The 72089-nt window shown below is 41.8% G+C and overlaps 2 protein-coding genes across 4 annotated transcripts in view; one reads left to right on the top strand and one right to left on the bottom strand.

Annotated features, from left to right (window-relative positions):
- The window catches only part of LOC133425180 (interferon-induced very large GTPase 1-like), a 23723-nt gene extending 11633 nt beyond the window's left edge, over positions 1-12090 (top strand). For 2 of the 3 annotated variants that reach the window (XM_061715872.1, XM_061715874.1), the window contains exons 4-8: positions 1013-1100; positions 2775-3009; positions 3102-3164; positions 6283-6320; positions 6415-12090. In XM_061715872.1, the coding sequence (XP_061571856.1) occupies positions 1013-1100; positions 2775-3009; positions 3102-3164; positions 6283-6320; positions 6415-11193 (5203 nt within the window). In that variant the 3' untranslated portion in view covers positions 11194-12090. The remainder of the gene's footprint in view (positions 1-1012; positions 1101-2774; positions 3010-3101; positions 3165-6282; positions 6321-6414) is intronic. The other variant, XM_061715875.1, reaches the window with a different exon arrangement.
- Positions 12091-31139: 19049 nt separating this feature from the next.
- On the bottom strand, positions 31140-53437 carry LOC133424959 (NLR family CARD domain-containing protein 3-like). Its single transcript, XM_061715561.1, has 9 exons — positions 53272-53437; positions 47811-47943; positions 37992-38070; positions 37181-37388; positions 34668-36426; positions 34184-34357; positions 32957-33127; positions 32438-32484; positions 31140-32307 (listed from the first exon to the last, which is right to left on the bottom strand). Exons 2-9 carry the CDS (start codon positions 47897-47899, stop codon positions 31775-31777), a joined length of 3060 nt encoding a protein of 1019 aa, XP_061571545.1. The 5' UTR covers positions 47900-47943; positions 53272-53437; the 3' UTR covers positions 31140-31774.
- Positions 53438-72089: the final 18652 nt, after the last annotated feature.

Here is a 72089-nt window from a genome sequence, read left to right as displayed (position 1 = left end):
AGATTTACCACCAGCACCACACACAGGAGAGCCAGCATGGTCCCGGTACCGACTCTAAAACGTAGTAGATTTCCATTCTTATATACTTTTGAAGGATCTGGGGGCCACGCCCCTGTATCGAACAGTATCCCTCAAAACTTCTCCTCATATCAATTCGGCCAGTGGTACAGCAATAAATCATTCAACTTCTTACGACACTATCCACCCTCCCCAGCGTCTTTTTTACCACCATAGGTGTCGTCTCCCACGTCTCGTGTCATTGCTCAAAATCTGGAGATCGTTTTGGCCCTCTCAGGGAGGATTCCCCGAGAGACACTTGTTTATTACTAAACTTGGTGTAAATTGTTAAAACAAAAGCTACCTCTCGACACCTGGGGTGATGTATGACGCTCCTTGTATCCAAGAAAGGGGAGATAATTTTGCACGTACACAGAGTGAGGCCTCTTTGCAAGAGGCCCATGCATGTGTTTCCTTCCAATCTGAGCAAATACAAGCAGATACTTTATAGCACACACATTCCTTTGCATAGAGTGATTCTTCATGGACACCAAAGCTTTAAAAACAACAATGATTATACAAAACTATTACTCTCTACTACAAGGGAGGTGCAGATGGGGAGGAAAGACACACACACACCCCAACACACAGGGAGAGACACAGACGGAGAGAGAGTCACAGAGAGAGACACACACCCACACCTGCGTCCCTCGGGGGCACACATGCCGGAGAGATACAGACGCACACTGTCCCTTTTTCTTCCTCCCTTAGCTTAAAGTTCATATAGCAATCATTTTGAAGTAGATGGTTCCCAGTGTTAGATTTCAACCAAATGATTATACATACATAAAAACAATTCCTCTACAACTGATGCATTTCAGTGGAAGCTGAAGCAGCCGTCCGTACATAGAGTGTTATCGTTTCACAACAATACTTCAGAAGCTGTTACTTGGACCTGTCAACCAATCACAGTCAAGCATCCACAGACAATTCTCTTTACTCTCCATTTCTGCAGCATTCAGCTTCAAACACGTGATGATGTGACGTCTGAGGACCCTGATGACTTCAGGGAAGTGATGACCTCCGGGATTGACAAAGATATTGTAAGTCAAACTGCTTCCAGTCTTAAATCACAACCTCCTTTGTTCCTGAATGAGAAACTCAAGAGTTCCTTGTACTTCAGCTGATGGAAGCAAAGATCTCTCTCTTTCAGAGAAAATTGTCGCAGACAACGAATACATCATCATTACAACCCAGTAACACCAGTGAAAAAACGACAACTGTCTATCGAGATGCTTTCCAAAAGACCTATAGTGCCATTTCAGATAAACACAAGAAAATAACCCTTGCAGTGGTAGCGTTCATTGCTTAAGATTTGCAGCCCTTTTCGGTGGTCGGAGATGTTGGGCTTTTGTCACCTAATGAAAACACTCAACCCACGTTATGTTGTGCCTCCCGCACACATTTCAACAACGTTATCATATTTATCCATATTTTATACTACTGTATAGTATATACAGGTAGTCAAGGAATAAAAGGCAGTTTACCATTTAAAAGTGTTGTGTTCAGTAACTGTTTTACATTTGAAAGAGTTTCTTTAAGATATGTTATACTATTGTATTTAGTATAGTGTGTTCTGTACTAACTGTACTGAGTTGTCAAGATTAAGAGGCTGTTGACTTAAAATAATTATAGTAATTTACATTTTTGAAAATTGACAAGCAAAATAAACAGATAATTTTGGAAAAAAAGCTTTCTTTATGCACATAACACAAAACGAAACCGTACCAAAACCGAACCGTGGGCTACCTGAACCTCAAAGCACACACGTTGACGTCAGTAAGTACACCACATTAGTTCCTTCGTTTCAGTCAGACGTTGACTCTTATTTTGGTGTTTTTGAGCGCATGACTACTGCACTAAATTAGTGTTAGCTATTAGCTAACTTGAAAAGAACGGTGTTGCAGGCCTATGAACTTGTCCCCAAAGCATATGGACAAGATTTCAAAAACTTGATTCTAACATATAAAAATGTGTTTCCTCTAAAAGTTACTAATTCCACAACCGCTGAACGGAGACGCACGTTGAAATTGATGCGTAAAAATGTATGTTGTCCTGAGAGTTGTCCTGAGGGTTGTCCACATGGATGTTAAAATCACCAACAATGATTATCAACACCGATCACAGACAGCAATTCACTGAAATATCAGATAAGTTTCACAGTATTTGGAGGTGGGGGGCTGTAAACATTCAGAGTCAGGACTCTGGATGAGGACTTCAGCTGTACAGCCAGGTATTCAAGACTGAAAACTTCCAGGAGTTAACTTCTTACATTGAAATGAATCATTAAATAAGACTGCGATCCCCCCCCTATCCTCCTGCTCCGGGGATTTGGTGGTTAAACGTGACAACCAGTCCGATCTGTCTCCTTAAGATCTGACTGAATGTCACCAAAGACATGCTGATAACCGCTCAGCACAGTAGTCTTTTTTCTGCTGCGGATACGGGGGTTATCAGGTCACACAATCTGAAGTCTATCGGAGATTGGTGTTGTGATGAGACGATGGACCACACATTTGGTTGACTTGGACAGTGTTGATCCACAACACTACCAAAAGACCAAAAGAGTACCGATCGCAGGCTTTGAGTCTTGCACGTTAGGAAACGCTGGTCTGTAACCCACTTTCAGATTTCTGGATGTTTGTTCAAGTCTATCTGATTCTCTGTCAAGAATTCAGATTGTAAGGCTTCATTTACGATCATTTCTTTCTTTAAAGGAGGTAAAGAGGTGGTTGAAGCGCACTTTGGAGAATTTGGGCTCCAAGGGGCTGGAGGAATTCCAGTGGTACCTGGTGAATGCAGATGAATCAGAAGATGGTTTCAAACCGATCCCACTGTGTCGTCTGGAGCATGCGGGCAGATTGGACACAGTAGATCTGATGGTGCAGAGATTCTCCTCAAAGACCAGAGAGGTGGCCAAGACGGTTTTAAAGAATATGAAAAGTGATAAAGGTCTGTTGTAGAGAAGGAAAAACACCAAAACCATCTTACTATGAAGATTTTTGAAACAATAACTGATGATAACTTGTTTCATTGACCTCCAGCAGAAAAATCCTTGCCGGAACCTTTTTTCCAGGAAGATCCAAACTTTCCAGCTGGTGCAACAGGTAAATGGTCCCGGTCAGTCGCATTGATTCACTTCACAAAAACTGTGAAATGGATGGACAGGAACACTTTTACAACACTTTGACAAACAAAGGAAAACACATATTCAGTGCGAACTGTCCACATTCGTTCTCAAACATTTTTTATGGTCAAATGGAGGAAATTAGCTTCACAGCCTCATTATAAAAACAACTAAACTGTAACAACGCCTCGTCAGATTCACAGTCAAAAGGCAACTTAAAGGGAATTTTACACATGTGGCTCTAAATAAATGTTGGAATACGTCTCAATCCTTGTCGACTCACATCCTTAAAAGGACAAGTCTTAATAAAGTTTTCACTTGTTTTTCTCTTCTCATAGAGAGAATCTGCTGAAAAAGGTTAGTTTACGTTGTTCTGAAATGATGGTTAATACCATGCTCGTAAGAACCTAAACCTATATATATATATATGGGTATGATGGGTATGTATACATACATACCCATCTTTTTTGGGGGGGCCCCTACCCCCCAGGCCAAAGACCCCCACCTGGCGAGAGGCCATGGGGCGGCACCCGCCCCATGAGAGCGGCCCCCCAGAACCAAAGGAGGGGGGACCGGAGAGAGGGAACCCCCCAACAAGGAGACACACATGTGGGCCTGACAACGGGAGGCTACAGACCCAGGCATCCCATTCATCCATCAATCCATCCATCTTCCTTCCATCCATCCATCCATCCATCCATCCATCCATCCATCCATCCATCCATCCATCCATCCATCCATCCATCCATCCATCCATCCATCCATCCTCCATACATGCTGTGTGCTTCTGACGTCCCCGACCCTGCCAGTTTGGCCTTCGGCAGGAGGGTCCCCCCTTATGATCCTGGTCCTGGTCCAGGTTTCTTCCTCCTAAAGGGAAGTTTTTCTTGCCACTGTTTGGCTTAAGGTTTTTCTCCCACTAGTAGAGTTTTTACCTGCCATTTTTTATGTAATAACTGCTCGGGGGTTTATGTTCTGGGTCTCTAAAAAGCATCTAGAGACAACATCTGTTGTATTAGACGCTATATAAATTAAATTGAATTGAATTGAATTTTCTTGCATGTACGTCAAACCGTATTGTGGGGCTTGAGGCAAGAAGTTTTATAGGGGGCCACGCCCATTAATGCAAACCATTAAATATCAAATTTTTCGCCAGGCTGCAATCTTTGGTGACTTTTGGGGCACAATTAGGGGGGCAAAAAAGCCCTCATTTCGTCGGAAGAAAAACAATGAGAACAAGAATAACATCTCCTACAGATACAATAGGGCCTTCGCACTGTCAGTGCTCGGGCCCTAATTAAAGCTGCAAGCAGTGATGACCCTTGCGCGTGCAATTTCCACCAATAAAGGTCAAGGACTCAAAACGAAGTCCAATGACGCCGCCCATGACTCTTTATGTATTTTACAAAAGTTATGGCAGAAAATAGGATCTATCAAATATCGATCAATCAGAAGAAGGGGTGGGGCTAATTCATGCCAATGAAGGCCAAGTCCTCAATACCGAGTCCGATGACACTACCCACATGTCTTTATCACCACCCGTTCAAAAGTTTTGGCAGAGAATAAGGACTATTCAAATATTGACCAATCAGAAGAACGGGCGGGGCTAATTTGCACCAATTATGTTCAAGGACTCAATACTGAGTCCGATGACACAACCCACGACTCTATGTCAAACCATTCAAAAGTTATGGCAGAAAGTAGGAACTATCAAATATGGAGCAATCAGATGAAGGGGGTGCGATAAAGCGGCTATCACTCCCTCCTGTTGTCCTTGCTGCGGATGATTAGATAGCAGCTGGATGAGGGGACAGCAGCTGGATGAGGAGATAGCAGCTGGATGAGGGGACAGCAGCTGGATGAGGGGACAGCAGCTGGATGAGGAGATAACAGCTGGATGAGGGGACAGATGGATGAGGAGATAACAGCTAGATGAGGGGACAGCACTTGGCTTCCTTCAACTTCGGATCGGTTTTCGCGTTCACTTCGAGGCAAAGCAGGGTCCCGGTTCGGCTTTCTGGGCTCGGAACCGGTCACTCGTGCGCTGCCAAACGGACGCTCCTTCGATCACGAAAGGAGAAAGCTGGCCCTTGGTTGGTCCTGGTGCTACAGCAGAGACCTGTAGGGGAGAGGAAAAGCAGAAAAGAGAGAAGAGAGACCAGAGAGAGGGGGACCTTCTCTTTTATAGCTGCGCCCAGGAAGTCCATGCTCCTTCCTGCAGCTTGAGGTTCTTGTCTAATCAGAGTGTAGTCCCTTATCACCAAGGGGCCACATATGCAAATCCTGGCTGGGCTTCGTGTCCAGGGGTTTTTCTGTTGCTCCAAGCCGTGTGGCCACGGTGTTGTAAACTTTAGTCCAGGTTTCTGGCTGGGGAAATTTCCATTGCCCCTTTTGTTCTCCAGACCACGCTGGAGGTGTCATAAAACTTTAGGGTGGCTTAGGTCGAAGGCCGGAAATCCGGCCTTCAACTGGTCAGAGCCTGACTGTTCCATAATCACACATGAATTCATAATCACAGGGCAGTGGTCCAACACACACAAAAGAAATTCACTCCCAACAGTAAGTCAAACTCTGTCATGATAGTCAGATATGGTCCTTTGCTTCAGCTTGTTAGCTTTGGGCTATTCTGGTTGACAAGTTAAGCCTCAAAACTACAGATAAATCTTTGTTTTAGTCAGCAGAAGCAACTTTGAACAATGACATATGGTGAGAGACTCACAACTCTTTTAATTTCATGCTTTTTTATGTTCTGGTTTATTCCAGCACTTCAGAGTCAAAAAATGGGGAAGAAATGACGGAGCATCGTGCGTAGGCCAGTTAAGATTAGTTCAGCATGTGTATGTAGGGTTTATCTCCCCCTCAGCTGCATTTGTGTGGTAGTCTGACTATGAGGAGTTTACTCTAGTTCAGTTAGGCCTTCAAAACATCCATCCTTAATACTATTTATTTTGCCTTCGTAAAGAACTCTCTTCGACATTAAAAGGGCATCTTTCCTTCTTATATCCATCCACCTTAGAAGTAGGTGGGGCTGCACCTGAAACCTTTACACTACTGCCAATAATCCCACATAACACAGATCTTTTCTTCCTGGTTGGCAGGTACCTTCGATGTGGGTCTCTGTGGAAATGAGAAGAAGGTAAGATATTTTGTTCAAAGAATGTTTCTGATGCAGTATTCTTCTCACATAAAAGAGAGACAGAGAGGATAAAGGTTTTTTAATATTTTTACAGCAACCAAGAAATATTTCTGAAGAAAACAAAAAGACACAAAGAGAAGAGTTTGAAGACATACTCAGCAGACTTCACCTTCTGGACAGATATCAACACAAGTTTTCACCAGCAGATCTTGCTAAAATATGTCCATCTGTGAAACAGAGCAATGACACATGTGAGAAAGATCTGGCCCAAACTTTCCTTCAGAAGTTGATGATGTTAGATTACAGAGCCAGATACATCTCTGTACGGAAAAACAGTTCTAAGGTGAACCGGTCCGAGTCTCTTCAGGTTTCTGACAGTGATGATACAGATGACAGTGACTTAGATGCTTTGTTTAGCACCGTTGTCATAGATCAGTCAAAACAGTCTCATGTACATCCAATGGATGTTCAGATGGCAGTATTTCACTGTTCGGACAGCTTCCTTAGGCAGAACATGATCACAAAGTTGTCTCAGTGCCAGTACGCTCTACCTTTACTTGTTCCTGACCCTGCTGGATCAGATATTGAGTGTCCCCTGTGGGCCTTCAGACAAATAAATAAAACATGGAAGATCAGAGATGATTCAAACACTGTCATCATGAAGAGCATGCCAATCTGCAAAGCCAACATTCCCATGGTGACATTTCTCCGTCTGGGTTCATTGTCTCAGTCTAAATCTCAGCTCATGAACAGGCTAATCAATGAACGTCACAACATGTTCTTCCATCGAAACTGTCCAGGCAGCACCAAAACTCGTCATCTGATGGACGGTGTAGCAGAGATTGCTTGGTACTGTCCTGCTGGAAGACCAGATGATTCCTTCACAGACTGCATTGCTTTCTGTAATCTTCATGGAGATTCTCTATCGATTGACAAACAACGTAAAATACTGATCAAAATATCTTCAGTTATTGTTGTTCTTGTGCCAAATCTGAAAAAAAAACAAGAAAGTAGTGCAGTCATGTCGACTCTTTACAAGTCTGAAAAACCTCTAGTTGTCCTTGTTGCTGATGATGACTTTAATGCAACTGAGATGAAACCACAAAAATACAAACTGGGCCTGAAAGACAGAAACCAGTCTGATGTTTGTGAAGAGCTGAAACAGATTATTGGAAAGGTTCTGTCTGGACTTCATACATCCTTCCAGCTTGAATCAATAGCTGAGGTCTCTGGAGTCAGAGTGGATGAAAATGACCCAGTCTGCCAAGAAGGGAAATCTGCTGCCATGGAAATATCAAAGCTGATTCAGGGGATGGATGTTTCCTGGATCAAACATTATCTTCTTCCATGTCAAGGCCAGCTTTGGCATGAGTGGTCCAGAATAAACAAAGAACTGTATCACAAAGGAACCACTGAGGAAGAAAAGAGCCAGAAGGAAAAGCGTCTGATGAAGCTGCGGGAGGAACAACGTGCTGTTTCCTGTAGAAAACTGATGAAACCAATCACTAAAAGCCTCATGGGTTTGGCACCAGAAGTCAACGCTTTTTACCTTAAATGGACTCAGATCCAATTAGATGCCCTTTCCACAGATGATCTATCTTTAATTCTCCAAGAATATGATCAAAAGTGGTCCGAGGTCCTGGCTTTAAAAAACAAGCATGACAAGTCTGCTTTGTTAAAGGAAAAGCAAACTGAGCTTGAACAGTTGTCAAAAAAGCTTCAATCAGCAACGTTTGGTTTGGAGCACATCTTCAGAGAGATGGGACAGATCTATGAAGCCCACGCATCTCAGGAGAAACAAACACGGAGGTCAAAGACTGAGTGGGATAAATACCCTGCACTGGCGGCAGATCTGATGATATCAGGACACCCGATGGAGCTGATGGATGGAGATGCAGGTCACGTGCCTTTAACGTGGATCTCTAGTGTTTTACAAGAAGTCATCTACAAACTGGGAGACCAGAGAGTTTTCGTCTTGTCAGTTTTGGGGGTACAAAGCAGTGGAAAGTCAACAATGCTGAATGCCATGTTTGGGTTGCAGTTTGCAGTGAGTGCTTGCAGGGGCACCAGGGGTGCCCACATGCAGCTGGTCAGACTGTCAGAGGAAATCAAGGAAGACTTCAAGTTTGACTACATTCTAGTTGTGTACACTGAAGGACTTCGTGCTCCTGAGCTGGAAGGTTACACATCTCTTAAACACGACAATGAACTGGCAGCGTTTGTTGTTGGTCTGGGAAACTTGACACTGATCAACATCTTTGGTGAGAATCCAGCTGAGATGCAAGATGTCCTGCAGATTGTTGTTCAGGCTTTCATGAGGATGAAGAAAGTGAACCTTTCTCCAAGTTGTGTGTTTGTTCACCAGAATGTTACAAGTATTGCAGCTGCAGAGAAAAACATGGACGGAAGGAGACGGTTGCAAGAAAAACTGGACAAGATGGTTCAACTAGCTGCCAAAGAGGAAGTGTGTGATGCTGAGTGCTTCAACGATGTCATTGAATTTGATATTCAAAAAGATGTGACATACTTTGCCCAGCTGTGGGAGGGAAGTCCACCAATGGCTCCTGTAAATCCAGGTTACAGTGAGAGTGTCCAAGAACTGAAGAACCTCATCCTGTCCAAAGCTTCAGCGTCTGCTGGGATCACTCTCTCACGTTTCAGCAGCAAAGTCAAGGACCTGTGGACCGCCCTGATGAACGAACACTTTGTGTTTTATTTCAAAAATACACTAGAAATTGCAGCATACAGAAGACTTGAGGTCCAGTATGGGAACTGGACCTGGGACCTGAGGACCGAGATGCTCACCATTGAGAATCAGATTTATCCCAAAATTAAAAAGGGACAAATAGACAAGGTTGAACTCAGTTATCTTTCTAAAGAAATGAGCAAAAGATTTGGTGAAATAACAAAAAACATGGCTGTCTTCTTTGACAACGATACAGACAAAGAAATCTTGGCTCAGTGGCGAGTCGGATTTGAAATCAAAATAAAGGAGTTTCATGACGAGCATGTGAGTGGAGTCAAAAGAAAACTGGATGAAGTTATCCAGCAGAATAAAACTCGGAAGAATCTTGATGAGAAAACAAGAGAATATGAGAGCAAGCTGCTGCAGAAGAGCAGAGAGCTCGCTCACTGGTTGAAAGACAAGGCAAGAGATGAAAAAGAACTGAAACAACAGTTTGACTCAGTTTGGGGAGGCTGGGTAACTGAATTTACTAAAGGTACAAAACCCATTGAGGACATCAACTTGGAAGAAGATCCGAAACATGTTCTTCTGGATCTTGGATTTGAATGGTCCATCATTGATGAGTCAAAAAAGAGTGGGAGATATAAAAAGCTGTCAGAAGCTATGAATTACTGTGATTACATAACCCACAAGAAATCCCAAAGGACAAAAACACCCAGTTTTTACCCAAGCCAAGTAAACATGTATACAAAGTTTTGGAATGTCTTCCCAACAGAACCAAAAGTAGGGTTTGAAGAACAGCAACTGATCAGATATCTCGTTAATGATGTTGAACAGAAGTCCCTGGAGTACATTCAGAGTAAGCCTGTAGCAACTCAAGGCTATAGTTCAGCTTATCTGCACAAAATGGCTCATTCTGTTAAACAGGCAGTCACAGAATTTAATGCAGAGAAGAAATTTTCACTTCAGAAGGAGTTTACAGTGGATCTGTCTCTGTATGTCTTTGACAAGGCAGAAAGCTGGATTTTAAAATCCCATAAGGCATACAAAGAGAAAAATGATGCTCTGACCTATTTGGACACCAAGAAAAATGGATATTACAACATTTTCAGGAGCTACTGCAGAGGAAACCCATCTGCTGTGGTGTTTGCTGAACTGATCTGTGAAAGACTGAAGGTTTCTGCTGTTGAGGCCGTCTGTAACACGACTAACATCCATCTTGCTGGCGATATGAGATATAACTTCCCAGCATTCAATGGAAACAGGCTGACCCTGGAGAAATATGTGTTGAAGTCACTAGCAGAGAAAGAAGACTTCAGTAAGTTCATCACCTACATCACAAATGCAAGGAAACAAGTGGAGGAATTCATAAAAGAAGAAGTAAAGAAATACATCTTCATAGAGCACAAAGATGAATCCCTGAAAAAACTCCAGAAGAATGTGGATGACATTGATAAACTTGTCAGTCAAGCTTCATTTGAAGCAACATACCAAGTCAAGACCAAGAAAGGAGACATAGAAATGTGGGTGGAGGAATTTTCCGGATTACTGGGCAATACACTGACACTTGATACCATCAGTTGTCAAAACTTCAGTGACATAAACAATTTTGACTTTCTTAAAGAAGAGATTGAGCGAGGTCTTAAATCCATCAAGGAGATGAAGCGCCTCTCTCTGGACGACGTGACAAAGTTCAGACTGAAACCTGATGAAATCCTCATTGAACAGCTGTGTAACGGCTGCTGGGAACGTTGTCCCTTCTGTGGAACTGTTTGCACCAACACAGTCGCAGACCACATTAGGGACAAAGAAAAGGACAAACATAGTGCACTTTTTCATCAACCAAGTGGAGTTCAGGGCCAACATATAAAAGGCACAGTGGATCTGGTCATTGATTTCTGCACCACTTTAGTGGTGAGTGACGGAAGTTTCTACCCCAGTCATGATTCAGAAGAGACTGTTCCTTATAAACGGTATCAAACTGCAGGGGGGAAGTATGCATCATGGAGGATTACTGCTGATGAATCCAAGCTGGCCTACTGGAAATGGTTTGTGTGTCGCTTTCAGGAGGACCTGGAAGATCACTATAAGATGAAATTCCAGGGTCATGGAGAAATTCCTTGTGAATGGAGGAACTGCAGTAAAGAGGAAGCTATTGAAAGTCTTGATGAAATGTTCAGATTGTGAGGAAACTGCACGTGTGATTAAAAAAGAAGAAAATGGATCTAATTCAAGCCTTTCACCTTTAAACTTCTTAGATCTGTCTGCTTAGACTGAATAATCACAAATACTTAAGATGAAGCATCTCCAAAGAAAACAGCAGTTATTTACTTACAGGAAAATCAATGTTAGCCATGACTTTTTTTCTTTATCCTGTTTTGTCTTTTAACTTTATTTCAAAATGAAAATGTGATCAAGCATGGCATTTAGATTGTAGGTTTGTTGTGGATGGAAATAAATAATGAAATAATGAAATACTTAACAAATGTTGAAAATGTCTCTGAATTACTTTATTTGACAGAAATCATATCAGCTAAAATAACTGTCAGATTTTACGTCATGTTTCTAGTTGCATCTGTCTGATGACATGAATTCAGAAAAGATCACATTTATTTGAATTGATGGTTATTATCAGCGTAATTAAAGAAAACGTGATTGAGCTGCAACAAGTTTTTTTCATGTTTATAAATTTTCCATGTTTCCAGTTTGTATTTTTGTTTTTAAACACATTTTCCAACTGAGTTTTAACATTTGGATATTAAAAAATGATTAATGTTCTCAAGTTATTGTTATATTCAGTTATCCAGTTGTTCCTTTAAAATGTTATATTTCCTTTGTCTCATTAAACTCTTATGAACATCCAAAGAAATGTGAATCTTTGTTTAAATACACAAACTGTGAAAAGAATATTTGACAAACACTTTATAATCAGAATACAGCATCAAGTCAGGAACTGGGATATTGATCTGATCAGATTCAGCTGGTTTGGTGATATCAAAGAGGGACTGGTTTCACAGCTGGAGATGACCCACAGTTTTTAATCAATTCATTTCTGTATATCCTTGACGTCAAATAAAACCCTTCGTTGAGTACAATCTTCCTGTAAACAACTTTAATTTTGTACTATTTTTTTTATTTTTATTTTATTTTATTAGTTTGCACACAATAAAAGTAGCACTTGCAATCAAAACATTAAAACAAATGTGACAGGAGAGGTCAAAAAGCCAACAGGCTTATGCAGCGAAACCTCCCCTCAATTTAGGAAATAAAACAGTCATTACAAAAAACAAAAACACAACAAGACGAAGACTATAAACCAAAAACAAAGAAGGTTAGACTACATAGTTACAGATCATCAACACAAAAAATAAACAAAAACAAACAAACAAACAAAAAAATCAACAAAGAAAACTTATGACATTTTTTAAATGTGAATTAAATGAGATGATACATTTCTTTTAAAAATCTGTAGAGAAGCAGAGCTTTTGATAATGTGAGATTTGGAGTTCCATATCTGTTACCGCGATATCTGAGGGAAAACTGGCCGTGTTTAGTTTTATAAAAAAGAAGATGAAGATGATTAACCTGTCTAGTATTATATGAATGTATTTGAGAATTATAAGTGAAAAAAATACTAAACGATAGTGGTAAAGAAAAAGGCAAAAACATATGTTTGTATAAAAACACACATATCTGATGAATATTCATGTCATATACTGAAAGAATTTTGAGTTTTCTGAACAAAGGAGTAGAGGGGTTCCTACTATAGAACTTTAAGGTAGAGAAGTTAATATTCTTGGGTCTGTTTAAGGAGATTTAAACAGCAGCCTCAGCAAAGAGGTCCAGACCTCCTCTCTGGAAACCTCGTCCTCCTGCAGAAGAACCCAAACTGTCCTGGATCTGCCTGGAGTCTCCGTGTGACTGGACGTGTCAGGACTCAAACTAACCAGATAAAAACCACCTCAACTGGCTCTAGTCAATGTGTTGCACTTTTTACTCATAATTCATTTTCTAAACAATGATAAGTTGCTTTTTTTGTTTAGTGAGAACAACATGTGACAAATGGATGTAATGGGTACATTTTATATTATTTTGCTCAACAGAACATTTCAAAGAAAAAAAATAGATTTTCCATTTATTATTATCATTTCCTCCAATAACTGGCCATGTTTCAGGTTTTATCTTCAACCAGGATATTAAATACTGAGACTTTGGTTTTCCTGCCACATTCTTGAATAATTAATGAGAATATATTTAAAGTGTTCTGATAAAGGGTGACAACATATGAATTTGTAGATTCTTCCTGTGATCATTGGAGACCTAAATGTACGATGAAACAACAGGTATAAATGTGAAAGGAACGGATGACACAGAGGAAGACAAGATGTCCTAAAGAGAGATAAAAACTAATGATGCTCATGTTAACAGCGTGGTTTCTGTCTCCATTCAGAAGTTACTACAAGGTAGAATACAAGGTTTGATTCAGATAAATACTACAATCTAACACGCTCCATCAGAACCCTGGAGAGCTCCATCAGCACTATGGAGAGCTCCATCAGAACCATGGAGAGCTCCATCAGAACCATGGAGAGCTCCATCAGCACTATGGAGAGCTCCATCAGAACCATGGAGAGCTCCATCAGAACCATGGAGAGCTCCATCAGAACCATGGAGAGCTCCATCAGAACCATGGAGAGCCCCATCAGAACCCTTGAGAGATCCATCAGAACCCTGGAGAGCTCCATCAGAACCCTGGAGAGATCCATCAGAACCCTGGAGATCCATCAGAACCATGGAGAGATCCATCAGAACCATGGAGATCCATCAGAACCATGGAGAGCTCCATCAGAACCATGGAGAGATCCATGAGGACCATGGAGATCCATCAGGACCATGGAGAGCTCCATCAGAACCATGGAGAGCTCCATCAGAACCCTTGAGAGATCCATCAGAACCCTGGAGAGCTCCATCAGAACCATGGAGAGCTCCATCAGGACCCGTACTGACTATTTTTATTCCACTGTATATACTGTTTATATTTTGTAATTATATATGTTTTTACTTTTTTATCCTTTTTTCGCTGCATGTGTGTGTTGTGTGTACTGCTGCTGCTCAAAGCGAATTTCCCCACTGAGGGATGAATAAAGGACAATCTAATCTAATCTATCATAGCACTCTCTTGTCCCGGAAACCTTCCGTGCATCCTGTTCCGGCGGCTCTTCTCTTCTCCGAAAACATCAGATCAAATTTCTTAACAGGCGTTATTTGGATAAACTGAGCCCAGGTTGGGGATCTTAACGGTTACTTTTATGCCTGAGAAAATATTAAAACTTAATAAAGTGGCATATTAACAGCGCTACAGCGGAAATTAAAACAGCTTTTGGCTCTCAGCTTCCTGATTTTAGGGGTGGTGCTGAAAGTAGGAGTAGGGGGAGTATTGGGACAGACCTGGGAAGATTTCAAGTGTCCTAAAATCTGTCCCTTCTTTTTTAGGGGTAGTGGTAGTGAGGGAGGGCTAGTGGTAGTGAGGGAGGGCTAGTGGTAGAAAGTAAGGCTAGTGGTAGAAAGTAGGGCTAGTGAAAGAAAGTAGGGCTAGTGGTAGAAAGTAAGGCTAGTAAATGAAAGTAGGGCTAGTGGTAGAAAGTAGGGCTAGTAAATGAAAGTAGGGCTAGTGGTAGAAAGTAGGGCTAGTGGTAGAAAGTAGGGCTAGTAAATGAAAGTAGGGCTAGTGGTAGAAAGTAGGGCTAGTGGTAGAAAGTAGGGCTAGTGGTAGAAAGTAGGGCTAGTGGTAGAAAGTAAGGCTAGTGGTAGAAAGTAGGGCTAGTGGTAGAAAGTAGGGCTAGTGGTAGAAAGTAGGGCTAGTGGTAGAAAGTAGGGCTAGCGGTAGAAAGTAGGGCTAGTGGTAGAAAGTAGGGCTAGTGAAAGAAAGTAGGGGGTGTATTGGGATTGGCCCTAATTTTCAGCAAAATGCAATAGCTTAAAACATTCTCTTATTTGCTCTGTTTACATAGCAATGCCCTTTACTGCCCTAACAATGACACTCACAATCGATAAGATAAGGATAATTTAATAGCATTTATTAGAGCGGTGTAATAACGTATAAATAATAAAAATCAAAAAATTGTCTAATAGACTGTTTAATATACAACACATGACTTATTTTGGAATACAAATAACCAACTTGACTATGTAAAATGTGAATTAACTTTTATTAGTAACTTTGGTAAGTTTAAGATTTTATAAATAACATCGATTTATTTAATCCGGCTCTGATTATAAATACGTGTTAATAAATGATTAGTGAATGGGGGTAGGATTAATTAAATAAGTTTACACTTCTTCCTATTCCTTTTTGCACATGTAAATGAAGATAAAGTTAAAGTATGAAATTCTTTGTTTTGTTGTTTTTTTGCTTTGTTTTGTTTTCTTATCTTCTCTTTAATTGTTGTTTTTAACATGTACAAAATAATAATCAAATCAAATGAAATATAAATGTGTTTTAGTGGAATTCTGTGTCTGGATTGAAGCGGTTTGAGCTTTGAGTGTTGCAGCTCCGTTTCAGTCAGCTGGTTTAGTTTCTCCCCCAAACTACTGGAGACTCCTACATCAGTCATTAAACAAATCAATACGGTTTTATTTCATTTTATCTGGAAAAACACGTCATTATCTCAACAAAAACATCCTGAGTAACTCTTACAACCCATTTTATTTATTAACTGAACTAAATAACTGAATTATTATTATTATATTATTATTATAATTATTATAATTAAAAGGTTTGAGCAGCCTCTCATGGAATGCTTTATTCTCTGACACCACACTGACCAGACACTGACCACACACTGACCAAACACTGACCACACACTGACCAGAACACTGACCACACACTGACCAGAACACTGACCAGAACACTAACCAGCACACTGACCACACACTGACCAGCACACTGACACTGACCACACACTGACCACACACTGACCAGCACACTGACCACACACTGACCAGAACACTGACCACACACTGACCAGCACACTGACCACACACTGACCAGCACACTGACCACACACTGACCACACACTGACCAGAACACTGACCACACACTGACCACACACTGACCAGAACACTGACCACACACTGACCACACACTGACCACACACTGACCACACACTGACCAGCACACTGACCACACACTGACCACACACTGACCAGCACACTGACCACACACTGACCACACACTGACCAGCACACTGACCACACACTGACCACACACTGACCAGCACACTGACCACACACTGACCACACACTGACCAGCACACTGACCACACACTGACCAGACACTGACCAGAACACTGACCACACACTGACCAGACACTGACCACACACTGACCAGACACTGACCACACACTGACCACACACTGACCACACACTGACCAAACACTGGAAATGGAAGCAGCAGCAGGTCTGGTCCCCCTGCAGACGCCGTGATGAAAAACCTCCTCTGGGAAGTTTCTGACTCAGTCGGCCTGCAGATCATCGGCTGCAGTACTGTAGAAATGTAGTACTGTAGTATTGGCTGCCCTCTCTTCACACTGGAACATCTCCACCACTCCCGTTGTAGTACTGTAGTACTGTAGTACTCTAGTACTCTAGTACTGTAGTACTGTAGTACTGGCTGCACTCTCTCCACACTGGAACACCTCCAACTCCCGTTGTAGTACTGTAGTACTGTAGTACCGTAGTATTGTAGTACTGTAGTACTGTAGTATTGTAGTATTGTAGTACTGTAGTACTGTAGTACTGTAGTACTACACCTCCACCTCCCGTTGCCAGAAAAAGGCCCAAAATATAATAAAAGACACTTCACACCCCGGACACTCGCTGTTTGAACTGCTGCATCTGGGAGGAGATACAGACTCATGAAACCAGGAAACACAGACCCATGAAAACCAGGACAAACAGACTCAAACAGCTTGTATCCAACAGCAATAACCACCCTTAACAAAAACAGAAGCTAATGTGCAATAACAATAACAAAAATGATTGTATGCTGATGAAGGTTCTTGTGGGTCCGTGTGTTGATGTGGAAGGGTGAATGTGTCTATATATATATATATATATATATATATATATATATATATATATATATATATATATATATATATATATATATATATATATATATATATATATATATATATATATATATATATATATATATATATATATTGTCAGGGTTTGACACTTCCCCCCCAGTTTGAGTTTCAGTTCTGTCCCTCCTGTTTCCCCTTTGCCCTGATTGTCTGCACCTGTGTCTCGTCGTGTCTCGTTATCCCCTGTGTATATCTGGTCTTGTCATTCCTTTGTTGCCTGTCGGTCCGTACTGTTTGTTCCCTCCATGTGCTCCTGGTTTTCGATCCCTGTATACGTGAGTTTATCTTGATCCTGCCAAGCAGCGCTTTTGTTTTTTTTTTGCCTTTTGGAATAAACCCTTGTGTTTCTTTGAGAACTCCTGCCTCCAGCCTCCCTCTCTCTCCTTGCATCTGGGTCATCAACTAAACCTCACTGACATATATATATATATATATATATATATATATATATATATATATATATATATATATATATATATATATATATATATATATATATATATTAAAAAAAAAATATATATATATATATATATATTTTTTTTTTTTTTATTTGTTTATATTTTAAATTACATTTCATTGGATTATTTTTCAGTTATTTTATTTTTTATATATGATGCGCTGACTGGAGAGCACTTTTAATTTCATTGTACATGAGTTATAATGACAATAAAGAACTATCTATCTACAGGACTGTCTCAGAAAATTAGAATATTGTGATTTTATTAATGCAATTACAAAAACAAAAATGTCATACATTCTGGATTCATTACAAATCAACTGAAATATTGCAAGCCTTTTATTATTTTAATATTGCTGATCATGGCTTACAGCTTAAGAAAACTCAAATATCCTATCTCAAAAAATTAGAATATTCTGGGAATCTTAATCTTAAACTGTAAGCCATAATCAGCAATATTAAAATAATAAAAGGCTTGCAATATTTCAGTTGATTTGTAATGAATCCAGAATGAATGACATTTTGTATGTATGACATTTTTTTAATTGCATTACAGAAAATAAAGAACTTCATCACAATATTCTAATTTTCTGAGACAGTCCTGTATCTAGTACTTCATGTTGGTGAACATGTGGCCGCTGTGCCGCTTCTACTAAACTTTACAGCTGCTGATGCAGAAACTGAGCTGAAATAGTTCAAGCTGGTGTCAAAATGATGCCGTCGCTATCCGTGGTGCTGAACTGCTTTGACTTTGTGTTGTTTTATTATTAGTGACCATGTAACCTCATGTTCTTAATGTTCTCTCGGTTTGGTATAAAGGTTTGTTATTGTTGATGTTTCATGTCTGATTGGTGACAAAGTCGGTCTCCTTGGTGACTTATCTGCTCTCCATGGTGCTGAAAGTTATAAGCCCCGCTGTTGTTAAAGTATTTATGGTGAGTGTTTAAGAGACTGTGAGGTGATGGTGGACATGAGATCATGGTGTGCATGAGCATCACCCTCTCATCTCTCGTTGAGCGGCAGAACAATGCAACACCATGCAGTCGGATGTTTTCAAAGTCTGTGACATTCTGCTGACAATCACAGACAGATGGATTATCTGGAGGGACAGACCAGACGCAACAACCTGGTATTCGACGGGATTGTCGAGATACCGGGAGAAACGTGGGCCGACACGGAGGAGAAAGTTAAATAACGTCTGTCTGAGAAACTCCTGCTCCAGCGGGAGGTGGAGGTGGAGAGAGCACCGAGCAGGGAAGCCCGGGGGTGACAGACCGAGGCCCGTGGTGGTGAAGCTGCTCAGATACAAGGACAGAGAAGCCAAACTACAACGCACCAAGTCTCTCAAAGAATCAAACATCTACATCAACGAGGACTTCACGGACGCAGTAAGAAGAAAGAGGAAGGAGCTGATGCCGGAGCTGAGAGCTGCGAGAGGGAGGGGGGACGTCTACGCCACGACAAGCTGATCATCCATCCACGTACCAGCTCACCAAAACAACCATGAGACGATTCATCGACTAGAGGTATGATGAACACTAACACTTCCATATGGATACAATCCACACTCATCCTGAAGTCAATCACTAACAAGGATTGCTGAACTTGATCACCTGGAAGTATCTACATATCATCACACGGAACATAAACCACAGGACATTGAAAATTACATTGATCCAGAAAACAACTTCTTCTTGAACATTAACAATGACCATGCCATTATTATACGGACGATCAGTACAACAGCACTTTAAAAACTGAAAGAAAAATGTCCATAATCCACTTCAACAGCAGAAGTTTGTATGCCAACTTCCATAACATCAAGGATTACTTATCCCAGTTGACACAGCCTTTCAGCATAATAGCGATATCTGAAACATGGATCAACAGTACAAGGGACATGGATTTTGAGCGTGAAGGATATGAACTGAACTGTATGAACAGAAATAACAAAAATGACAGTGGTGTAGCTCTGTACGTGGACATGAATTATAATTATAAGGTGGTAGAAGAAATGTCATCTGTGGTTGATAATGTACTTGAATGTCTTAATATAGAAATACTGTATGTTTGGAAAAAAAGAAAAATGTCATTGTGAGTTGTATATACAGAACACCAGGGTCTAATATAGACACATTTAAAGACTGGATAGAGGAACATTTAACAAAAACAAGACATAAAATCATGTTTATCTGTGGCGATTTCAATATTGATCTTCTAAATCCAAATAATCATAGAATGGCCGAGGAATTTATTAATACATTATATATTATTAGTCTATGTCCCAAAATCACCAGACCAAGCAGGATCACGTCCCACAGTGCTACATTAATTGATAATATATTTACTTATTAATTTATTAATAAATGACATCAGTGATCACCTTCCGGTCTTTATAGTTTATGACAGCAACTATGTGAGAAACAAGCAGAACAACAAACTACAACACAGAAGAGTCAATGGTTGCACTTAAAAACGATATAATAGCACATAATTGGGAGTAATATATAAAGAAAATGATATTTATAAAGTATATGATGAATTTTGAAGAACATTTAAATCACTATATGATAAAAATTGTCCAATTAAACAATATAGTAGAAAACTAAAGTATAACGATAATGGATGTCAAAGGGACTGCAAGATACCTGCAAAAAGAAAAATACATTATACAGAGAATTCCTAAAACACAGAACAAATGAAGCAGAAAATAAATATAAGAAATATAAAAATAAGCTAACTAATATTATGAGAAATTTTAAGAAAGAACATTATAACAAACTAATAGATAACAATAAGCATAACATTAAGGGTATATGGAACATATTAAACAGCATAATCAGAAATAACTATAGGCAGATTAATTATCCGCAGTATTTTATAGAAAAGGATAAGATCATACATAACATGGATGAAGTGGTTAATAAATTTAATACATTTTTTGTAAATGTTGGACCAAATGTAGCCAAAAAAAATCCCAGATCCAGTGACATTTAATGATAATCTCAGAGAAACAAATCCTAACACAATGTTCCTTAAACCTGTGGAGGAAAAGGAGATTATAGATGTTAGGTTTAAATCAACATCAAACCCAGCTCTTAACAAAGAAAAACACCAAAGACTGTTGGAATGATTTTCAAGGCGCTTTCTGCAGAAGGGGAAACAAAGTCGGAGCTTTGCAGAGCAACGTGGCTCTCTTATGGATGCTCTCGACGAATGTTTCGGCGGTTCCTCCTCTGCATCAGCTTTTTATTTAGAATGGGAAACAGGAAATGACCATATAAGGTAGACAACAGTGGACAGTGGGGTTAAAAGGTCACACATTGTGTGTGGTAGTAAACAGACATCTTTAGAACTGATCAGGAGCTTAAAGTTTTTAAAAGAACACAAAAGGTCAATGGGTCACATGGGTCAAATGCCTTCCGGACAAAACGGGAAGTCTGAACAGATTCGTCCAGCTAACCTTTAGTTAACCTTAATGACAATGGGACAGCTGTCCCCAGGACAGTCGAAACCCTTGTCTATATCAGGAAGTGGCTGTCCTGACATCTGTTTACAAAGCATGTGACAGTTCATAAGGACAAACTAGTTCAAAAGTTTGATTAACCTCACAATTGATATTGTGAATAAATGCAAAAACAAAACAACTGACTATAATGAAATAGACATGAAAATAGTAAAAAAAAAAGGTTGTTGATGGGATCTCCAAACCTCTGACGCATATTTTTGACTTATCATTACAAACTGGTCAATTTCCCCAATGGCATGAAAATAGCTAAAGTTATGCCATTGTACAAAACTGGAGACAAACACCACTTCACAAATTACAGAGCTGTCTCTCTTTTCCCACAATTCTCAAAAATTTTGGAAAAACTATTTAATAACAAATTAGACAATTTCACAGATAAACGCAATTTACTCTCTGACAGTCAGTATGGATTCCGAAAAACCCGAACAACTTTCCATAGATGAAAAGAAATACGCAGTTGGTTTATTCACTGATCTAAAAAAAGCTTTCGATACAATAAATCATGACATATTATTCAATAAATTGGAACTATATGGGATAAGGGGGTGTGCATTACAGTGGGTTAGAAGCTACTTAAAGAACAGGAAACAATTTGTGAAGATGGGAGAAAATCAATCACAATGTTTGGACATTGAGTGTGGAGTCCCCCAGGGGTCAGTGTTGGGTCCTCAACTGTTTATCATCTATATAAATGATGTGAAACATCACAAATACTGAAATTCATACTATTTGCAGATGACACAAACATATTTTATTCTGGTGAGAATTTACAGCAACCTTTGGACAATATTACCTCAGAATTTGATGAAATTAAGGAATGGTTTGACAATAATAATGATAACAAGTTATCATTAAACTTAAACAAAACAAAAATTATGGTATTTGGAAACAATAAAAACAATCAAGCACAGGTACAGATTGAGGGTGGAAACATTGAAAGAGTACATGAAATTACATTTCTTGGGGGCTTCCGGCTTAGCTTTACATGGGGTGAGACGTAATTAGCGGAGCTCCTGCAGAGTTAATTTTAATTCAGCATTTATTGGCACTTTTTGTATCACTCCCACGGCTTTGGTTTTAACTAACCTATTTTCAACGCGGTTACTTCGTCGACTTACCACGGAAATGCCTCCAAAGTCCGTCAAAGCGGGGAATAACCCTCCAGCTAACCCGCGGCCTGCTGCTCATGCTGTCTCCTCGCCCCGCGGTGATTCCCCTCCTCCGGAGAGCACCTGCGCTGCGCAGGTTCCAGCTGCGGAGTTCAGCCGGCTTAAAACCGAACTTCTCTCCGCTCTTCGCAATGATGTTGCGGCTGTATTTAGGTCAGAGCTTCAGCAAGCACTGAACGAGAATTTAACGTCCATTAAGTCCGAGCTGCTTTCCCTTAAAGCTGATCTTTCTGGCAGTATTTCCTCCATGAAGGCGGACGTCGCGGGTCTCGCAGCCACGGTCGCTGGGATCGAGCTCTCGCTCTCAAGCTGCTCAGATGACATCGTCGCTCTCCAGAAAAAAGTTGATCACTTGTCGAAAGAATATGTGAGGCTGGAGGACAGATGCGAGGATTTGGAGTCAAGGTCCCGTCGGCAGAACCTACGGATTATTGGCGTCCCGGAGGAGGATCCTGACTCTTCATCTGCAGCCGGCGTTTCCAGGCTCCTGGCGGAAGCCTTCTCCCTCGACGCAGAGCCGGTGGTGGACCGAGCCCACCGCACCCTCATGCCGAGACCGAAGACCGGGGAGCGGCCCCGCGCAATAGTGGCAAGGCTCCATTATTACACCGACTGCGCTGACATCCTGAGAAAGGCGAGAGAGCGGCAGCGGATAAAAGTCCGGGGTATGAGCATCTCCGTGTTCCCGGATCACACAGCCAAGACAGCGCGGGCGCGCGCTGCCTTTAATGACGTGCGCCGTCAGCTGCGGGAGATTGAAGGAGTCCGGTATGGATTGCTGTATCCAGCCCGGCTGCGTGTAACCCATGATGGCCAGCAGCGGGACTTCACGTCGCCAGATGAAGCCCTGGCATTCATCAGGAAAATAAAAAAAGTGACTACCAGCTAATTTTCTGGGACGATTTATCCAGCTTGCTGTCCATGCGGGACTCTGGCCCGGGGTGAGTGACTGAGTCAATTCAGAAAATGGGACTTTATGTCGTAATTTTTTTAATTTTATTTTTTTTTTTTTTTTTTTTCTCTCTCTTCTAACTATCAATGGGAACAACACCGTTTAAAATTGAAGGCCTAATCATTTCTCTGGTATGATGCCTTGATTAGAAAATATGCACACACCCCTGTCTTTGCTTAAATTGTGTGCATGTGTGTGCGTGTCTGTGTGGGTGTGCGAGTGCATATATGTATATATCATTGTTCTATAGGCCAAAGATCTCCTTAATTTTAATTAACGTTTGTTGTTACCCTGACAAGACAGCGATCGTCAGAATGGCTCAGATTGTTGGTTTCATATGCCTCCATGCGGGACTCTGGCCCGGGTTGAGTGACTGAGTCAATTCAGAAAATGGGACTTTATGTCGTAAATTTTTTTTTTTTTTTTTTCTTTTTTTATTAAATTTTCTTTTTTTTTTTTTTTTATTTATTAATTTTTTTTTTTTTTTTTTTTTTTTTTTTTCTCTCTTCTAACTATCAATGGGAACAACACCGTTTAAAATTGAAGGCCTAATCATTTCTCTGGTATGATGCCTTGATTAGAAAATATGCACACACCCCTGTCTTTGCTTAAATTGTGTGCATGTGTGGGTGTGCGAGTACATATATGTATATATCATTGTTCTATAGGCCAAAGATCTCCTTAATTTAATTAACGTTTGTTGTTACCCTGACAAGACAGCGTTCATCAGAATGGCTCAGATTGTTGGTTTCATATGCCTCATATTTTATTTTTTATTTTTTTTCAAGGTTTTAACTCTGCAGGAGCTAATTTTGTTTTCGTTTTTGTATCTAGCTTTACAGTCGAAAGCATCTCCTTTCGAGAATGGCTTCCTTTGAAGCCAGCACGGCTGTTTCCATCGTTTGGGGATGGGATCATCTAATGTGCGTTGGGTGGGTGGGCGGGGGTTATGGGATGTTGGTTTTTTGTCTCTGTAGGTATGTATATACTCCTGAGTTTTGTTTGTTTTGGTTTTCCCTTTTACCTTTTTTCCTTATATCTCCTCTGGTGGTGGGTGAGTCGGTCTTATTTTCTCTCAGAGAATGCCTATGAACGATCGTAATCTGCACAAGCCTGATACTGGATCAAACATTACATTCACTAGCTGGAATGTTAAAGGTGTGAATAATCCAATTAAGCGATCAAAGATTTTTTCACATTTGAAACGCTTGGACACTGACATAGCTTTCCTTCAGGAAACTCATTTGCGAAATAAAGATCATTTCAGACTCAAACGAGCTTGGGTGGGTGATATTTTTCATTCAAATTTTGATTCTAGGTCTAGAGGAGTAGCAATTTTGATCAACAAAAGAGTCAATTTCTCCGTCTCCAGGACAATATCTGATAAGAATGGTAGATATCTTATTGTTGCGGGCACTCTATACTGTAACCCTGTATTGTTGGTGAATATATATGCCCCTAATTTTGATGACCCCAATTTTACGGATAGGCTGTTTGGCAACCTCCCTTTCCTAAATACGCATATTATAATACTGGGCGGTGATCTGAATTGTGTTATTAACCCTTCTTTGGACCGTTCGAATCCTCGTACTTTGACTCAATCCTCTATGTCAAAATCTATTACCGATTTTACAGTCAAGAACGGGCTTGTTGATCCGTGGAGGTTCTCACATCCTGGAGATAAGGAATTCTCTTTTTTTTCTCAAGTACATCAGTCATATTCACGTATTGACTTTTTTTTTGTTGATGGCTCTCTTCTCCCCAAAATTACTTCTGTCGTATACCACCCAATTGTTATTTCGGATCACGCCCCTCTAACTTTGAATATAACATGGTCTGAGCGCCCCCGTTTTTCTTCTCCCTGGAGGTTTAATCCATTGCTTTTATCCGACGATGCATTTAATGTTTCTATATCTGCTTCAATAGATGATTTCATTGCATTAAACAAAACAGACTCTACCAGTTTTTCGCTAGTATGGGAATCACTCAAAGCATATTTGCGAGGACAGATTATCTCTTATTCAGCATACGCCAGTAAAATCCGCAGGGCTAAATTACAGGAGCTCACATCTAAAATTCAGGACACAGACAGACTAAACTCAGTTAACCCAAGTCCGAGTTTACTGAAACAACGGCTTGACTTGCAGTCAAAATTCGATCTTATAGCGACAGCCGATTCTGAACGGCTCCTATTACGCGCTCATGCCAACTATTATGAACACGGCGATAAACCAAGCAGGTTATTGGCTCACCAATTAAAAAGGCAAGCAACGTCGAGACTGATTCCCAGCATTAGAGATTCTAATGGCACACTTACCACCGATCCAGTCGCCATCAACACAATTTTTAAGTCATACTACTCCTCTCTCTATGAGTCAGAATCTCCACTTGACACAGCAGAAATGACCTCCTTTCTTGATAATATCACTGTCCCTACTATTAATTTGGATGTGGCTAATTGCCTCGATGCTCCTTTCAGCTTGCAAGAAATTGCTGCCGCCATTGAAGCTACGCAAAGCAACAAGGCCCCTGGTCCCGATGGGTTCGGAGCTGAGTTTTTCAAAAAATTCAAAGACAAATTAGCCCCCCTTTTACTTTCAATGTACAATGAGTCCCTTGATCATGGCTCATTGCCTCCCTCTTTAATGCAGGCGTCCATAGCCCTCCTTTTGAAGAAGGACAAGGATCCTGAATTATGCACTTCTTACAGGCCCTTGTCTTTACTGAATGTGGATGTCAAAATTTTAGCCAAAGCACTAGCAATTCGTCTTGATAAGATCCTTCCTAGCATCATATCTGAGGAGCAGAATGGTTTCATCAAGGGACGCCAGCTCTTTTATAATGTTCGTACACTTCTTAATGTGATTCTCGCTAAAGATTCTTCTCCACTCCCTGAAGTTGTTATCGCAATTGATGCTGAAAAAGCGTTTGATCGTGTCGAATTTAACTATCTTTTTGCAACACTTCATAAATTCGGATTTGGACACAGGTTTATATCGTGGATTAGACTTCTTTACACTTCCCCTCAGGCCAGCATTCACACCAATGACAACTACTCCACTTATTTTACATTATCACGTGGCACGAGACAGGGCTGCCCTCTCTCCCCTTTGCTATTCGCTCTATCCGTCGAACCACTTTCAATTGCTCTAAGAACTCTTCCTCTATTTCGCGGAGTCTCTAGGTCCAATGTGGAACTCAAATTGTCACTTTATGCAGACGACCTCCTTTTATATGTATCTGACCCTTTAACCAGCATTGCACCAATATTATCTCTGTTGAAGAATTATGGATCCTTCTCCGGCTATAAGGTCAATCTTAACAAGTGTGAATGCTTCCCCATAAACTCCTCTGCTTTACAACTCAAACAATCTGATATCCCCTTTAAACTCAGCCCGTCGGGCTTTAGATACTTAGGGATTAATGTGACCCGCACTCTGCCCTCTCTTTTCACCGCTAATTTTTCCTCACTGGTAACTCAAGTGAAGGCGGACTTACAGAGGTGGAACTCCCTACCACTGTCGCTGATAGGAAGAATTAACACAGTGAAAATGACTGTATTGCCTAAATTTCTTTTTTTGTTCCAATGCACTCCTTTATTTCTACCAAAATCTTTTTTTAAATCACTTGACCAAATTGTTTCCAACTTTTTATGGGCCGGTAAGACACCCAGAGTGAGGTATTCGCTTCTCCAAAAATTTAAATTTAATGGGGGTCTAGCACTACCAAACTTTATGCTTTACTATTGGTCAGCGCATATTCACAAACTAATTCATTGGCTTCAGTCTCCTGAGTTATTATGGTGCAGATTGGAGGCTCAGTCACTCTCTTCATCCTCCGTAACGGCCCTACTCTCCTCCTCTTTACCATTGAATCCCTCTAAGTTTACAAATAGCCCTGTGGTGCTTTCCTCCCTTAAGATTTGGTCACAGTTTAGGCGCCACTTTAAATTTGCTTCTCCATCCATCTATACACCTGTTACTAAGAATCATCTGTTCCCTCCATCACTAATAGACACCACTTTTATGATTTGGTACAACCGGGGCATTAAGCACTTCAGGGATCTATATAAGGATGGTATCTTTTCCACATTCTCAGATCTGAGGTCAAAGTTCAATTTGCCTGCCTCCCATCTGTTTCGCTACTTCCAGCTTCGACACTGCGCCTCTGCTTTGTTTCCATGCTTCCCTTCCCTTCCTGCGAACCAACCGTGGGATGATCTTCTAACTATGAAACTCAGTCAAAAGTCTCTGATATCTAAGATATATGCACTGTGTATGACATTTGATGATCATTCTGTAGATAAAGCTCGGGAGGGTTGGGGACGAGAGTTGGGCCTTGACTTCACAGGGGAGCTGTGGGATAAAGCTATCCGTAGCATACGATCTAGCACGCCTTGTGCTAGACTAGAACTTATTCAATTTAAGGTGCTGCATAGAGCCCACCTATCAAAATCCCGATTATCGGAAATATATCCGAATGTTGCAGACTTATGCGACAGATGCCAGGGTTCTCCCTGCAATTTAAGTCATATGTTTTTCTCCTGTCCTAGGTTACAGAAATTTTGGAGTGATTATTCTGTGATCATGTCTAAAGTTCTGGGTAAAAAAGTTGTTATGGCCCCTCTCTTAGCAATATTCGGACTCTCTGTTGACTCCTCACATATCAGCCACACACAGTCAGAAGTATTGGCTTTCACATCCCTTTTAGCAAGACGTCGTATCTTACTTTTATGGAAATCCCCCAGGTCCCCGTCTATTTCTATTTGGCTTAGTGATGTTATGTTTTTTCTTAAATTGGAGAAGGTGAGATACTCTGTAAAAGGCAACTCAGCTAAATTCATTCGCAAATGGCAATCGTTCATAGACCACTTTACCGCGTTGAAGACTCTACCCACCGACTGACCCCCCCCCTCCCTTAATTTTCTTGTCATCTCCTTAATTTGTTTTTTTTTATGTTTTATTTATCTCCAGTTTCATTTCTTGCTCATCTGTTTATTTATTTTTTAACGCTACAGAGACTCTGTTCCTTTGTTAGGTTTTGTGTGTTTAAAAAAAAAAAAAAAAAAAAAAAGGAGACAATGTAAAATGCGTCTGTTTGACTACACGTTTCCATGTTTTAAGTGTATGTTGTTTCTTATAAAAAGATCAATAAAAAAAAAAGAAATTACATTTCTTGGGGTAATTATAGATGACAAGATTTGCTGGAAATCTCATATTAAACATCCACAACAAAGTATCTAGAGGCATCTCAGTTTTGGCCAGAGCAAAGCAATTCCTGGATAATAAATCATTCTGTTTTGTTCCCTGGTTTTGCCTTATCTAAGTTACTGTTTAGAGGTTTGAAGAAATATATATACATATAAAAGTTGACTGCAACCACTATTCATTCTGCAGAAAAGAGCCATAAGGATAATTCATAAGGCTGGTTTTCATGAACACACCAATTCATTATTCTTCAATTATAAAATAATTACATTTTTTGACATAGTAGAATTCCAAACTGCACAATTCATGTATAAAGCTAAGAACAACTTATTACCATCTTACTTACAGGAAATGTTTTATAACAGAGAGGAAAAGTATAATTTAAGGGTTTCTCTAAATTTTAAGACTTGTAGACTCGTCATATATATATATATATATATATATATATATATATATATATAAATATATATATATATATATATATATATATATATATATGGGCATGTGTGTACAAATATACAAATATATAGAAATATTCAACTATGTGTATGTATGTATGTATGCATGTATAAGTTTTCAATGAAATTCAATTTTATTTATATAGCGTCTAATACAACAGATGTTGTCTGTGTGTGTATGTGTATGTGTGTGAGTTTAATTACAGTGTATAATAATAATAATAATAATAATAATAATAATAATGGATGAAATTCTTTGTTTTGTTGTTGTTTTCTTAAACTTCTCATGAAGTGTTGTTTCTTTTTTTTACATGTACAAAAATAAAATAAATCAAATCAAATCAAATTAAATCTTGTATTGTAATGTATTATATCTAAATGTTTAACGGAATGACTGTAACCTTAATGTGGGTGTCAAAAGGAGCACTGGTCTTATTTGACAGAAATCTAATGTATATTTTGTAGTAGAATTTCCTTTTTTACTTTTTTCTTTTCTATTTTTCTTTTTCTTTACTACCTCTTTAGGTTTGCTTTTAATTTTTTGTCATGTTCTGTGTATTTTGTGTCGGACCCAAGGAAGAATAGCTGCAGTTTTGCTGCAGCTAATGGGGATCCAAATAAAACTATAACTTTAACATATAAACAAACACTTTACCATGACAGAGACCTCACAGTCCAGCAGTGATGTCATGGCTGGAACAGGAAGTGGTGAGAATAAAGACCAGGATGAATCCTGGCTGCACAGCAACCTTGTGCTCAGATCTGTCAGCAGGTTGTAACTTCATCTGGGCTGATTGCAGTTCAGTGATTCCTCTCTGACATCACAGTTGGTCATATGTGCAGCAAACTACCTGCAGCTGAACATGAAGTGAATGATCTGAGCTGAACTGAGCTGCAGGGAAACAACCTGCTGCTGTTCACCGTGAAGCTCTGACTGGAAACAGACATAAGAACAACATGTGGATCCTGGAATAACGGCAGCTTCACCTTTAAAGGACCGGAAGAGGAAGAAGTTTCCAAGGAATCGTTCAGAACAGTTTCACCAACGTGTGATTCAGGTGTTCTGGTGGAAACAGAGACAGACATGTACAGACAGGCGCGTCATTTACGCCAGGGACGGTGGGGACGCGTCCCCACCACTTTGTCTGACGAGCAGATTTGTCCCCACCACTTAAAAAAAAAAAAAAAGAAAAAACACATCTGTCACACACACATCAACACTAAATTTAACAATAATGAACAAAATAAAACACAGGAAACATTAAGGCCAGCAAAATCTTAGTGGCGGGACAACAGGACCTGCTGCGTCTGTGCGCAGATCTTTCTATGTGTGTAACAGACAGCGGGGAGGAATCGGGCTTCACCTCCAGGTAGGGCTTGGGAAATGGGAATTAAAAGTTGCGTTCCGCAGGCCCGGTTCTACGAGGGTGCATAAGCATGCATTGCACCCTCAGTTTATTGGCACTTTTCCACTAGTCTCACTTCAGCACGGCACAGCTCGGCGCGGCTTTACACGGTTCCACACATGTGTTTTCGCACTGCCAGGGGAGAAGCGGGCAGGTTTGGGTGAAGCTGCTGTGACGTACTCGATTGCGCAACCGCTTCATTCATGTCGGCGCTGATGAGAAATCAGCTGGAGCCGGGAGCGGCTGAGAGTAAAACAGCCCGTCTACATCGCTTTTTAAATTTTTTCTCGACAGCCACCAGGTTTATGAACATCTGCACCTCAGAGTTGGATCACCAAACAGACGTTTTGCGCTTTATAATAAAATCGCCACGAGCCGCGAGCGGCCGCGAGTCGCCTCGCTCTGACTCCCGCTTCCTGATTCAAACGTCTGACGGCCCCGCCCCCCGACCAATCAGAGGCGCGGAGGGTGGTGACGTCCCCGCCCCCCGACCAATCGGTGGCGAGGAGGTGGTGACGTCAGAAATAGTCCCTTCTCAGCCCGCTTTCAGAACCTCACTGAAATGGTTACAGAAAAAAGTACCGCCTTGGAGCGGCTCTACTCGTCTCAGCCCTAGTGCGAAAGCGCAAAACGGGTAGAACCGAGCTGAACTGATACTAATGCAAAAGCGCCATATGTGTCTTCATGCTCAGTTGAAAAGACGAAAAGAAAACTGACAAATGCGCGCGCGTCAAGCCTGATTTATGGTTCCGTGTTAAATCGACGGCGTAGCCTACGGCGTAGGATACGCAGGATCGCGCACCGTAAGTTCGCATCCCTGCGTATCCTCCATCCGTAGGCTTTGCGTTGGTGCAACGCGGAACCATAAATCAGCCAGTGTCCGTCACTGATCTGCTTCCAGCGCGCATTTTCCTGCAGCAGCAAGACGCTGAAGTAACCGTGGATATTCGCAAGTGGTTCAGCACAACGACACAAACAAGTTTACAGGACTGTCTCAGAAAAAAATAGAATATTGTGATAAAGTCCTTTATTTTTCTGGAGTCTAAAAATGTCATACATTCTGGATTCATTACAAATCAACTGAAATATTGCAAGCCTTTTATTATTTTTAATATTGCTGATTATGGCTTACAGTTTAAGATTAAGATTCCGAGAATATTCCAATTTTTTGAGATAGGATATTTGAGTTTTCTTAAACTGTAAGCCATGATCAGCAATATTAAAATAATAATAATAACAAGCAATGCCTATTATTTATCATGAAACCTCAATTCGGAAGTAATGGGCGTAGCTCGTACCCAGCACTTTTCAAACCTTACTCAGGTTTATGGTAAATGTCCCCAGCACTTCTGAAATCAAACTGACGCCCATGTGTACAGACTCAACTATCTGTCCAACAGAGACAGTTTCTCTGACAGGAAGACACTCTGGAGACTGAACTCAACACAGAGACACTGAAGAACCAGAACCCAACCAGATCCTGAACCCAGGATAGAGAGGTTCAGTGAATGTGGTGTTGAAGGTGTGGAGGTGGATCAGTCTGTCAGAGGACACGCTGTAGAAGGACAGAGTTCCAGCAGGAACGTCCACGTACACTGCTACTCTGTCAGAGACTGAGAAAGAGGAGGAGGAATATATTCCTCTGTTATTGTGACAGACCCAGTACTGACCATCACCAGAACAGTCCAGACTCCAGGAATGATCGTTCCTTCCAAACCTACAGCCACCAGAGCTTCCTTTCCTTCTGATTCTTCTGTAACTCACTGATACAGAAACTCCTCCTCTCCTCTGGACCTCCCAGTAACAGCAACCCGTCAGAACTTCTCTACACAGCAGCTGAGGACAGGAATCAAACCTGTCTGGATGATCAGGATATGACTGATCCTCCTCCACACACGTCATCTTCCTGTTGTTGTCAGACAGTTGGATGTGTTTGTAGACTGTGTTTGTGTCAATGGCGAGTTGACAGGAATCTGATGGAGAGAACAAACAACCCAGCTGCAGTTATTATTGATCTGTTATTGATAATTGATGGACTCACGAATGAGTGATGTGTCAGTGTGAAGATGGTTGAATGTGTGAATGAAATAAAAACACACTTACACTTCCACAGACCTGGTGTCAGAAATCGTTGTCCAGCAGGCTCCACCCTGGAAGGAGGAGGGGGGTCAGACCAGCTCAGTCTCTCTCAGCAAACATGGACATTACATGGCTCTCACACACGGATGAAGGAACAGTCCAATACTTGGACAGATGCACTTGAATGCAGCATCTCTGAAGTTCTGTCCTGTGGTCGTCACCTTCCAGCACAGTCTGAACACATTCTTTTTATCTGGTTTCATCTCTGCTGAATCAGCAGCAGGAGGAGACCATGTCATGGATGAGTGAAGGTGCAGCTGTTATTGTGCTGTGACGGGCCTGGAAACCACACTGCTGTGGTTCTGGGATGTTTACCGGGTCAAGAATGGTTCAGAGTTGTGAACTGCATCTATCAGCTCTGCTGCAGCACCAGATGAGCTGCAGCAGCTCTGTCTGCTCAAAGATCTCTGTTCAAAGCCAGAGAGCCACAAAGATGATGTCCACAACACCATGAAGAGTCCAGCACACTGATGTCCTTCCTACCTGAGAGTGTCCAGTCTCCAGCGGGGATCCTCCAGTCTACACAGAAGCTTCCCTGCTGACTCCCCTGGATGGTTGTAGCTCAGGTCCAGCTCTCTCAGGTGGGAGGGGTTGGAGCTCAGAGCTGAGACCAGAGAAGCACAGCCTTCCTCTGAGATCAGACAGCCTGACAGCCTGCAGACACACAACACAACACAACACAACACAATGAGACTGAAGCTGAGTCTGTCCTCGTGTTCATCTGATGATGGAGCTGAAGGAAAAGTCAGAGGATCAGCAGAAACACTGGAATTCACCCTGAATCCAACAAATGTTGCTGAGACGTTTCAGCCTGAACTAAACTTGTGGATGAACATCAACATCCAAAGAGTCCCACTGCTGCTGAGGCCGACAGCATCCAGATGTGGAGAGAGAGACGTGTGAAGAGCATCATGGGACCTGGTCATGTGACCTCACACTCCATGACTGACGTGTCTGTCCTCAACACTTTAGTGAGTTTTACAACCAGATAAGTCAGCTGTGTTTAAAGATCACTTTAATGATCTTCATTTGAGCTGAATAAACATTTGACTTTCTGACTCTTTTCTCAACCAAACAGCGTTTGTGTTTTCAGGGAAGTTGTTTGGTCTGAAATGTTCTGAAGTCTCCAGAAACAATCTGCTGGTTTCTATTCAAGGCCAAATGATCAGAAAGGGATCAATGGCAGGATATTGATCAGTCCAGCACCTTGTGGACATCCAGACACAGACTGAGTGGAGGTCAGAAGAACAGACACTTCTGCTGCTGAGGTCGTCACCATTTGACAGTTATTGTTGCTCCAGTTTGATCATTTTATGGAAACTAATTCAATATTAAATAGGAAACATTTCAAAGTCTGACATAAACATCTTATTTGAGAACTTTAATTGATAAAGAAGAAATCATAGTAGAGAGGGGAGCTTAGAGATGTTCACATGTGGAGAAACCTGTTGATACTCTTCAATTAAAGGAAAAAAAAAACACCCCTGATCACTGAAATAACCTGAAACTGACTAAACTCCAAACAGACGTTTATGTGGACTTGGTGGAGCTCTTCTCCTCGATCATCATCCTCACACAGTTCTGACCGACTCTCTGTAGCGCTTCAACCCGGTCTGGACCCAGTTACAGTTATTAAAACTCCCATCAACAATCCTTCAATATCAACCACAGTTCTAACGGTCAACAGTTGAACACTTGGTGGATTCTGACCTGAGAGACTCCAGGTGACAGTGTGGACTCTCCAGTCCAGGACACAGCTTCTTCAGTCCTAAATCCTGCAGGTCGTTGTTACTCAGGTCCAGTTCTGTCAGACTGGAGGACTGAGAGCTGAGAACTGAAGACAGAAGTGGACAGATGTCCTCTGAGATGTTACAGCCACTCAACCTGCAGAGGAGATAGAAGAGAAATAATGAAGTAATTTAAACATTGATTATTTAATTCAACAAATGAATGAATCATAGAATTTAAATGAATACGGATCAATTCAACTATTAATCAATAAGTGTTGCTGCACTACAGTCTTGATCAAAGCTGCATTTCTCTTCTCTGCATGTACATTTTCCTGGGATGAATCATTGAGGATAACTGGTCCCACATGAACCTGAACATAGTTGAACAGTGAATTTAACTGGTTTCCTCCAAGAATACAACATGTGATTGTAACTAAAACAGATGTGTCCGTGTTTGTCCTTACACAACTTTCTTGGAGGCTTTGACCACCGGCAGCAGCCTCCGTAGAGCCTCCTCTGAAGCTGAGTATTTCTTCAGGTCAAACTCCTCCAGATCTTCTGATGACAGTAAGATGAAAGCCAGAGCCGACCACTGTGCAGGAGACAGTTTACCTCTGGAGAGACGTCCAGACCTCAGGGACAGTTGGACCTCCTCCACCAGAGAACCAGCGTTCAGTTCATTCAGACAGTGGAACAGGTTGATGCTTCTCTCTGCAGACAGATCCTCACTGATCTTCTTCTTGATGTATTTAACTGTTTCCTGATTGTTCTGTGAACTTCTTTGTTCTGGTTCCAACAGACCTTGTAGGAGAGTCTGATTGGTCTCCACTGAAAGACCCAGGAGGAAGCGGAGGAACAAGTCCAGGTGTCCGTTGGGACTCTGTAAGGCCTTGTCCACAGCACTCCGATAGAGGTCAGTCTCTGTGTTTCTTTGTTCCTCCAGCAGGTTGACTCCAGACTTGATGAAGGTCAGACGGACATGAAGAGCAGCCAGAAACTCCTGGACACTCAGATGGATGAAGCAGAAGACCTGGTCCTGGTACAGGCCGCTCTCCTCTCTAAAGATCTGGGTGAAAACCCCCGAGTACACTGAAGCCTCTCTGACATTGATGCCACACTCTCTCAAGTCTGGTTCGTAGAAGATCAGATTTCCTTTCTGCAGCTGCTCAAAAGCCAGTTTTCCCAGAGACTCCACCATGTTCCTGCTCTCTGGACTCCAGTGTGGATCCGTCTCAGTTCCTCCGTCATACTTGACCTTCTTCAGTTTGGCCTGGACCACCAGGAAGTGGATGTACATCTCAGTCAGGGTCTTGGGCAGCTGCCCTCCCTCTCTGGTCTCCAGGACGTTCTCCAGGACCGTAGCAGTGATCCAGCAGAAGACTGGGATGTGGCACATGATGTGGAGGCTCCGTGATGTCTTGATGTGGGAGACGATCCTGCTGGTCTGCTTCTTATTTCTGAACCTCTTCCGGAAGTATTCCTCCTTCTGTGGGTCAGTGAACCCTCTGACCTCCGTCACCATGGAGACACACTCAGGAGGGATCTGATTGGCTGCTGCGGGTCGTGTGGTGATCCAGAGACGAGCAGAAGGAAGCAGGTTCCCCCTGATGAGGTTTGTCAGCAACACGTCTATGGATTTGGACTCTGTAACATCAGTCACGTCCTCATTGTTGTGGAAGTCCAGAGGAAGTCGACTCTCATCCAGACCGTCAAAGATGAACACGACCTTCAACTCTTCAAAGCTGCACATTTCTCTGGTTTCACTGAAGAAGTGATGAACTAGTTCCACCAAACTGAACCTTCTGTCTCTCAGCACATTCAGCTCTCTGAAGGTGAATGGGAGCAGGAACTGGATGTCCTGGTTGGTTCTGCCTTCAGCCCAGTCCAGAGTGAACTTCTGTGTTAGGACTGTTTTCCCGATGCCGGCCACTCCCTTCGTCATCACCGTTCTGATTGGTTCATCTCTTCCAGGTGGGGGTTTAAATATGTCTTCCTGTCTGATGGCTGTTTCTGCTCTGTCTGGTTTCCTGGAAGCTGATTCAATCTGTCTGACTTCATGTTCATCGTTGACCTCTCCAGTCCCTCCCTCTGTGATGTAGAGCTCTGTGTAGATCTGCTCCAGAAGGGCTGGGTTTCCTGCTTTAACAATCCCCTCAAACACACACTCGGACTTCTTCTTCAGCTTAGACTTCAGCCGCTTTTTACAAACTGCAGCAAAAGAACCTTAATAAAAGTGGAAAAAAGAAACAAATTAGTGTTTTATAAAGTCCAACTTAATTCTATTAAAGAATCAGGATGTGAACCGACACTGATTGACTCTAACGTTATGATGAGCTGTACAATACTGAGTAGAATAACTTTCACCACCAAAACACCTCTGAACCTTTAGGAGGTGGAAGTGACAAGAACATCTGTGGTCCTGGAGTTTCTAGTACCAGGATGTTAGCAGTACAGCCCTGATGAGTTGTGGGTTTGTGGGTTGTTGTGTTCTAGTTATTGTTGTGGTGTCTGTGAAGTGGATTGTTCAGGTTTAGGATTTGAAAACACCAGAAGATGATCTGATTCAATAATCTGCAGAACCATCAAGACATTCTGGAGTTCATCAGGATTACTGGAAGAGGAAAACCAGGACTAAAATATTGCAGTTATCTTGTGGTCTTGGTAGGATAAACATGTTTATTGAGGTCCACTGCTGTCCTGTACAGGGAAGGTGCTACTGTAGGGGGTGCTGGGACCATTTGGGGGCGACTGGACTGCAGAAATATTTAGCTGGGTGTCAATGGTCAAAATAACCTTCATCTGGATCAGGAATGCAGATCTGATTCCAGCAGAACATTGTTGGAACAAGATGAGCAGAGTTCCTCCCTTCATCTTTCAGTGGGTTTAATGTTGTGGCTTATCTGTGAATGTTGTTCATCTCCTGAGGCATTCTGGGTCATTTATCCAGCAGCTTAAATGTTCAGAGAAATCCTCTTACTGCTCTGCAGATGCTCAGCCAGCTCCTCCTGCTTCATTCTCCTCAGGAAGTTCACTGTGATCTTCACAAACACCTCTCTGCTGCTCCTCTGCTCTTCATCCTCACCCTGCAACAGATGCTCTAGGGATTCTGGGTAATCTGGACTCAGACCCCTCTGGATGTTCTTCAGCTCGTTCTTCACAAACAGGACAATGTTGTCCTCCAGCAGCTGGAGCAGAAGACCACATGAAGGACACAATCAGACTGAAACCACAGAGACAAACATCAGGTCGATGATGGACAGACTGACAGTCCACTGGTCTCCAGAGACCAGCACGGAGACAAACATCAGGTCGATGATGGACAGACTGACAGTCCACTGGTCTCCAGAGACCAGCATGGAGACAAACATCAGGTCCATGTTGGACAGACTGACAGTCCACTGGTCTCCAGAGACCAGCACGGAGACAAACATCAGGTCCATGATGGACAGACTGACAGTCCACTGGTCTCCAGAGACCAGCACGGAGACAAACATCAGGTCCATGATGGACAGACTGACAGTCCACTGGTCTCCAGAGACCAGCATGGAGACAAACATCAGGTCCATGTTGGACAGACTGACAGTCCACTGGTCTCCAGAGCCCAGCATGGAGACAAACATCAGACCCATGTTGGACAGACTGACAGTCCACTGGTCTCCAGAGACCAGCATGGAGACAAACATCAGGTCCATGTTGGACAGACTGACACTCCACTGGTCTCCAGAGACCAGCATGGAGACAAACATCAACAGAACAGATGGAGAAGCAGTTGTTGTTCATGTACAGACCAGAAATATGGAGTCCAGCTGTGTCTGATGCTGCTGGACAGACGGACCACTGGGGGACTCTGAGATCTGCTGGTCCACTCTGTGGAGGAACCAGGAAGAATTAGCTCACATCATGTCTGTCCTGACAGAAACAAACACCAGCTGAAGGTCCATGAAGTCCTGTTTGGATGAGGACAGTCCATCAGAGGACTGGTGGTGGTGAATGTTTACTAGTCCTGCTGATCCACCGAGAACATGTGACCTCAGTGAAAAGTTACAACAAGATCAGGAACATGGACAACTGATGTAGACATGAAGCAGCTGAGGAACTCTGGATTATCATCAGCATCAGTCCTCTGGAAGGTAAGCACGGGCCGAGGCGGCGGAGTCGCAGTAATTTATAACTCCAGTCTCCAAACAAAAACTGAACATAATAACACTTTTGAAAGCCTCACGCTTAGTCTGAAATTTCCGAGCTGGAAATCAGAGAAGCCAGTTGTGTTAGTGGTAGTGTACCGGCCCCCTGCTGGTGCTTATCTAGAGTTTCTGTCTGAATTTTCAGATTTCCTATCTGGATTATTGATCAGTACAGATAAATTCATCATAGTGGGTGACTTTAATATTCATATGGATGTTGAAAGCGATAATCTTAAATTAGCTTTCAATTCTCTTCTAGAATCAATGATTATCTCACAAAAAGTGGACAAACCAACGCACTGTTTTAATCATACTCTCGATCTCGTTCTCACCTACGGTGTTGAAACTGTTGGTGTCACCTGTAAACTCCCTTTTATCCGACCATCATTTAATAACGTTTGAATTTAATATTGTCGATGTTGAAGTGCAAAATAGGAGGTACTATTTTAGCAGATGTTTGTCTGATGAAGCTATTGCTAAATTTAAGGAGGCCATTGCTCATCTTACAACAATGGAAAATAGTGAAGTAGTAGAGGCCAGTGACCTGGGTTCTACCTCTGATGTTGATTTTCTTGTTAGTAACACTGCTGATTTCTTGCATTCAGCTTTAAATGAAGTTGCTCCTTTGAAAAGGAGGGTTTCCAACCATAGGAGCTTAACTCTCTGGTATAATTCAGATATCCGCATGTTGAAACGAAACGTGCGTAAAATGGAAAGGAAGTGGTACTCTTGTTAGTCTGTAGACTCCTATCGTAAATGGAAATATATTCTAATAGTATATAAAAAAGCCATTCGCAAAGCCAGAACAGCTTATTATTATTCAACGGTGATAGAGGATAACAAAAGTAACCCACGTTTTCTGTTAAGCACTGAAGCCAGGCTGAGAAAGAGTCACAACTCTGTCATTCTCTCATTCCTCTCTCATTCCTGCAGCTCTCAGTAGTGAAGACTTTATGAGCTTCTTTAACAGTAAAATCGCGCCGGGGCGCCCATGGAGGTACGGTGGGGCCTTGGCCCGGCTCGGAGGGCCGGCCCCCGTCAACTGGATGGCCGGTGGGGTAGCGTGGGCATCCTTCCAGGGCCAGCTCTGCTGGTCCTGCCTCCTGGGTTCGGACTCCGCTCCCCCTCCTTCCCCCCCTACACGATTCATACGCACATAGGCGAAGGGGGGTCCGGGGCGTGGGGGACATTGTCCTGCGTGGCCCGGCACTCCCCGCCTCACAACACTAACAACACTGTAGACACTGCACATTCAAGATTTAATAAATACATTTAACAAGGACACTTAGCTCTGGAGGGGGGGGGGGTGTCATTGTCAGCTTGATACCCTGTCCTCCCCGTCCATGTTTTTATGGCATTAATCACATGCACTCAACACCAGGGTCGGGAGGGGGGCCCACACCACCTGCATTCCCTCGCCGGCCTGGGATAGGTGGGTTGCGATGCCCGGGCCTGGCGGGGCTCGCCGTGCAGCCTGGGGTGCCTTCTGGTGGTGCTGGACCCCCCCGGGGAGGAGGAAACGGTGCTTGACCCCCCCGGGGAGGGAAACGGTGCTGGACCCCCCCGGGGAGGGGGAAATGGTGCTGGACCCCTCTGGGGAGGGGGAAACGATGCTGGACCCCCCCCCCCGGGGAGGGGGAAACGGTGCGTGATTCTGCGTCTTTGTCGGTGAGAATGCGGTATGAAAGTGTCCTGCCATGGAGGATTTGGGCCTCCATTGGCAGGAAAACAAAATTTTATAATTTATTAATATTATGTTAAACAAATATGGTTATTAATATTATTATTATTATTATTATATTACTATCATTATGTTTTATTTTTCATTTTTATTATCATTATTGTGTCTAGTATATTATTATTATTATTATTATTATTATTATTATTATTATTATTATTATTATTATTATTATTATTATTATTATACAGTAGATATCGGATAGATGAATGGGATGCCTGGGTCTGGGGCCCTCCGTTGTCGGGCCCGCGCGGGTGTCGCCCTGTTTGGGTGTTCCCTCTCTCCGGGCCTGTCTCCGGTCCCCCCCCCGCCCCCCACTTCAGGTGGAGCTTTGATACACACACACACACACACACACACACACACTCACAATCACACACACACACACACACACACACACACACACACACACACACACACACACACACACACACACACACACACACACACACACACACACACACACACACACACACACACACACACACAGTGTACCTGGGCACCATCTTCGACAACCTCCTGAAATTCTCTGCCAACACAGAGGAGATTCTCAGGAAGTGTCACCAACGGCTGTACCTCCTCAGGAAACTAAACTCCTTTGGAGTCAGCACTCACATCATGATGACTTTCTACTACGCCTTCCTGGAAAGCATCATGACCTTCTCAATGACATCCACAGACCACCCCCCCCCCCTAGTATGGACTACTCCATACTCTGTTAAATTGTTTACTCGACTGTCGACACTTTACATTGACACTTTACACTGTATATTCACACTTTACACTGTCACTTTACACTTTATATTTTATTTAAACCACAGTCACTCTATTGTACATTTTTTCTGACATTGTTATATTTATATATTTTTTTGTACATTTTCTCTTTTCTTTGCACATTTCTTGTACATATGAGACATGCCCCACTTATCTGTTTATTTTATTTTATTTCTATTTTTTATTATTCTGTTTGATACCTTCAACGTTTTGCTGCTCAGTTGCCTTGAAATTGCCCCTCGGGGATAAATAAAGTTTTTCTGAATCTGAATCTGAACACACACACACACACACACACACACACACACACACACACACACACACACACACACACACACACACACACACACACACACACACACACACACACACACACACACACACACACACACACATACACACATACACACACACACATACAGCCACTTAGTCATATACATATACACACACACATAGCCACACACACACACACACATACACAGCCACACAAACATATACATACCCACACACACAAATACACACCCACATACGCAAACACACATAGCCACACAGACATGTACATACACACGCACGTATACACACACACACACACGCACGTATACGCACGTACACACACACACACACACACACACACACACACACACACGTTCACCTGCATCCTTGCTCTGTAGTTTTTGGGGTTAGTTAGCGGTAGCTTAGCTCAGACCGCGTTCGGATCTCAAGATTTGGGTCGATCGCTGCTCGTGTTTTCGGTCGGCTCCGTGTCGGTTTTGTGTTTCGGTTGTGGTTTTTGTTGCAGATTTCCAGTGCTTGACGTGAGGCCTCCGTGTGTTCCTGCTTCCTGGATTGGCAGTGGATGTCACATATGTATGTGTTGCAGTAATTAAACCTTTACTCAAAAAACCTTCTCTTGACCCAGACACTTAGCTAATTATAGACCAATTTCCAACCTTCCATTTGTATCTAAAATTCTGGAAAAGGCAGTTTCAAGCCAGTTGTGTGACTATTTGTATAGAAATTATCCGTTTGAAGTCTTTCAGTCAGGGTTCAGAATGCATCATAGCACAGAGACAGCACTGGTTCGAGTCACGAATTACCTCCTTATGGCCTCAGATAAGGGATTAGTGTCCATACTGGTTCTACTGGACCTCAGATAAGGGATTAGTGTCCTTACTGGTTCTACTGGACCTCAGTGCTGCTTTTGACACTGTAGATCAGCATTTTACTGCACAGGTTAGAGCATGTTGTTGGTATTAAAGGGACAGCTCTACGTTGGTTTAAATCATATCTATCTGACAGGTTCCAGTTTGTTCATGTACATGAGGTTTCTTCAGAACAGTCAAGGGTCTGTTATGGTGTTCCGCAGGGTTCAGTGCTAGGGCCGAGCTTGTTCAGTTTATACATGCAGCCGTTGGGAAGTATAATCCAGAATCACGGCATACACTTTCATTGTTATGCTGATGATACGCAGCTCTATTTGTCTATGAAGCCGGATGAAACAGAACCGTTAGTTAAACTTCATGCATGTCTTAGGGACATCAAGGACTGGATGTCCAGAAATTTCTTGCTTCTAAATTCAGATAAAACAGGTGTACAGAGCTAGATGGCAGAGTCTGGAAGTCAGGCTCTGTTGAAGGGGCTGACTGGACAGACTGCCACCGGGATGGCTTTGCGCACCTTCCATGAGAGAGACGCAACAACTGTTTGTCTGTTTTGGAGGTGGCAAAGACAAAGAATAGATATTTCCTCACAAAGACTGTTACACTGGATATTTGCGAGTACATTACCCAGACCTATGGTGTGCCCAAATTCAGAGCGCACAGAGCGCACAGAGCGCACAGAGCAGAGAGCGCTTTACCACCTTGGTGGCAAAGCTGTATTCTGGGGTGCCAATGACGTGATCTGTAGTTTGCATTATTCGTTTTGGAATACTCAATTTAGATATACTGCATGGGATTTGGACTCAGAATAATGGCTGTACACAAGTATTTACAGCTGATAATGAATCACTGTGAATACATCAATGTCAGTTACGTGTATTGAATGCATTTACCCCTCCCAGTATTTAGCGCGTTCTGCCGGGTACGCCCCATATTGATTATTCATCAGGGCAAAAGTACTAAATGAATAGCTAATAAATATAAAAGTAAGCTTTTACAAATCTTACATGAAAAATCCTACTAACCTAAATGAAGAGAAATATATTTCTTATAAAAATAAACTAACACAGATCATAAGAAAGCGCAAAAAAAGTCATTACACAGAACTCTTACAAGCTTCACAGGGCGACTGCAGGAGGTCTTGGGATGTGTTAAATGAAGTTCTCAACAGGAGACTTAAACCCATTACTCTACCTGATCTTGGTGATGCCAAAGCTGATCTTGCACATAGTTTTAATACTCATTCTGCTTCAATAGGTGTAAATCTGTCTAGGAAGATCAGTCAACCCCAGGGTGTTACTTTCAAGCAATGTCTTTCTGGTAGCTACATTTACTCATTTTACATGAAACCAACAGATGGTACTGAACTACTCAAGATCATTATGGACTTGAGGAGCTCATACACCGCTGGTGTAGATGGAATATGTAGTAATATCATGAAAGCCATTGCTAACATCATGGTAGAGCCACTGGCCCATTGTATTAATCTTTCTTTACTTACTGGCACTGTACCCAAAAGGACCAAAATAGCCAAGATAATTCCCATTTTTAAATCAGGTGACCGCAATGATATGAGCAACTATCGGCCCATATCAATTCTACCCACTTTTTCTAAAGTAATGGAGAGGGTGGTATACAATAGACTCAGTGGCTATCTTGAAAAACTAAATATTCTTGTTCCCTCCCAATACGGTTTCAGAAAAAAGAGCACAACCTGTATACAGGAGCGACAGCTGTCTTGGAAGGAACTGTGGCAAACCGACCAAGGGAAGTTGAACTTTCTCTTACGCTCGGTGACTGACCTGTTGCCAACACCAAGCAACCTGAAGATGTGGGGCAGTGAGGAAGACCCATCCTGCAATCAGTGCAGAGCAGCCTCCTGTACACTGAACCAGATATTGACTGGTTGTCCAAAGGCGTTGGCAGAGGGACGCTACAGATGGAGGCACGACAAGGTCCTCACGGAAATCGCCAAATGGGTGGAACAGCAGCAAGTCAAAGCAAACAACAAGCAGGCCCAACAGCCCAAAGTCATAACCTTTGTGAGGGAAGGGGACAAGGTTCGTAAGAACAGCACGGCGGCAAATAACCCATCTTTTATCCTGAAACGCACCACCGACTGGGAGCTGAGTGTGGACCTGAAGAGGAAGCTTGTCTTCCCACAGGACATGGCAGTGACCCCGCTCCGACCAGACATGGTCCTGCTATCCATGAGCACGAAAACCATCATAGTTGCTGAGCTCACGGTGCCCTGGGAAGAGAGGCTAGCCACGTCCCATCAACTGAAAAAAGCCAAATACCAGGACCTGATCGACAAAGCGGTTTTGAAAGGGTGGCACGCAACCATCTTCCCCATTGAAGTCGGCTGCCATGGGTTCCCAGCAAAATCGGTGCACTACTTTCTCCAGAGGGTTGGGCTGGAGCCCAAACAGCTGAAGAAAGCCACCAGGGACATAGCCGCAGCAGCCGAGTCCAGTTAAAGATGGTTGTGGCTGAAGAGGGCCCACAGTTGGAACCCTTCTGCAGGTGAAGGCTAGTCAGTCTTTGCTGCCCCACTCAGGCGAGGTGTACAGGTTAAGGGGCGAAACACCTGTGAACCTGAGATCCCTGCTGACGATGCAGAAGGGTTTCCAACAATGTGGATGCTCCGGAGAATACCATCTCAGAAGATCTGCATCACCAGAGTTTGTGTAGTTCCTGCAGTTACAGCTTGTGGCAAAGCATTTCAGATGTTTACTTGACCGTATGGCAATACTTGACCTAATAGAACAAATTCATGACTGCATTGATGAGGGAAAATATGGGGTTGGTATTTTCTTGGACCTATCAAAAGCCTTTGATACCATTGACTTTGATATATTGCTGGATACATTACATCAGAGGTATATCAGAGGTTTGGCACTTGCATGGTTCAGAAGTTATTTATATGAGCGGGAACAGTATGTCCATGTAAATGATCATAACTCTACCTGTAAGCCTATAATCTTTGGGGTCCCCAGGGTTCCATTTTGGGGCCACTCCTATTCATCTTATATATAAATGATTTTGTAAATTGTTCTAAAATATTTCATAAAATAATTTTTGCTGACGATATTCATTTGTTTACATTACACAGAAACCCACTTATTCTAAAAGTTATAGTAAACTCTGAGTTAACCAAAGTGGACTCTTGGTTCAAATGTAACAAACTGTCATTAAATGTCAGCAAAACAAATTTAATTTCATTCAAATCAAACAAAAAGTTTGTCCACACTAGTTACTGCGTATTTAAAATAAATGGGCACAAAATAAAAAGAGTATATGCCACTAAATTCCTGGGGGTCCATATTGATGACTCTCTCAATTTTAAATGTCATATTGACCATCTTGTAAACAAACTGTCCAAGTATGTTGGCTTCTACAAGATCAGACACTTCCTTCCTCTGTCTGCCCTTCTTACTTTGTGCAAAACTCTCTTTGAACTTCATCTCAACTACTGTAATGTGATATGGTGCAACACCTTCACAAGCCATCTTAAAAAACTAGTATCTTTGCAAAAGAAAGTCATACGGGCCCTATCTTGGTCAGAGATAAATTCCCCCACACGCCCTCTATTTCACCGCTTTGAGTTGCTAAGACTGGCTGAGTTAAACATTTATCATAATGCTTGTTGTATGTTTCAAATTGTCAACAGGCTCAACCCTAGACTTAGTAGTCTTGTGCCAATCTCCAGTCCTCAGCACACATATCAAACAAGACTCAAACCACTCATATTAGGGAAATGTCGCCGACATGTGCGTGCCAGTATGAGTGTTGTTTGCAGGGGCCGCAGATTTGGAATAGGATTGATGAAGGTGTTGCGTTCTATCTCCAAGCTTAAAAGACAACTAAAAAATAATCTATTACTAACCTATATATAATATAAAAGGCTTCTTCATGGACTGCTGGGATGTATGTGTGTGACTGTATGTGTATGTAATGTTAAGTATGTATGTTAAGTGTTTTTTTTGTGTGTACTTTGTATGCATTTATCCATCACCATCTCTTTACGGATGGTAACTGCTTATACCATTGACTGTACCACTACCCTTATATGAACTATGGGCAGGAGCGCAGCTTGTGAACAGGCAAGGCAGGCAACTGCTTGGGGCCCCGAGTTGTTGGGGGGCCCATGAGGCCCAAAAAAAAAAAATGTTTTTTTTTTTTTTTTAATAATTACTTTTATTACAAAAGTGTTTCCTATCAGGGGTTTTGAGGACTAAAAAAGTATTGAAGGCTGTTTTTACTGTACAGATCTCAAAATGTGGTAACCGTAATGACCACACCCTCCTCCTTAAACAAACATAGGGCAATTATCAATGACATCTCAGTAGCCAGTAAGAAACCTCCCTCAAGGGCCCCCATGTCGTCATTCCCATGATCACGGCCATCCACCTGTACGCAGTGTAAAAAAAAAAAAAAAAAACTACACACAGTGTCGTGTGCACATAATTTAACGTTAATTCTGGAAGTTTTAAATGGAGCCGATTCGGCTCAGCCGAAAGTGACGAAAAATGAACAGGAGTAGTTATCCGTCCGGCAGTGAAAAGAGGAAGAAAAAAAAGGAGGACAAAGACAGAAGAAAGCAAGACAGTGGTAAGTGGAGCAGATAACTACCGTTAAACAGCAAAACTAGCGTCAGACCAGTGTTAAGTTTATTGACGTTTTTGGTTAGTAGAGCCAGCATTCCTCTTAAATTGATAACATATGTCATAAAACATATGTCGTAAGGATTCTTTATGACAATATACTATGTTTTTTTTTGTCCTGTCAATTCCATCAATATCCACCTCCCGTGGGACACTGGCCCCTCCACCTCCTGCCTCTCATAAACAGGACACACAACCAACGCCACCTCTGAGTACCTGTGAGTTCAATACATTTCCCTTTAATTGATAACAAATGTCATGCCCTTCAAATATTATTTATGTAAACATTTACCCATTTTTTTGCATGTTGTGTTTTTATTGTCATATCAGCTCTGTCAACGTCCACCTCCAGTGGGATACTGGCCCCAGTTCAAAACATTTAACTTAAATTTATAATATGCAATACCATTTAAATATTTTTTATGACAACATATATATGTTTTGTTTTTTGTCATGTCAGTTCTCTCAACATGCACCTCCAGCGAGACAGCAACACCTGCTCCAGATGAAGATGGCACTGTTACCAGTAAAAAAGCTTTGAGCATGTCAAATGACCCTGCACAATGGCCATGTGTCCTAGGCCATAATGAACTGTGCCACACATTACCTGTATGATGAGTTGGCATGAACTCCAGATGATATATATATATATATATATATATATATATATATATATATATATATATATATATATATATATATATATATATTACTGTTTATATTCGTTGTTATTTAAAGTATTTAATTGTTATTTTTATTACAGTGTTGTTATTTACAGAAACTTTACTGTGAACATTTGGAATAAAAAATTAAATTTCATAAAGTTTTCGTTGGTGTCAGTTTATTATAACATAACGGTGATGAACGCTGGTTTGAGGGGCCCCCTAGAAATGTTTGCCTAGGGCCCCAACAGACCCTAGAATCGCCTCTGACTATGGGCACCCACCTATAAGCTTTCCTAGCTTCCTTGGGGGTCCATTCACTCTACCCACTTAATTCGATTGTATTATTATAACTATTGTTATGGTATTGTGAATAAATTCAAACTTCAAACAAACTAAAAAAAAAAAGAGGCTCATCTCACCTCTGAGCTTTGCTCTGACTCTCATGTTTCCCACACAGAGAGGTTTTAGAGGGAGAGACTCCGTCCTCTCCGTCCTCACACTGGTCCATTCTGCTGAATTCACGTCCACATCAGCTCACACACACACCTTTACCTGCAGAGGAAACACACATCACTGGTGTTGGAGAGAGATCAGCTGATCCTGCACTGGTTTGCTCCTCTCTTTAGTGTTTATGTCACTTGAATGCAGTCAGAAACCAGTGGGAGGTGGAGGAAGTCACTGATACAGGCGTATCTGCTGATCCGGGCTGCTCTCAAGCTTTCTCTCAGAGCCTTTTCTCATTTTCTGTTTCTAAGATTAAAACATTAAATCCTGTGACTAACAGTTTTACTGCAGAAACAGGAAGTTGAAAAACTTAAACAAGAGACTGGGCCTCTACGTGAGTCTGGTTCCTGTAAATGTGAAGTAGCTCAGAGGTGAAACTGTCCTGCAGAGACACGTGTCCTCCTCCTTCACAGCCTCATCACACAACACTTACACAAGCAGCAAACCACTTCCTCCAGAAACCACACTTTTTTTTGAGAGGCTCCACAGGAAACAGCAGTCTGACTTTAACTCTGGAGACGACAGCTTCATTCCAGGAAATAAAAACACCAAAGTTTGATCGATGAAGAAAACTAATCATTGGCTGATCATCACAGTGTTTCTCTTTAATAATAAAACCATTAAAAATGTTGTCATTAACAATCATCTAGATTTGTCTTGCAGGTAAATCAGAAGTGAGAACGAGTTCCTACCTTCACCTGTTAGAGTCAAAAGACAAAGTTCAGGAGTGAGGGTTAGAGGCGGAGTGGGGGGTGGAGCGAAAGCTTTAGATTATTGCGTAACCACGGTTCTCTGAGTAGCATGAGTGAGTGTCTCACATTGGGAACGCCCTCGGCGTGACCTCATCAGAAGCTCCTATTACATTCCGCCAGCCAGGATTGGCTGAAGCTAAGCACGTCAGTGTCAGGGAGGGTGGAGAGACCCTCCCTTATAAAGAGACCTGACACTGAGCTGCACGTTATTCAAAAACTCTCACTTCCTCCTCGCTACAAAAGAGGAAGGAGGGTATTCTGGTGAGACACTCACTCATGCTACTCAGAGAACCGGAGTTACGCAAGTAACCTAAAGTTGTCTTTCATAGCATTCGTTCCGTGTCTCACATTGGGAAAATACTGACTCGCGGAATGCTGGGCAGATGTTACCCGAGTGGCATCTGAGCAGGTGCTATCGGAGGACCCACTGTCCCGGGATGAGCCCTGCTAATGTTTAACCACACCAAGTAATAAATGAGCCCATGGAGAAGCTGTAACATCGAGCCTGTAAAACCTGCCGAAGGTGTGTGGAGAGGCCCAGGTTGCTGCTGAATGGAGACCCCTCTGAAAAGGGCCCATGAGGTAGTGAGACCCTCTGGTAATTGCAAACCCTTGACAGTGTAAGCCAAAGCGATAGCTCCCACAATCCAGTGAGAAAGCCGCTGCTTGGAAACTGGCTTCCCTGACTGATTCTTTGCCCAAGACACAAAAAGCTGGTCACTTTTCCTACAGCTTTTGGATCTGTCCATGTAGACACATAAAGCCTGCACCGGGCACAGCATGTGTAACCGCCGATGCTCATCTGAGAGGAATGGCGGGAGGTAGAAGGACACAAGATCAATAGGGGAACATGACCCTAACACCTTAGGTATAAAAGCCGGGTTAGGCTGTAAGGTCACCCCTGTATGTCCTGAAAGGAACTTCGTACACTCTTGGTGTACGGAGAGAGCATGAATCTCACCCACCCGTTTTGCTGAAGCCAAAGACAGCAACAACACTGTTTTTAAAGTCACCATTTTTAAGTCCACCTTGTCTAGTGGTTCAAAAGGTAGGGCTGAAAGGGCATCAGTGGGAAGGTCCCAGGATGGTGTCAACGGTTTAGACACCGGGAGCTTGCAACACGCACCCTTCATGAAACGGCAGATTAAAGGATGCTGTCCCACCGGTTTCCCCCCAAAACTGATATGACAGGCTAAATAGCCGCCACATAAACCTTAATAGTGGAGAAAGCCTTCTTTTTGTCCACCATGTCTTGTAAGAAAGCCAGGATCACAGCCACAGAACATTGAAAAGGAATGTCTTGTGAGCCCGAGCACCATTTCTCAAAACCCGACCATTTGTTCCCATAAAGGGACCTTGTCGAGGGAGCCCTGGCACTTTGGATAGTCTCAATCACACCTGGAGCAAGGCGGGCGGATTCTAGATTCTAGACAGGCCACGCCCACAGGGCCAGCCTCTCCGGATGAGGATGAAATATTTTCTCCACGCGCTTGCGACAGCAAGTCCCTGCGTATTGGCAGAGGCCACGGGTCCTGACAAAGGAGCCGGGTTATCTCCGCTAGCCAGTGCTTCACCGGCCCGCAGGAAGCTATGAGAATCTTCGACAGGTCCTCCTCTCTCACCCTGGCTAGGGTTGGGGAAATCAGCACTATCGGGGGGAATGCGTACAACAGAGCAGGGCTCGCTGGCGGTGGGTTGCCTCCCTCCTACTTCTCCCCTCTGTGGGGTTGCTGGTGGCCTGGGTTCCGGGTTCTTCCTTGTCGGCCCCTGGTCTCGCGGGTGGCGGGGTTGCTCCCCCCCCACTATAGATACACTTCAGGTGGAGCATTGATAGATTTTTTACGCACACATACATGCACACACATACACACACGCACACACACACACACACACACACACACACACACACACACACACACACACACACACACACACACACACACACACTCCCACACACACACACACACACACACACACTCCCACTCCCATACCCACACACATACATACACATAGCCACATAGACATATATATGTATGTATTCATACATGTACACAAACGCACACATAGCTACACATACACACACACACATAGCTACACATGCACACACACACACACACACACATAGCCACATATACATATACACGTGTACATGCACACATACAGCCACTTAATGTCCACTTAGTCATATTTATATACACACACACACACACACATAGCCACACACACACATACACAGCCACACAAACATATATGTACACACACACACAAATAGCCACACAGACATGTACATACACACGCATGTATACACATACACACACACACACACACATAGTCATATACATACATGCACACACACACGCACACACACACACACACACACACACATAGACATACACACTGGCTTGTTCACCTGCATGCTTGCTCTGTATTTTTTGGGTTTAGTTAGCGGTAGCGGTAGCTTAGCTCAGACTGTGATCGGATCTCGAGATTTGGGTCGATTGCTGTTCGTGTTTTGGTCGGCTCCGTGTCGGTTTTGTGTTTCGTTTTGTGGTTTTTGTTGCAGATTTCCAGTGCTTGACGTGAGGCCTCCGTGTGTTCCTGCTTCCTGGATTGGCAGTGGATGTCACCCCCCCCCCCCCCCCCCCCCCCAAAAAAAATAATCACTGGGTTTGTATGTGTGTATATATGTGTGTATATATGTATATATATATATATATATATATATATATATATATATATATATATATATATATATATATATATATATATATATATATATATTGCATATGTATGCATATATATATATGTATATGTACTAAATACAGTAAAAATGCACATACACTTCAGGCTTTTACCGGCATGGTATCAACCATTAATATGTGTGCAGAAAAGGTAAAAAAAAAGAGTTCAAAGAGTTTCTAACACTGGTGGGTTTCTCTTTATATGCAAAGTAACCTCGTATTCAGCAGGACAGCTGAAGCTTTCTCTCAGCGCCTTTTCTCATTTTCTGTTTCTAAGCTGAAAAACATTACATTTTGTGACTAACAGATTTTTACTGCACAAACAGGAAGTTGAAAATCTTGAACAAGCAGAAAGAGACTCGGCCTCTACGTGAGTCTGGTTCAGGAAACAGCAGTCTGACTTTAATGCTGGAGACGACAGACTCATTCAAGGAAATAAAAACACCAACGTTTGATCACTGCGGTCCAGCAGCCGTCATTCGTTACGTGGTAAAATCAGCCGATCCTAGATTTTCATGTGCGCTCCTATTTCAGTCTTTACGGTAAATGAATGAAAGCGGCTCAGAAACAGAAATATAAAGTACTGAGTTTGAGATAATGCAGATAGGTTTTTTTCATATACCCATACTTCCACAGTAATATTTACACGCTCTTACTGTAAAATAAAAAGATGAAACACCTTTCATTTAAGATCTAAACTTCAAACAACTAACTTTTCTAAAAAAGTCAGTCGCCTTTTTTGCTTCAGGTTCTGTTTTGCAGTTTTTTATATATAAAAATGAATACTCCCATAATTTCATCCAATGCCTCATATGGCCATCTTCACAACTACAATCACTACAAACATGCTTAATTTCAAACAATGTTACTGTAGAAATATTAAGGTGTAAACTTCAAATACTACTTTTCTACAAAGGTCAGTCGCCTTTGTTGCAGAGACTGTAAAAGTGAATTCTCCCATAATTTCAGCTAATACCTCATATACCTCTCTCTTCAGGACTACAATCACTGCAAGCATGCTTAATTTCAAACAATTTTACTTTACAAATATTGAAATGTTAAGATCTAAACTTCAAACTTTTCACTACAGCAAAACAGAACAGAAAAGTAAAGTGTTTGAAGTTTAGATGTTAATATTTCAATATTTGTACAGTAAAACTGTTTGAAATTCACTGTGCTTGTAGTCATTCCAGTTGTGAAGAGAGGTATAAGGCATTGGGTGAAATTATGTGAGAATTCATTTTTACAGTCTCTCCAACACAGAACTTGAACCAAAAAAGGCGACTGACCTTTGTAGAAAAGTAAAGTGTTTGAAGTTTACACTTCAATATTTATATATTCGTACAGTAAAATTGTTTGAAATTCAGCATGCTAGTAGTGATTGTAGTTGTGAAGAGAGGTATATGAGGCACTGGGTTAAATTATGGGAGAATTCATTTGTATAGTCTCTGGAAAATAGAACCTGAAGTAAAAAAAAGAAAAGTGTTTCATCCTTTCTTTTACAGTAAGAGTGTGTAAATATTACGGTGGAAGTTTGGGTGTAATCAAGGTAATGAAAGATATATATGAAAAAAAAACATCTGCATTATCTCAAACTCAGAACTTTATATATTTCTGTTTCTAAGCCGCATTCATTCATTTACCGTAAAGGCTGAAATAGGAGCGCACATGAAAATCAGGGAGCGGCTGATTTTACCAGGTAAATAGGAATAACGGCTGCTGGACCGCAGTGTGTGATCGATGAAGAAAACTAATCATCGCGTTGTTTCTGATCAATAATAAAACCAATAAAAACGTTGTCATTAACAATCATGTAGATTTGTCTTCAGACATAATAATGATCAAAGTTTGCAGGTAAATCAGAAGTGATTCGAAGTTCCTACCTTCACCTGTCTGAGTCCAAAGACAAAGTTCAGGGGTGAAATGAACTTTTAAGTATTGATCCGGTTATTAGCAGCTGTTCTCCGTGCTCTGATCACCTCGGCAGATTTACTTTAGGTTTAGATTTACTTTCACTCTGACCGAGAGTCTCGTCTGCAGCAGCCGCTTGTGAGAGTTTCCTGGTTCAGAGCGGCCGGTACGTGTAGTACCGGCCGCTGCCACTAGGGGGCGGAGTGTAAACTAAAAAATCCGGGAAGACAACTGATGATGACTGTCAGATTGTTACACAAAATGAAAAGGTGATTGAACGAGTTTCAGTCTACAAATACCTGGGATTTTATTTGGATGAAAATCTGTCTTTTAAATACCATATTGAGTTTCTTACAAAGAAACTCAGGGTTAAACGTGGTTTCTATTATAGAAACAAAAGTTGTTTTTCCTTTAATGTTAGAAAAAGACTGATTCAGCAACTTTTGTATCAATACTTGACTACGATGACATCTTATACATGCATGCAAATCTCTCCTCCCTGAAAATGCTGGATTCTGTGTATCATGCAGCTTTAAGATTTGTAACAGATTTAGGTTTTCGTACTCATCACTGTAGTCTTTATGAGAGTGTTGGCTGGTTTTCTTTGCACAATCGTAGATGGGAACACTGGTATTGTTTTCTTTATAAAGCCATCTTGTGTGACTTGCCCCCTTATTTGTGTTCTCTCTTGGTTCCTAAAGTCACCACCAAAAGCTGTAGTCTCAGGCACAATAGATTGATAATGTACACTATTCCTCGTACAGAAATATTAAGGTGTAAACTTCAAGTACTACTTTTCTACAAAGGTCAGTCGCCTTTGTTGCAGAGACTGTAAAAATGAATTATCCCATAATTTCAGCTAATACCTCTTATACCTCTATCTTCAGGACTACAATCACTACAAACATGCTTCATTTCAAACAATTTTACTATACAAATATTGAAATATTAAAAGTGAACTTTGAATAATTCCTGTTTTTGACAGTTCAGTTACTGCAGTTTCACTTTAAAACCAAGTGGATAAAAAACTCTGAGTGTGACCCAGTTCCCCAACTCCAACAGACACTTTAGGACTAAGAAGCTTTAGGAATATTATCTCCGGCTGGGTCACCAAGATTCAAGTAATTCCTGACTAAAGTTAGACCTCACTTAACTTCTGTGCAGTAACTATAGCTTGTTTGCACCACAGGGTGGCGCTATAACAGATCTATAACAGATCTATGACAGATCTATAACAGATCTATGACAGATCTATAACAGATCTATGACAGATCTATAACAGATCTATAACAGATCTATAACAGATCTATAACAGACCTATAACTGATCTATAACAGATCTATAACAGACCTATAACAGATCTATAACAGATCTATAACAGATCTATAACAACAGATCTATAACAGCTCTATAACAGATCTATAACAGATCTATAACAGATCTATAACAGACCTATAACAGATCTATAACAGACCTATAACAGATCTATAACAGATCTATAACAGACCTATAACAGATCTATAACAACAGATCTATAACAGATCTATAACAACAGATCTATAACAGATCTATAACAGATCTATAACAGATCTATAGGAACAGATCTATAACAGATCTATAACAGATCTATAACAACAGATCTATAACTGATCTATAACTGACCTATAACAGATCTATAACAACAGATCTATAACAGATCTATAACAGATCTATAACAGATCTATAACAGATCTATAACAGATCTATAGGAACAGATCTATAACAGATCTATAACAGATCTATAACAACAGATCTATAACTGATCTATAACTGATCTATAACTGATCTATAACAGATCTATAGGAACAGATCTGTAACAGATCTATAACAGATAGATCTATAACAGATCTATAACAGATCTATAACTGATCTATAACAGATCTATAACAGATCTATAACTGATCTATAACAGATCTATAACAGATCTATAACAGATCTATAACTGATCTATAACAGATCTATAACAGATCTGTAACAGATCTATAATAGATCTATAACAGATCTATAACAGATCTATAACTGATCTATAACAGATCTATAACTGATCTATAACTGATCTATAACTGATCTATAACAGATCTATAGGAACAGATCTGTAACAGATCTATAACAGATAGATCTATAACAGATCTATAACAGATCTATAACTGATCTATAACAGATCTATAACAGATCTATAACTGATCTATAACAGATCTATAACAGATCTATAACAGATCTATAACTGATCTATAACAGATCTATAACAGATCTGTAACAGATCTATAATAGATCTATAACAGATCTATAACAGATCTATAACAGACCTATAACAGATCTATAACAGTTCAGCACCACGGACAGCTCCGTGCTGCAACGCGGCGCTGTCCGTGGTGCTGAAAGAGAAAACCCTGGTAACACTTTACAATAAAGTACAACATTTAGAGTAGGCTAGTTACATTATCATTATCATTATTTTGCTTTGCAAATAAATGAATCTATTTAAAGCAGCACAATGTAACTATCAGCTTTTGTTGAGTTTGGCGCCTCTTTTGGACAAAAGCGGTAGTGCTTTACCAGAAAGAACTACATTTCCCATGAGCACCAGCGCGTACTGCCGGAAAACTCCTGTCCCCGTCGCTGCATTTGTTTTGATGAGAGAAGACGGGACGGACTTTCAAAACCACTTTTCTGTTTTCAGCGGTCGTTTGCAGGATGGATAATGAAGAGGTAATGTATCTATTTTTGGCTAAACAATATAATATGACGATGTTGAAAATCACTAAGTTCATATTGGTTTTATTAGCAGGTTTCCTGTGTCAGTGAGATCATGCGCCCTACAAACTACAAACGCTCTGGTTTTGTTCTACTGCATCTTTTTCCTGTCATGTTTTTTAGAGGGACTTAGTCATAAATTAGTAGTCCAACATACTTACTGACAAAATAAAAAAATACTTTATAACCTCTGAATAACTGAATGCCCATTCCTTATATTTTGCAGATCAGCCCTGCACAATTTTACAGTTCTCAGGAAAAATACTAGAACCCAAGACGAATCCCCTGTATGTGAAAACTTTCTAATTTAGATTCTTATTGAACATAGAACTCTACATTTACATTTGTATCATAACAATTCTGTCTCTCTTGTCGGACATCCCTCCTCGTCTTTCAGCTCACGCCAGCGAGTGAACGCCGGGACAATGTTTATTCTTGTCCGGGCATTTAGCTTGTTACTCTCCCGCTTTCTTTTTTTTGTCTTCTCCATTAAAACTTTTATTTTCTTGGGTTTTTCCACTGCTTCGGCCATGATACCAGCTTCTGCTGAGCTCTGCGCTCCACGCCCCGCCCAGCTTTGGTCTCCACTACGAATGGGGAAGGAGGGGGAAGTGACGTATGCCGTAAAGCAGTCAAAGCCGTAAAAATGTGTAGTTCTTTAGTGTGGCAGGGTTCCTACCATGCTCCTCAAAGTTACATAGTACCAGTGAAGGCGATACAGACCCCTCAGACCATGACAGAGGTTCATTAAACCTGTTGGAAGTTGATGTTCCATCACAATGATGATGATGAAATATTAGATTAAGCTGGAAAATATATATATATATATATATATATATATATATATATATATATATATATATATATATATATATATATATATACATAAACATATACACATACATATACACATACATTTACACACACAGATACACAAACATTCATACAAATGAAGAATATTCATAATCCATAATCCATGCAATCTATAAAATTCAGAACATTTAACTTTAATATGAATGAATATAAATAAAACCCACATTAAAAACATGCTAACTAAATGAAATCCAGTCTAAATTTTTTTTATAAAATTAGCTGTCCAGTCCTTTGTAGCTGGCCAAGAGTGTTTGTTTGTACTTATTTTTAAATAGTTTTGAGTTAATGCACATTTTCATGTCCTCTAGTTTGTTCCAGCACAGACTTTTCAGAGTTGAATGGATTTGTAAGCTGTTTAAAATTACGATTCCTTCTTAAATTGTGTGTTCCCTCTCTAACCACGAACATTATTTAGATGTTGCTTGGTAACAATTTAGTCCCAGAATTTTAAAATACTCGATTTTAAAAATAAAGGATTTGTATGAGCAAGAAAAGAAAGAAATTAAAGATGAATAGAGCCAGGTTAATTTAGCAGACTATGGAAAGTATTTAGTGATTTCAGAGCCTTTTTAAATTCATGAGGAGACAAGTCACCGATATAATGGTAGAGAATTACAAACACCAGGAAACTGGACCACATTCCACCTGTCTTGAAATCATTGGCTTCCAGAGTTTAAAATCTTCCTGCTGGTACAAAGACCTGAATGGTCTTGGACCAGAATCGAAGCGAAGGCCCTATTGAATCTGTAGGAATTTTTTTGCTCATTCTTTTCAGACAAAATGAGGTTCTTTTTTTCCCCCTAAACGTGCCCCAAAAGTCACCAAATTTTGCACCCAAGCCAGGCCTGGCGAAAAATGTTAATGGTTTGCATTAATGGGCGTGGCCTAACGGCTCAACAGCGCCCCCTAGAAAACTTTGTGCCTCAAGCCCCACAATACGGTTTGACGTACATGCACGAAAATCGGTGCACACCGGTATCATGTCACAACTTAAAGAAAAGTCTCTTGGAGCCATGGCCCAAACCCAACAGGAAGTCGGACATTTTGAATTAATCGTGTCATTTTGGCGCAATTTATGCCATTTCTTCGACATTTAATACGGCCCGAACCGTAATGTGCACCCAGGTGTGTTATAGATCAAAATGTGCATCTCCATCCTGCCACTACACGCATTACTTTCCTCAGTCTGGACATGTTAATCTTGTGGCACATAGTTGGTTTGATGGGTTTCTGTAAAGCTCAGGAGGTAGAGAATGTGTTTGAGATGTCGCAGGACTGAGTTCAATTCTATGCAAAACTATCAGAAAATTACGCCAAGGAATGCTCTGTCAAATATTAAATGTGAGAACTAGTCAGTTTTTTTTTCAAACCTTATACCTGACCCACTTTTAAAATGACGTCCTTCTTTTTTTTTTCTCTCTCTCTTTTTATTTCACAATAATTTTCACAATTCACATTTTCACATGCATGATTTCTATTATACCCACATTTCTACCCTCCCCATAATTACCCTAGGGAAAGAAAAAAAAAAAACATACATTAAGGGAGAACAAAATTAAATAAAAAAAATAAATTAAAAAAATATATAATGGCAGCAACAGCGATATCAAACTATATATATATCCATACATGCATACATACCAAAATTCTTGAAAGATAAGACCACGGTTGTATTTTTCTAAAGTTAATTTTTCCAATGGTAAAAAAACTGAAATTTGATCCAAAAAAAACTTGAAAGTTGGAGGGGAATCATCTTTCCAAAGTATGTAATCGTAATTAATATCCTGCTTTTTTTCCGGTCTAACTGAAGATCCAGTGTGTCATTTAATTAATACAAATTGGAGCTTAACTCAAAATTGATTTCTAATACTGATTGTGTGAAGGAATGAATTGATTTCCAGAAACGTATTAAAAGATCACATTCCCAAAACGTGTACAAATGTTCCATCGATTATTTTACATCTTGGACATTTTGAAGAGATATCCTTTGAAATTTTGTGCATTTTAATTGGAGTAAAATACAGTTTGTGAATAAATTTTAAATTAGCCTCTTTAATTTAATTACTAGTAAAAGGAAAATGTATATTTTCACATATATTTAACCAAGTATTTTCTTCAAAGACCATCCCCAACTCCTTCTCCCATATCTTCACTAAAGTTTGGAAAGATGACAAACCTTGTGATAAAATATTATAAAACTCTTTCCTTTAATAAATATGTCCTCTATTTCAGATAATCCAAGTCGAATTTTATTTTGCTTTGATAAGTGATTGAACAAATGACGTCCTTCTACTGACGATTGAAAACTGGCCAGGAAGCCTTGGAAAGAGGCAAGATTGTGGCGCCTCATGGTAAAGAGCTGTACATGGTTAAAGAGACTGTGAGTTCAATTCCCGGCAGAGGTCTTCAGCCCGTTGACTTTAAGTAGCACAAATCCACTTTTAGAGCTAAAAACACTCAAAATGAAAAGATAAATGCACTAAGAGAGATGTCTTCCCCCAAGGATACTGGTGGTGTGGAGGGTTTGCTCAGGGCTTTAAGGCGCCAATGAAATGGTGGTGCATGCTGGTTCAAACCTGCAGTATCTGGAGAGGTAGAGGCATCAGAACTTATACCTGGACCACTTTTAAAATGACGTCCTTCTACTGACGATTGAAAGCTGGGCAGGAAGCCTGGGAAAGAGGCAAGAATGTGGCGCCTCATGGTAAAGAGCTGTACATTGTTAAAGAGACTGAGAGTTCAATTCCCGTCAGAGGTCTTCAGCCCGTTGACTTTAAGTAGCACAAATCCACTTTTAGAGCTAAAAACACTCAAAATGAAAAGATAAATGCACTAAGAGAGATGTCTTCCCCCCAAGGATACTGGTGGTGTGGAGGGTTTGCTCATGGCTATAAGGCGCCAATGAAAGGGTGGTGCATGCTGGTTCAAAACCATCCTCAGTATCTGGAGGCACCCGACCTTATAATTGGACCACTTTTTAAATGATGTCCTTCAACTGAGGACTGAAAACTGGCCAGGAAGCCTGCAAAGGAGGCAAGAATGTTGTGCACCATGGAAGAGTGCCGCACGTTGTTAAACAGACTGTGAGTTCAATTCCCGCCAGAGTTCTTCATCCAGTTGTCTTTAAGTAGAACAAAATCCACTTTTAGAGTTCAACACTCAAAATGAAAAGATAAATGCACTATGAGAGATGTCTTCCCCCAAGGATACTGGTGGTGTGGAGGGTTTGCTCATGGCTTTAAGGTGCCAATGAAAGGGTGGTGCATGCTGGTTCAAACCCTCACAATCTGGTGAGGTAGAGGCATCAGACCTTATACCTGGACCACTTTTAAAATGACGTCCCTCTACTGACGATTGAAAACTGGCCAGGAAGCCTGGGAAAGAGGCAAAATTGTGGCGCCTCATGGTAAAGAGCTGCACATTGTTAAAGAGACTGTGAGTTCAATTCCCAGCAGAGGTCTTCAGCCCGTTGACTTTAAGTAGCACAAATCCACTTTTAGAGTTCAACACTCAAAATGAAAAGATAAATGCACTAAGAGAGATGTCTTCCCCCCAAGGATACTGGTGGTGTGGAGGGTTTGCTCATGGCTATAAGGCGCCAATGAAAGGGTGGTGCATGCTGGTTCAAACCCTCCCCATCCTCAGTATCTGGAGGAGTAGAGGGATCAGGGAGGATGAGAGGTTAGGAGTGCTTGGGTGTCAGGTAGGGGGGGTCAGGTAGGATGAGTAAGAGGGGTCAGGTAGGATGAGTAAGAGGGGTCAGGTAGGATGAGGAGGAGGGGTCAGGTAGGACGAGGAGGGGGTCAGGTAGGACGAGGAGAGGCTAAGGTAGGATGAGGAGGGGTCAGGTGGGATGAGGAAGGACGAGGAGGAGGAGGGGTCAGGTAGGACGAGGAGGAGGGGTCAGGTAGGACGAGGAGGAGGGGTCAGTTAGGACAAGGAGGCGTAGGGGGGGTCAGGTAGGATGAGGAGGAGGTGTCAGGTAGGACGAGGAAGTGGACAGGTGGGACGAGGAGGGGGTCAGGTAGGACGAGGAAGTGGACAGGTAGGACGAGGAGGAGGGGTCAGGTAGGACAAGGAGGGGTAGGGGGGGTCAGGTAGGATGAGGAGGAGGTGTCAGGTAGGACGAGGAAGTGGACAGGTGGGACGAGGAGGGGGTCTGGTAGGACGAGGAGGGGTCAGGTAAGACGAGGAGGGGTCAGGTAGGATGAGGAGGAGGTGTCAGGTAGGACGAGGAAGTGGACAGGTGGGACGAGGAGGGGGTCAGGTAGGATGAGGAGGGCAGGAGGACTAGAGGAGAAAGGCAAGGGGGATCAGGGTGTAAGAGGTGGGCTAGGGACATGAGGAAAGACAGCTTGGGGGGGTCAGAAAGGTTGAGGTAAGAAAGTAGAAGCTTTGATTTGATAAAAAGCACTATCACCTGATCCACCATTTCCTCTTACCTGATCCTCCAAGCACTCCTACCTAGCCCACCTCCCTTCTTGCCTCATGCCCCCTCTTACACCTCATCCTTCCTGGCCCCCCTCCTACCTAACCCCCCAGGGCCTTCTCAACCTGCCTGACGCTACCAAGCCCTCCTCTTCGTACCTCATACCCATGGCCCTTCAGCTGTCCTCTTACTCCCTAGCCCTCATGCCCTCTCCTCCTAACTGACCACCCTAACCTTCTCATCCTACCTCATCCCCCAGGCGGTCCTGCCTTCTCCTCCTACCTGACCCCCCAAGCCCTCCTCATCCTACCTCATCCCCTAGCACTCCTAACCTCTCATCCTCCCTGATCCCTCTACCCCTCCAGATACTGAGGATGGGGAGGGTTTGAACCAGCATGCACCACCCTTTCATTGGTGCCTTATAGCCATGAGCAAACCCTCCACACCACCAGTATCCTTGGGGGAAGACATCTCTAATAGTGCATTTATCTTTTCATTTTGAGTGTTGAACTCTAAAACTGGATTTTGATCTACTTAAAGACAACTGGATGAAGAACTCTGGCGGGAATTGAACTCTCAGTCTCTTTAACAATGTACAGCTCTTTACCATGATGCGCCACATTCTTGCCTGTTTCCCAGGCTTCCTGGCCAGTTTTCAATCGTCAGTAGAAGGACGTCATTTTAAAAGTGGTCCAGGTATAAGGTCTGATGCCTCTACCTCACCAGATTGTGAGGATGGGGAGGGTTTGAACCAGCATGCACCACCCTTTCATTGGCACCTTAAAGCCCTGAGCAAACCCTCCACACCACCAGTATCCTTGGGGGGAAGACATCTCTCTTAGTGCATTTATCTTTTCATTTTTAGCGTTGAACTTTAAAAGTGGATTTTGTGCTACTTAAAGTCAACGGGCTGAAGACCGCTGCCGGGAATTGAACTCTCAGTCTCTTTAACAATGTACAGCTCTTTACCATGAGGCCCCACATGTTTGACTATTTCCCAGGCTTCCTGGCCAGTTTTCAATCGTCAGTAGAAGGACGTCATTTTAAAAGTGGTCCAGGTATAAGGTCTGATGCCTCTACCTCTCCAGATACTGCAGGTTTGAACCAGCATGCACCACCCTTTCATTGGCACCTTAAAGCCCTGAGCAAACCCTCCACACCACCAGTATCCTTGGGGGGAAGACATCTCTCTTAGTGCATTTATCTTTTCATTTTTAGCGTTGAACTCTAAAAGTGGATTTTGATCTACTTAAAGACAACTGGATGAAGAACTCTGCCGGGAATTGAACTCACAGTCTCTTTAACAATGTGCAGCTCTTTACCATGATGCGCCACCAAATAACCTCTTCAGTCATGTCTCATAGCGCATTTAACTTTTCATTTTGAATGTTGAACTTTAAAATTGATAGGTTTGGTGCTTTTTAAAGACAACAGGATGAAGAACTCTAGAAGGAATTGAACCTTAAGTCTTCTTTAGACCATGCACCTCCATAACATCTGAGTTTTTAGTCCTCAGTAGAAGGAAATCGCTTTAAAAGTGGTCCCGGGATAAGGTTTGAACACAAGCTCTGCAGTGGAAAGCCTCTTTTCATCCAGTTGAGCTACTGAAGAGTACTTTGATATGAGGTTTCAAAATAGTCTATCACAGGGCTCTTCAAGTCCGGTCCTCGAGGGATCAGGTAGGATGAGAGGGCAGGAGGGGTAGAGGGATCAGAAGGGTCCTGCATGGTTTAGGTGTTATCTTGCATCAACACACCTGATTCTAATCAATGGTCATCACCAGAAGTGTCAAGTAACGAAGTATAGTGATGCACCGAAATGAAAATTTGTGGCCGAAACCGAAAATAATAATAAACACTTGGCCGAATACCGAACAATACCGAACATGGTTCTTCGCAGTTTTTCATTTATTTTGCCAATTTTTTCAGCATTGCATAAATCAAATAAATTTGATTTAGGCATGCCTTTTCAAAGAAAAAAATCTTTTACAAAATTACAATGTAGAAAACATTTGTTGAACATAAAAAACTGAACATTTTTTAATTTCCCAGCATTTCTTAAATATTCCAGCAGACATTATACCTGTCCTGTCCTGTCCCTTAGATTAGAATCCGTCGGGGCGCAGCAGCGGATCTCCGAACCACAGCTTCCCATTCCTCTCTATCTTCAGCTTTCCGTAAGGTGTCGCTCAGCTCAAGTCCCGTCCATTCCTTGATGTTATCTTCCCAGCGTTTCTTCTGCCTCCCTCTCCTTCTGCCCCCATTTACGGTACCCTGCATGATGGTCTTGGCAAGGCCAGATGAGCGAGTAGTGTGCCCATACCATCTCAGTTTCCGTTGTCGGACGACGGTCAGAAGGTCAACATGTGGTCCAATGGCATTTTCAATTCTTCCTCTCACTTCCTCATTTGTTATATGATCTTTATATGAGATACCAAGTAGTCTTCTATAGCACCTCATTTCCATGGCTCTGATTCTTCTTTCAGTATCAGCATTTAGTGTCCATGACTCACAGGCATAGAGAAAAATTGACATGACCAAGGAACGTAGCAGTCTGATCTTAGAGCTAATAGCAATGTTCTTATTGTTCCAGATGGATTTAAGTTTGGTCAGAGCGGCTGTAGTCTGGGCTATTCTGGACAGTATTTCAGGCTTTGGTCCTTCGTCGGAGATTATTGAGCCTAGATATTTGAATTTTGTGACACTTTCAAGTATTTGACCGTTGACCTTTATTTCTTTCTTCGATGACTCTTTGCTGTTGGTCATAATCTTGGTTTTCTCAGCGCTAATCTCCATGCCAAAGTTGGTCGAGGCTTTGTCCAGTTGTTCCACCAAGCTAGCCAGTTCACATTCATTTCCAGCTAGTCCATCGATGTCGTCGGCAAACCGCAGATTGGTGATAGGCCTGCCACCAATGCTAACTGTTCCGAAGTGGTCCTCCAGAGCATCGTTCATAATTCTTTCGAGGAAGATATTGAAGAGGGTTGGGGAGAGTAGACATCCTTGTCGCACCCCGACTGTTGTTCTGAACCAGTCTCCGATATTGTTGTTAAAAAGGACTGCACATGTTGCCTTGTTGTACAAGTTCTCTATGACCTTGATTAAGTTGCTGTTGATATTATACTTCCTCATGGTTGACCAGAGGGCCTCATGCCAGACTCTGTCAAATGCCTTTTTAAAATCTATGAAGACATGGTGAAGTTCTTGTTGGTGCTGGAGATACTTTTCCATGAGTATTCTAACATTGCAAATTTGTTCAACGGTACTGCGACCTGGTCTGAAGCCAGCTTGTTCCTCCGCTATGATCTTTTCGGCCTCAGGTTTAAGTCTATTCAAGATGACTTTTAGCATTACTTTACTGGGATGGCTTATTAGACTAATAGTACGGTAATTTTGACACAGTTTCAAGTTTCCTTTTTTGGGTAGGGTGATGACCAGTGACTGAGTCCATGGTTTTGGCCACACTCCCGTCTGCAAGATTTTGTTACAGATGAGGAGTAACATGTCTATAGTTGCTTCCCCTCCAGCTTGAACCATTTCTCCTGTGATGTTGTCTATTCCTGACATTATACCAGCAAAGAACAATAACTTAAAATAAATAAATTAGCAAAATACATTTTTTTTTGGCATCTTTGAGCTTACGTTAGGCTTAACTGAACATTGTAACATAGGCCTTAAAACAATAAAAATGTATTAAAGCGCTCAGGGTTTTGTATCATTTCAAATGATAAATCAAACTTGTAGTGCTGAAAGACTTTGCAGATGTGCCCCCTCTAGATATTTGAGCAGAACATTCATTGCAAACAGCCATTCTTGTATTATTCTTTGCCACTCTAAATGTTTGATTTCCTCATCTAAACGCACCTGTAATAGATTGATTTATGTTGTTTTGGTTCCACCTGCTGGTGAATGTTAGGTAAAATTCTTATGTTAGTTTTTGGTTGGCCAACTATTTATGTGGTGCGCAACAGTTACGGAGCGGCCAGTCTATTTATATTACAACGCCGTTATTAATTGTTCGGTTTTCTTCCAACTTATTCCACCGAACACCGAAAGTGTTTTTTTGCTATTTTCGGCCGAACAATTTCGGTTACCGAACAATCAGTGCATCACTAACGAAGTACAAATACAAATGGTGCGCGTCGCCGCGTACCCTACGCCGTAGGCTCTGCGTTGGTGTGACGCGGAACCATAAATCAGCCCTGAGCAGCTCTGAGGGGAGGAGGGGGAGCGGGGCTCCGCTCCCGTCTTCACATCGCCTTCGCACAGACAGTCTTGAGGATTTGCAATTACAGGCTGAGCCTACTGTTAGTTTTTAAACTGTAAAGTGGGGGGGGGGGGGGGGACAAATACATGATTTTGAAAAGTGGGGGGGGACATGTCCCCCCTGTCCCCAGTGGTAATTGCGTCGTGGCACTAACGGGCAGCAACGGCGTGCTGCCACTCACTCGCTTTATTTTATTGTATACTATTTATATACTTATTCTCAGTACTCGAGTTGTAAAAAGAATCAGGGAGGATGGTGGATTTGATCATATGGGGACAGATAATTTGTTCTGATTACAAATAATATAATATATTACAAATAATAGCTGTAGTGGCTATTTGTCCTCCAGGTGAATTATAACAAAGTAAATAAATAAATCAAAATATTCAACTCAAAGTATCAAACTATAATAATCAAACGGCCACTGAGACACCTAGGGAGTGGATTTACGCAGGATACAGAAAGTCCATTGTCCAGGCAAAAATCAAGTTTCCAATGGTTTATTTTCCTGGCAAACAAACGAACAAAGATCTCTGACGCCTCTCTTGCCCTGGTAAAAAACCATCTGCCCTCCCAGGTGCCTGTCTCACCTGTGTCTGCCAACCCATATATATAATCTCACCTGGTGCGCTCCAGCTACCCAGTACTTTCAAAATAAAACATGGTTAAGTAACAAAATAAACTTAATCAATACTAAATATCATAAACAAATTAAAAGTGTATTCCCAAAACTAGACCACAAAAACTAACTAAATAATAAATGAATTAAATAATACAAAAGTGACAAATGGCTCCTACACTCCGGCCCCTAATTGTGGAAAGTGTAAACTCACAATTACATTAATTTCTAAAAGGAGCTATTTTCTTTATCTCTCCCTAACTCTAACGGGAGGTGATTCTTCCGTCTTCTTCTGGAATACTGTAAACGAAACAACCAGACAGAGGATAGAGAAGTAAGGGAGAAAGAGAGAATAATGTCCATGATCCTAAGCCGTGGCCTCCAGGAGCAGGCAGATCTTCGTTACAGGCCGCTCCAAAACACTGGTCTTAGTTTGAAGGCACACAGAACGGACCAATCCTTTGCCCTTCAGACTTGGTACTCAGAACTCGGCCCATCATCCAGGATCCTCTGGGTCGTCAGCAGGAATCGAAGCTGGCTCAAAATCAGGCACAGGCCACTCACTCGCTGACAAACGGAGGAACTCCGGGCCTTTAATCCATCTTCCATTCGTAAGAAGGTCGTCAGCAGTCAATCCACGTGATTCTTCATCTGCAGGATTGATCTTTGTGCTCACATACTTCCACTGACCAACATCCGTCAGAGAGTTGGTTAAGTCTGGTCCCTGCAACAGATGCTGGTTCAGTGAAGTTCCTTTATACATGGCCCCACAGTCAAATACAACTCTCAACTTTCCTTTGGTAGGGTGATGTACTCTGTGATGGGGAATGTAGCACACTTTTCCATCATCTTGTTCCAGCTGTTCCGTGGGTACCAACTCAGCATAACCTTGATCCAACATGCCACTGAGAAATGAAGTGTACTCCTCCTTGTACTTGACATCTTTCTCAATTTTCCTCTTCAGGCCTTGAAGCCGCTGCTTTGCCACACAGCGATTGTTTGGTAACGCAGGATCATCTTCTCGTTCCACTGATGTCTTTTCACTGAAATCATGGTGACTGATGAGCATCTCTTCCAGATGTTCCACAGAGATACGATTCGTCGTGACGACGGAACAGCCCGTCTTGACTCCACTGCTCTTTCCACTGCGTAGTGGTCCATTAATTACCCAGCCAACTCTGGTTCTGACTGCGTATGGTCCTTCACTCTGGCTGTTAATCAGCTCCCACGGTTCCATCACTTTAGGAGCGTCTGTCCCAATGAGCAGATCCACCTCTGCATCCAGATGGTGAAGTTTTATGTTCCTCAGATAAGACCATTTCGCAATATCTTCTTGCTGTGGAATGTTCAGTCTTGACGCTGGCATAGTCTCTTGAGTCATAACATTTGGTAACTCAATAAAATCATCCACATCCATGCCAGACACTTCCACACCAGACAACACAGTGGTGCCCACAATTTTCTTCTGTGCCATGGTTCTCAGTAAAATTTTAGCTGGTTTGCCTCTCAGGCCCAGTCTCCTTGCCAGACTGACAGTGCAAAATGTACCTGAACTCCCAGGATCCAAAAAAGCATAAGTTTGCACAACCTCATTGCTCATCTGACATTTCACCTTTACTGCAACAATGGAGAAGACAGCATCATCCTCATCACCGGCCCCTATAGCTCCACATGTCTGAGAAGATCCATGTGAAACACTCGGCGGAGAGCTCACAGCTTGTGCGTCCTTTAAGGATGTACCTTTATCCTTTTGCTGAATGTGAAGGACTGATGGATGCTTCTGGTTACACACGATACAGACCAAACGACTCCTGCAGTCTTTGCTTCTGTGACCAACTCTCAGGCAACCAAAACAAATTCCATTTTCCTGTATGAAACTTATCTTGTCCCGATGCATCTTTAACTTGAACTGTGAGCATTTATCCAGAGAGTGACTGTTAAGTTTGCAAAATAAACAACATTTGCTATAGTTTTGGGCAGAGGAAGACTTGATGTTACTGTCCATGTCGATCTTGTTGTTTTCCTTTACTGCGCAGACACTGGTGGCAAAAGCGCTTCCATTTCTCCTTTGCTTTGTGTGACTGGCACTGGGGGCTTTGCTGCGGCTGAAAGGTGACAGATCTTGAATATTACCAAAAAATGGGTCAGAGAGGATTTTGACTTGTTTTTCCACAAATGTCACGAGGTCAGTGAACATTACTCTACATCCATTTTGCTCCTGCAGATCACATGCAACGCTCCTCCACTTCTCCCGGAGCTTGTAAGGAAGCTTCATCACAATGATTATGAGATTGGAGGGCATATCCAACTCCTTCATGTACATTATCTGCTGTGTTAAGTTGGAGCAACCTCGAAGAAACAGGGAAAAAGATTGCAGTGCTGGTACATCCTCTGTTTTAATGGGGGGCCAATTCAGAATTTTTTCCATGTAAGCAGAAGCGATTTTATGTTCATTGCCAAAATGCTCCATCAGCAGGAATTTGGCCCTCTGATAACCCACGCTTGGGGGCAAATGCTGACAGCTCCTGATAAGGTCTCTTGGCTGTCCCCTGGTGTATTGTTCCAAAAATTACAAGCAATCACTGGCATTGTTAGTTTTTCCTTCTACACAGTTTTCAAAGGATCTCATGAAGGAATTAAACTGAAGAGGGTCACCATCAAACACAGGAATATTTCTCACAGGCAAAGCAGATGTTAAATTTTGCTGAACCAACAGTGCAGTGATATCATTTTGCCTTTGCATAATGTCCATAATATCATTGCAGGGGTTATTGTTGTGGGGTAGATTCAAGGTGTTTGGAAACATTTGTGTTGTTTGAGTTTGACTTATTACTGGGCCAGTGTCTTGTGTCGTTGCTGCTGGTCCAGGCCTGACATTCACTTGGGTGTTGGTTGTGAGTGATGGTCTGACGTCAGTTTGCGTTGTTGTTGCATCTACAGGTCCGACAGTGACAGCCCGAGCTATGGGAGCTTTACTTTGACTGTTATTTGCAGCATCCTTTTGTGGAACAAAATCATCCGCGTGAAGATTCAGCGGACGTGTTCCTCGAGCACCAGTCCAGTTCCTGTCGTAATATGAACTCAGTGCGTCCGATCCTTTAGAGCCACACTTTGAATTGATTTCCAACACATTCAGCTTTGCATGAGCGGCAGCAAGTTCAGTTTCCAAAGTGAACAGTTCTTTCTCCTTTCTGAGTTCTTCCTCTTTGGCTTCCAACGCGTGTTTCCTTTCTAATGCAGCCATACGCTCCATAAGTGCTGCTTTGTCTGCTTCTGTTTTTATTCTTGCAGATGACGTAGATGAGGCCTTAGATAACTTAGAATGTGCTCTGGAACGCTTTTCCTCTTGACATGAAACATTTGAAACACTGTCTTCGGGATTAATCTCATCAGAAGCCACACTCGAGTTACCAGAAGGTTCTGCAGCATCATTTGAATGCACATATGGATAACCAGCATCAGATAACCAACATTTTACTTTTTCAATGAAATTTGAAAACTCAAAACCTTTTGCATGAAAATATATATTTTGCCGTTCAACTTCATCCTCTGGCAAATTCAGATTCAGAATGGCTTCATGCATATCTTTAGCTTCCTCAAAGCATGTAATGCATTTAGTCAGCTGGGCTTGCACCGACGTCACATTATCAATGGATAACATCAAATCACACATTTTATCCATGCTCCTTTTAACCTGCTTGCATTTCAAAGACCTTTTTTCTTGGCATGTCTTTAAATAAAATGTCAGACCCTTTAGTGTAAACTTTACACTCCTTTTTGAGAGCACAGACGCAGAGTCATTTTCTTTAGCTGCAGCCTCTGACATTTTTCACATCAAATCCTGTTCAATCCTTGAATTTCCACACTTTGGCTTGCAGTACTCACACAAGGATATCTTTTATGGAACGCGGCTCCGCATCAGAGCTTTATGAATGAAAAGAGGCGTGGCTTACCATGCGATAGTAGTATTGCGCAGCACACGCGGGTCGTCCAAACTTCCAAAGCTCCCAATAAACATCCAGTGCAAAGAAACGACAATCCAAACACTCCAATAGTGAAGCCGTTTTCCAATACAGCCCGTTTGTATTCCTTTGCTCACCGATGCTGTTTGAGTAGTTTCGTGAGATGTCCGTCGGCCATTGACTCTCCAAACGAAAAGCGTTTTCCAGCCCAATAATCCTCTTTCATATCATCAATCCAATATCCAAGGTTCCAGAGATTCCATCCGCCAAATCTTCACTTTAGGGTGGGTTTTTTACTTGTTGTAGTGGCTATTTGTCCTCCAGGTGAATTATAACAAAGTAAATAAATAAATCAAAATATTCAACTCAAAGTATCAAACTATAATAATCAAACGGCCACTGAGACACCTAGGGAGTGGATTTACGCAGGATACAGAAAGTCCATTGTCCAGGCAAAAATCAAGTTTCCAATGGTTTATTTTCCTGGCAAACAAACGAACAAAGATCTCTGACGCCTCTCTTGCCCTGGTAAAAAACCATCTGCCCTCCCAGGTGCCTGTCTCACCTGTGTCTGCCAACCCATATATATAATCTCACCTGGTGCGCTCCAGCTACCCAGTACTTTCAAAATAAAACATGGTTAAGTAACAAAATAAACTTAATCAATACTAAATATCATAAACAAATTAAAAGTGTATTCCCAAAACTAGACCACAAAAACTAACTAAATAATAAATGAATTAAATAATACAAAAGTGACAAATGGCTCCTACAATAGCAGTGACCAAAACACCTGCAGAAATACTGCAGGAATGACATAGCAGCAGAACAAGATTTTTTTGGCTTGTAATGAGAAGATAAATCTTGTCCCACTGGCAGATTTTTCTACTTATTTCAAGTGAAAATGTACTTGAAACAGGTGAAAATTGTCAAAAAAGTTATTTTTCTGGTGTTATTTTTCTGGTGATGACTCTAAATGTTGAAATAGCAGTAAAACCACATTCATTGATGAAATGACATAAGGGATGGAAAGGAGGGATGGCAGTTTTACAGGGGGATGATTTGGACCGTTTTTATTTCAGGGGGGAGGTGATTTGGACCGTTTTTATTTCAGGGGGGGGGTGATTTGGTCCGTTTTTATTTCAGTGGGGGATGCCATCCCCCCTCATCTCGAGTACTTTTACTGTGACCACCAAATAATGTGGTTTTCCTGTCCTCCACATCATCTACAACATCTAGATCTAGGTCTCCGTGAAAGTCAGTGTCACGGTGGCTGGACACATCTCATTCATTCTGACGCCAAACAGGCTGCAGGAAGCCACTGTGCATGCTCAGCAGGCTCATCCATATGCATTTATGGTAAAAAAGTGGGCGTGTAGAGGGCGGGATATGAGGCGGATTCAGCTGAGCAACCTTCCAGCTGGACTGTGATTTATAAAGGAACATTGTGTGCAAGTCTGCGTCCACACGGTTTTATTGATCCGGATTTTTTTTTGCGCCCGGCATTTTCGGCTTTTGGGTGTACGTGCACTTTTAGTATGACTCCTACGCACTCCATTTTAAATGAGGCCCCAGGTCTGAAGAATCTACATGCAAGTCATACAAGCTTCCACTGCTGCTTCCACTTAAACTGACTGAAACTTCATCAAAATCGGCCCACCAGGAGTTGAAATATGGATACATAATGCAGGAAATGTGGGCTGCGGTAGCCTCGTCGAGGTGCTCGGACGCCATCTTTCTTTCTTGTTGTTGGTAAGCGGAGGTCAACCGGAAGTGGCTCTTTGTTGAAATGGTTACCTTGGGTACAGCGCCACCTAGCGTCACGGAGTCAGCCATGCTCTGGTTACA

Source organism: Cololabis saira, chromosome 24 (assembly GCF_033807715.1).
Source record: "Cololabis saira isolate AMF1-May2022 chromosome 24, fColSai1.1, whole genome shotgun sequence".
Classification (NCBI taxonomy): domain Eukaryota; kingdom Metazoa; phylum Chordata; class Actinopteri; order Beloniformes; family Belonidae; genus Cololabis; species Cololabis saira.
Note: the sequence above shows the minus strand (reverse complement) of the source record. Positions and strands in the feature narration are given on the sequence as shown.

What these genes read in the sequence shown, in the direction of transcription:
- LOC133424959 (XM_061715561.1), bottom strand. Translation starts at nt 47,899, where the DNA reads ATGGACCAGTGTGAGGACGGAGAGGACGGAGTCTCTCCCTCTAAAACC. An exon ending in AGTCAGAGCAAAGCTCAGAG is followed by an intron (nt 38,071 to 47,810) that starts GTGAGATGAGCC and finishes GTTCCTCCACAG; the next exon opens with AGTGGACCAGCAGATCTCAG. An exon ending in GGCTGAGCATCTGCAGAGCA is followed by an intron (nt 36,427 to 37,180) that starts GTAAGAGGATTT and finishes ACTTTTATTAAG; the next exon opens with GTTCTTTTGCTGCAGTTTGT.